The sequence below is a fragment of the Epinephelus lanceolatus genome, chromosome 13 (assembly GCF_041903045.1).
Source record: "Epinephelus lanceolatus isolate andai-2023 chromosome 13, ASM4190304v1, whole genome shotgun sequence".
In the NCBI taxonomy this organism is placed as follows: Eukaryota; Metazoa; Chordata; class Actinopteri; order Perciformes; family Serranidae; genus Epinephelus; species Epinephelus lanceolatus.
In genome coordinates this window covers 40215050-40280956 of record NC_135746.1, presented here as the reverse complement: position 1 = coordinate 40280956, position 65907 = coordinate 40215050, and the positions used below count along the sequence as shown (strand labels likewise).

Genomic DNA, 65907 nt, shown 5'->3' with positions numbered 1-65907 from the left:
TATCATAAACTTGTGTTAGCCACAGAGCTTATTTTCTGACATAATCCAAAACGCAATGCAAAAATCACATTGACTTTCTCTTCCGGGAACCAGCGCGATGCTAAACTTCCAGGTTTTGACGTCAGCCCTGGCACACTCTATAGACACTATATCACATACTGTAGATGCCAGTCGGCATGCCCCCAGTTTGGAGAAGCAGGCTAGAGTCTGACATGGAAGCTTGGCAATCTACTGCTGTTGATGGGGTCAGCAACAAAATGTCTTTTGGCCACCTAAAAATGGCCCTAAAAGTCCCACATTAAAAAAATCAGTGCCAGTTGCTGTGCGTTTTTGTCAGACAGCCCATTCTGATGGGGAATGTGGTAACAGCTTCAGTACCCCATCTATGCTCTTATCAAAGCCTAATTTAGTATACTGAACACAGAAGCTGCTTGTCTAGTGCTTCTTCAGTTAGTTAGTTAGTTAGTTAGTTTGTGTTAGTGTGTGACTTTGGTGATTCTTAACTAAGTCTTTTAAATTCCAAAGTCACACAATAACAAACAAATTAAGTGATCGAGGCAGCGGTAGACCAGCAGCACCTGTTTTTCAGCGATGTCAAATAACCATTTATCTCAATGGAGTCTGGCTCTGAAGAGAGTGATGAAACAGCTTTATTTTCCTGTTGGAAATCACTGTCTGACATTAAATATTAGGCAGTGAAAATACTCTCAATTTAGTGCAAACTGAAACTGGCATTAATTTTTTTAGGTGGGACTTTCTTCAGGTGGCTAAAATGCATTTTGTTGCTGAGCACTCCACAACAGTAAATTGCTTAGTTTCCATATTGGGCTCGAGCCTGCTTCCACAAACTGGGTCCGTGCCAGCTGACATCTGCTGTATACTGTTTTTGGGTAAGTAACCCATACAACCCCACTTAAAGGTAGGATCTGGAGGATTTTCAAACAAAACAAAATATAGACATACACAAATGAAATCCTGCTTAATCATCACCTATGGGCTTCTACTCATGTGTGGTGGTTACTCTGTTTGCAGAGCTCCAGCCCTTTAACTGTATTTTGATGTTTTTGTGAGCTCGGACCGCTTCTGGGCAGAGATTTCCCCAGCCAATGAGAGAGCACAGGTGCCGTGCCCGAGCGTGTCCGAGTGTGTCCGAGCCTTGCCTGAACCTCTTCTGTGAAGCCTTGTTCCGTACCTCCGGGCTCCGTACACCCGGGAGAGTTGAGCCTGATAGGAGGGGCCGAATTTGAATGTGTGTTTACAAACAGAAACTGGAAAATCCTCCAGACCCTGCCTTTAAAAAAAACTCGGAACTACTCCTGTATAAGTGCAGTTTCAAATGAAACTTTAAAAAACAAGACATATAACTGCTGTAACTGAGACTTATGACCATCTTTGGTGACATTACAGAGCTCACCAGTATGGACCTAAGTGACACAGACACTGCAACTGAATCTCTCTTTGAAACAAACCTACCAGAGCCACTTACATCTGTTCTCCCACCAAATGTTCTACAGGAGAAGAGTCTTGAGATATTTCAGAGACTCAGAAGGCAGTTTACTCCAAATCAATGTGAAACCCTTGAGCTTACTACCAGGAAGCAATCAAAATGTAGGGCCTTGCACATACACAGGGAAAGCAGAATAATAAGCACACACTTCGACCATTTGTACACAGTTGGAGAGCCCCCAGACAATCATATTAAAAGCATCATGTATTACGATAAGACAGAAGGTCTATGAGTATCAGAGATGGGGGACTTTAGTCACAAATTTGACTTGCTTGACTAACACAGATGAAAGACTCAACTTGACTTTGACTTGGTATTCATGAGCTTTGACTTTGACTTGAGACAGTTGACTTGAAAGCACTTATTTTTTATTTAATAGTTGTATTTTTTTAAATATTGAGAAGTTACATTTTGTTTTTAAAATATAATGATGCATATATTGCTGCAGGGGAATACCTGCCGGCTGATATTCATACCACATGAGCCACGTGAGACAGTTTCTCCAGTGGCTTTTTTTTTTGGCCTGTTCCTGCTCAGCTCACGTTAGAGGATTTTAACAGTGTGTTATTATCTCACCTGCTCTCTCACAGCAGCAACTTTGCTACGTAAGTGGAGTCTTTCACCCTGACCAGAGGGCTTGGAGCAGGAGAGGAAGTATTGAAATCCTTTACTGTAGTAAAAGTAACTAATATTAGCCTGTAAAAATACTCTGTTACAAGTCAAATCCCTGCATTTAAAATATTACTTAAGTAAAAGTACGTAAAGATAATCAGGAAAATGTACTTAAAGTATTACAAGTAAAAATATTGTAAAAATGTCCCCTGTGACTGTTGTAGTCTATTACTATATGATCTCATTAGATGATTCTGACTTGTGCATGAATGTAAAAGCAAGATTTACTCTTGGAGTTAAGGTGGAGCTCATTTTGAACTATTGACTAATGATTATTTTCATTCTGGGTTCATCTGCTGATTATTTTTTCCATTAATTGATTAATTGTTTGGTGTGTAAAAAATGTGGGAAAAGTGAGAGATAGTGTCATACTTACACAGAGCCCAAAGTGTCACCAACAGGTCAAACTTCAACAGAAAAATTATTAAATAATAAAAAAGCAATAAAAAAAAATCCTCACATTTGTGAAGCTGGAACCATGATTTTTTTTTTTAATTTTTTTGCATTACAAAGTGACTTAGATGATTATCAAAATAGTGACAAATTTATTTTCTGTCAATTCAATAACCGACTCATAGTAAGGCTGTACTTTTACATTTTCATCTAATGAGTGCAAAATCTCAATTTTAAAAGTAATGAGTAACTAAAGCTGTCAGATAAATGTAGTGTAATAAAAGTAGAAAGTGGCATGAGAAAAAAAAAACAGTCCGATTTGTACCTACAGTACCAAAGTAAATGTGTTTAGTTACACCACTGGGTGCAGTTTATATCATATTATCTTTATGAGTTTGTGTGTATGACTTGACTTGTGACCTGCTTGACCTGAGAAATGGCTTGACCTGACTTGCTTGACCTATAGCAAGGACTCGACTTGACTTGCTTGATTTTCACCACACTGCCTTGGGACTTGCTCAAGACTCGAATGTTATGACTTTAGACTTGCTTATGACTTGTACATCTGTAACTTACTCCCACCTCTGACGAGAACCAGCTGTACACTGAAGAAATGAGTAAAGACCACTCTAATTTCTGTGCTAGACTGGTCTTGTTATTCACCCAGACCACACACATCTGGGTGCATCACCTGCTGGTATTGTGAGCTGTTTATGTTGCGGGACGGGGACATGGGGAGATGAAGTGCCCATATAAATACAGAGAGGACCTGACCAGATGCAGTGAAGACACACAGTTCTGCCTTGACACAACTGGGTAACTGAAGAGGAACCACCTGTACTATTACCAGGTGCAGCTGCAGATGTTTGTGTGATGTCCACTGTAGTGACTTTGTAGTTTGGACCAAACAGGTCATTGTCATTGATCTTATTGTGAGAGATGAAGACTTGCTGCTGAGAGCTATGCCCAAGGCTGAACAACTCTTCCTTGACCATCTTCTGCCAGAGCTATTGACCTGAAGCATGGACCCCAGCCTCCTAGATGAACACACTCGATGCTGTTCACACTGCAACAAACCAGAGTATGGCAAGACGATTCACTGTGCCAAGTAAAAATGTTGTTTCCACTACAAGTGTGTTCAGATCTGGAGGACCTACTGAGAATGCCAGCTTTGTGGTTATTGTAGTGTGTGATAAACAGTGGAGAAACACTTTCTTGAAATTAAATGTGCACTGCAGGTACAAGAATTCTGCATAACTTCATCAGTCCAGTCCGTGCGTTTATTGGCTTGCAACCATAGGCATCTCCGTTTAGCTTCAGATGGCGTCCTCAACGACGGTATTGTATAAAAATGAAGCTTTTTTTTTTTTTTATTCCTATTCTGACATCCAATGGCACAGTAAGATGTTTTTTATTCCCGGTATGTCAACTTTTTCAATTTTCATGCACTTGTTTCCACAGTTTTTTGCCAATAGTATGCAGGCACAACTACAGCATCGTAAAACATCTCTATTGTTAACTTTCACCACTGCTCATTTTAGGAAGGTCACTGCAACAAAAACACATTATATATAATATGATGGTGTTTAGATTGGTTCCTGTCTCCATCCAGGCATGGGAAAATGAAATGCTTGCTTATATTAGCCCATTAGCTATGTTGGCTATGGCTAACACTAGCCACCAGAGACAAACATCTGTGTTTCACTGTCCATATTATAATCTAAACAAAGAACAGATTTTGTTGCGGTGGCCTTTCTAAAATGAGTAGCGGTGAAAGTTTCTAGATTCTGTCATGATAGAGGAGTTGATAAGCAGCATTAGCTAGCTAGCATGCTAGCAACGAAATAAGTTGTCTACTTCCATATTGAATAACCTCATACAGGGATGTCTCCGCAAATATTTAACCACAAAAAAATAAGCTGAATTCATTCAATCATGAGTTTTTACGATTCCCTGTGACAGTTAATTATTTTTCACCAGGTAAGTAATTCACTTCATATCTAGCCTAACACACACTCCTTTACAGAGTGTCCAGCAGTGATTCAGTGGGGGTTCTAGACCAGTTTCAATGGGGAGCCAAGCTAGGGCCAGTCCTTTTGATACAGGGGCACATACAAGTACGGTCAAATATCTATGTCTGAACAATAAGATATATATATATGTGTAGGGGGGTCTGGGAGCATGCCTCCCCAGGAGAAAATTTTGTATTTGATTTAAAGCCACAGTGTGTAGGAATTTCTCCCATCTAACGTTGAAATCATATATTGCATTCAAACGGATAGCGCACTCTAGCGCCTCACTGTTTCAAACGTGTATTGCAACAACGGTAGCTGCTGTGTACCAAAAAGCTATGATAACGTTGATGAAACCACGTCATCCGATACTTCATGGAGTATTCATTCAGGCTCCTACACAGACACACGGGACGCAAGTTGACAAACCCCCTCCTCACCATGCTGGCTGTGTTTACAATGTAGGACTGTTGGGGCGGGTGTAAATCGAAACAAACCAATCACGTCTTGTCCTTTGACAACTGACAAGTGGCTCAGCCTCACACACCTCATCCCTCTCCTCGCAACACTGCGCCGCTAACAGCTGTTAGCCGCTGTTAGCGGCCAGCGCTGCTACTACTCCGGCACTACTGCCGCATAACAAAGTCCCCTTTTTGAGCATAATGCAGGATCATGTATTATGCAGCATCACGGGAGACGGAATCCTTGTCGCCAAGAAGGTGCAAAAGGGAGTCAAAAAGGCAACGTGACTGGCAATTGCATTACCATTCTCCTTCAGCAGCTCTCTCCACCTGGGAAAGGCTACCCCGATGTGGACCCTCATTTTTTTAATTCACCAGTCACGTTGCCTTTTCTATTCCCATTTGTGCTTTCTTGGCGACGAGGATTCTCCTATGATGCTGCATATGCATGATCCTGCATTATGCTCAAAGAGTGGGACTTTGTTTCAAATTTGCCGGGGTAGTAGCGAAGTGCCTCTTGCCTCTCTCCTTCAGCTCCTCAGTCACGCAGAGCTGGCCTGGCTCTCAACGAAAACGCTGAAGGTGGGGCTGTATGTCCCTTGCTGGCGGATTTACCCGCACAATGTACAAGCAAATCCGAAATTCTCCTTTTACGAGAATAAGTCAGATTATTGGTGGAGGTAATAGTACACCAGTGATGACATATTTATGAATGCAGACATCAATTTTTGCCAATAAACAACTGAAAATGTTACACAATGTCCCTTTAAAGGTATCAATCTGGTGAATTCTGAGAGCAAAGTTATGATGGCAGAATATGCCTAGATTTCAACATCTTTGTGCTTTTTATGTGGGAAAAATGTTCTATTTTTACTGATAAAAACACTAGTGGTATGTTATGGTGAAGGGTTACACTTAAAATACGGCTAAGTATTAGGGGTTAAACATTTCAGTAATCAAAAGAAAAACGACTGATGTTCTGATCTGCCTCTGGAGGGCTATTTTAATATTTAAAATCATGTGCAGACAAAATATTCTTTTAAAACTCTCACACTCACAAGTACAGTTCCAGATACGCAAAACAATACAAAATACGCAAAACGAAAGGAAAACAAAAGGTGAGATTCAAGTAAATTACACACAAACAGGCACAAATTACTGCTTTCCTCCCTCCCTCTCGATTTGCAAGTACAGCACCCTGAATCAGAGCATTTCAAAAGCCCTCTGGTAATTGAATGCCTCTGGGACAGGCCCAATTATGGCAACCCACTGGATCCGTGGTGTGCGTGATCCTGCCGAGGCGCGGGTGCTGGAGCTAATAGCATAGGCTGACCGAACGTCCTCTTTTGCCTGGACATGTCCACTTTTATAAATTGATGGTAATGTCCGGTTTTCTGTGTGTGTGTGTGTGTGTGTGTGTGTGTGTGTGTGTGTGTTAGAGTGCGGCACGGGCCGCATATTTCTGTCAAAACCCGACCCGAGCCTGATGTTATTTAATTACTAAAGCACTGAGTTTGTGTCACACAGTGGTTACAGGCTATTTAACAGGCTGGGCGTGTGCCGTGGGTGCTCAGCAGAGAGGGAGACCTCTGTGTTTGAGACGGGAGCAGGAGGCGGGAGGTCCGACGCTTCCAGCGAGGGGAGAGGGAGAAATTAACAAAATAAGATAAAATAGGAGACACCTGTCTCCCTCTTTTATTTTATTTTCAGCGTTTAATCCAGGCGGAGGCGGGTGGCTGGAGGTCCGAGACTTCCAGCGAGGAGAGAGGTAGAAACAAACAGCCAATGTGTGTTTGTGTGTGTTATGTTCAAGTGTTGTCACGTAAATAACAGTGCCAACGCAATAAACAGGACAGACAATAGGATTTTATTTATTTTACACTACATTTTCACTGAAAGCTGACCGACCCGAGCCCGAATACAGTTTTTACATTTTTGACCAAACCCGGCCCGACCCGTCGGGACCCGTCGGGACCCGTCGGGCTCGGATCGCCACACTCTAGTGTGTGTATGTGTCCCCTATAGGGGCCTATCTGAATTTCTGTCTTTGAGAGATATTATTTTGTAATATAACTGAATTTTCTATCCATACATATAAACTTTAAATAGGCTATAGGCCTATTAAAATTATAAGGCATCTTTGAGTAAACTGCAAGTATCATTTAAGTAGGCTATGTCGTGGCCGGCCGAGTGTCCTCTTTTTTGGAAATCAAAATATGGTCACCCTATAATAGCAGCCATTCAAGAAGCTGCTCCACCAGCCGCTTCCTAGAAGCGGCTCGGCGCTCTGCTCCACTAAAATTACGCGCCGGGTCTATTTCTGACGGCGCGTCAATTTGCACAGACCAAATGAGTCAAACAGGAAGTCAGGCGCAGAAAAGACGAGAGTATCCAGTCGATTTTCAAAATAAAAGACCCATGAAAACTCAGGCATGAGTCAAATGAAAAGGAAAAAGTTTTCAGAGCTTAGTTCAATGGTGCTGTGTGTTGCCGTGCAGGCTCAGAGTTGTCTTAAATACAGCCACACAATTCTCTACTGATGTTTTCTGGGTGTTTTCCAAAATGCTCACAAAGTGGATGTCAGTATTCCTCAGTATTCCGCTTAGAAATGCGGTCTGCTCTATCAACTCATGCTCACATTAGCGCTAGGAGAGCGACGTCTGTGGTGAGACCGGGGAGGGTGAGGGGGAGGGAGGGGGGAGCTGAAGAATTCTCAGGAGGCGCTCCAGCCGGTGCGCTACAGAGTGACGTTCATTTACCGGAGGCATTTTATATCTGGCCAATTTTTGGAGACTGTGGCAGGGCAAATTAGTCAATGTATGGGAAACACTGTATTTAAACACTAGAAAACTCAGGCCCTTTTCCTTCTTGTGTGGTGTATTCTGCATGATTCACTGGGTGCGCCTCTTTAAGTGGTCCGACCAGCAACCTGTTGAGACAATTTAGTTCCGCATTCCCCCTCCGACTCCTCGGCGGGGGGGCCACAGGGGACTGTGAGTTACGGGGGCACTGGCCCCTGCTGGCCCCCGCCCAAAACCGCCATTGCAGTGATTATAGCCTAAGTATCGAGATTATAATGAACTAGAGACAAAACTTTTTTTCCTACCACACTTAGATGGTAAATCTTTGAGTATAAAATGTGTCATGAGTCAAAATGCAACTGGTTGAGAAAAATAAACTTTATGGGTTTTTTTCTTTTCTTTTTTTAATCCAGAAAACCTAGTTCCATGTTTACTGTCATTTTATTGATATTCCAGTGGTCAGGGTGTATTTCAGCTGGTCCTTGTAATCATGTAGATATACATGACGAAAACAAAAACAAAGACAAGATACAAACACACACATACACACACACACACACACACACACACATATATATATATATATATATATATATATATATAAATATAAATATATGTCTTGTTTTTGTGCCACAATGGGCTGACACAGACAATACAATGTCTATGTAGACTATATATGTCTATAGGTTACTGTATGGAGCGTTTGTCTGGTTGGAGGGGCTTACAACAAAGAGGGGAGAGCTGCAGGAGGGGGTATTTTCAAATTTTGCTGTTCTTTTTTTCTTTTGGCCCTTTAATGAAAACTGTCTCCCCCAACCTTAACATCCATATCGCACACTGCGCATGCACACACACACACACACACACACACACGCACACACACACAGACACACACAAATGTTTTTGTATGACAGTAATGTGTCTAATAGAAACAAAATGGATATGTAGTTACATTGGCATGATGGCTATGCAAAAACTAAACTACTGGCAGTCTGAGGGCTTATCAGCAGGCCCACATGGAATCTGTGCCCACAGAATTCTGACAACACCTCTGCAGATTTTTTCCCACATTTCCAATTAACAAAGATGCTGTTTTGTCTGTCACATTACAAGCCTCAGATCATTCCACTGAATTCTTCAGATTTTCATTCCGTATCACTGCTAAGAACTATTAAAATAAATAAATACATAGAGATCTGCAGATTCGATTTGGGTTTGCTTATCAGACGTAAAACCCAATTGTAACCCAGTTCAATTGTAATCTTACAGTTAAAGCCCATTACATTACTGTGTTATAACAGTATGTTCCTGTAAAATTACTGTTTTTAACTGTAACCTTTTTTTTTTTACTGTGATTTAGCATTATACTCCCATAGAATAATTGTATTTCACTGTAATCTGACAGTTCAACTCCATGTTAAATATTTAGCAGTGTATTTCTGTAAAATTACTATATTTACACGCATGAATTTCACAATAAAATTCTGAATATGGCTTAATATCCCAATTGTAGTCCCTAAGATGATAATGATGTCATCTATTGTGAAATAATACAGGTACATATTGTAACTCCCTGAAAATAATTTGCAGTGTGGCCTTCATAATGCTACAGTATGCCTACCCTGTTACTGACTTTGCAGCAGGTTACTGGTTGAGATCTGGAAGGAGGAAAGTGGACAGTGGCTGTGTGTGTGGTTTTGCATGCTGGATTAGCAGAAGAAGCTCCATATCAAAAAGGAGCTTCTTATATTTTCTCTGGGTAACCCCTGGCACGCCCTACACCTATTGGAATTACATTTGACTGATCGGCCTGTCCAAGTCAATTTGTCATTGTGATGCCACACCTTGAGTAAACAAGATCACTGATCTGTGTAAGACAGCCTTGCCTTGTCTAACTAATTTGATTGGCAAAGTAAACCAAAACAAAGAGCCATTTTGCATCTACTTTGTTCACATTTTGTTGTTTGAAAATGATGTGAGGAATACCTTTAGATACCAAGACATTTTATTTTAAGTAAGTGCCCAAGGGGAAACAATGCACACACACACACACACACACACACACACACACACCATCATTGGTGGTCACTTGAGGCAAATATGACCGTCCCCCATGATGGGTTGTGTCTTCAGATGGTTGTAGAGGCCGATCCAAGATCCACATACTTTGGCACACTGTGAGCAGGGGAATGTGGTGGTGCTTGTGGCTGAGCCTGTTTTTCTCTGTGTTCTCACTTTATCTCTGCGGCTTGGCAGAGTTCAGCTTTGTGACGTGCAGTAGATGTCTTCCAGGAGTGCCTATCAAGCGCAATGTGATTCCAGTTGCTCGGAATGATGTGGAATTCTTTTAGATTAGTTTCGATAATGCTTTTTTTGCCCACCAGGGGCTCGCAGACACACACACACACACACACACACACACACACACACTGAAAAGTGCAAATGTATTCACTTTTACAAGACATCAAATATAAAATCTTATTGTCAAAACAATTATTAGCAGGCTCTACTACAATGCAATTAATACTATACATCCAGCATTCATTATGTAACACTAATAAATATGATTCTATCCTTACAAGAGTGTATAACATAGTGTTATTCTAAGCAGTGCTTTAATAAAATACAGCTTTCAAAATATGACTGTATTAATGATATCTTTGATTTTCCACAAATCAAGCCTGACTAATGTTACAGTAGACTTCAGATCTATCCTTCATACATCTAACAACTAAATCAATTTTTGTGTAACAGCTGGTTTGCCTTTCTAACTGACCCCAGCTGTCTGCAAAGTTTGTCATGTGTTGGTGAAGGAGTGAGATACACCAGAAGCAGTGGATGATACGTTGTAACCATCTGAAAAATAAAACAAAAGTGACAAAGTGATTCAGTCTGTGGCATAATAATATGACAACTAATAGTAAGCTTTGAGTTCAATGATAAGGTCAGCATGTTAACATCTTCTGTTAACATCTTAGTATCACTGTGTTAGTCTAAGATGGATCTCCCCTAGAGTGCCCCAGGAATGTGTCCTAAAACTCGGAAATGTGTGAAATGAGCATTTTAGCACTCCTGTTTCCCTCGTCTTGAAGTCAGTAGGTTTTTTAAATGGGTTTTAGGTTGTTTTTTTTTTAGATTTTTGCTTATTGTTTTGTCATTTCTTTCTTGGAGTATCTTCAAATGCTTCATGTGCCTAAAATCTGTACAACCTGAGCCAAATGGTTATGTAAATCAATAAGCAACTGCTAACTGTGTTAGCTTTTTAATTCTGGCGATTGCATTAAGGCTTCAGTAATCATAAAAGTGGTGTTCATGTGTGAAGATTATCTTGCTGGACAAAATATGTTAGGATCTTAAATGTTTGTTTGCTACAGAGCATATTTTCCACAATAATCCAAAATTCATTGGAAAAATCCCATAGGCTTTTTGGTGAGGGATCCAAGGTGACGCTTACTTTCCTGTTGGCCTCCAGAAAAATGCCATCCCTGGGGTATATAAAGATGGACATCATGACAGCTCCCCAAAAGTGAAGCCAAAACATCATGATCACGCCCTGGTGGCTGACTGCAGTGTAGGTCATGTCCATACAAAGAAATAAGTTGAATTAATTATAATAGTTTTATTTGGGTTATATTTAGATGTAACTGCTAGTGATGGAGGATTTTCAGCCATTTTGCCACTGGGTTGTTTCCACAGCAGTTCTTTCTGCTAAGTGGGGAATATTATGGCTGTTATCTAAAATATGAAATTACAAGTCAGTGGTTGACTGGACTATTTTTCCTATTGTGGAGCTAGTAATTGCATTCTGAACAATGTAATGAATAGTGTTTAGCACAATCATAATCTATGTTTAGTGTGCCTGCTAACATTTACTAATTAGGACATTAGCAAGTACTGTACAAAGTGAAAGTGAAAGATGGTGGCACAACATGGAAAACCAGGGGAACACCACCTTACATAACACATTAAGTTACTCTAAGAAACATAAATGTTTTTACCGAAATGTTGTCAATACATGTGACAAATGTTAAGATATTTTATCGTAAAAGTGAAAACTTTGACATACTTAGTGGCATCCAGTAAAAGACAGATGATCGCCAAAGCCAACATGTTCTCACTCCCAACTTGTAAAATATCACTGCTTGGTCAGTAGACTTTCACATTTACATATGACTTGCTAAGTATCCTGGGTGCATCTACTGTTGACGTTTTGGGATGCCGTGTCTACTTACACCTATTACCTGCATTGTGTCTTTTCAAACTACACTTTCAGTTTCACAGACTATTTATCTGCTCTTGAGATAAAATGTCTTTTTCAAAATACAGTTACAATGTTGCTTAAAGACCTCATATTTAAATGTATTTCCTTGTGCAATAAAAACACGTGGTTAGGTTTAGGCAACAAAGGCATTTGTAGGTATGGGTAACAAAAGCAGGTGGTTAGGTTCAGGCAACAAAAGCAGGTGGTTGGGTTCAGGCAACAAAAGTGCGTGGTAAGGTTTAGGCAACAAAAGCATATGGTTAAGTTTAGGCAACTAAGGAGCTTGGTTAAGTATGGGCAACAAAGGTACATGGTTAGGTTCAGGCAACAAAAGCATGTGGTTAGATTTAGGCAACAAAAGCAGTTAGGTGGTTAGGGTTAGAAAGAAAAATCATGGTTTGGAAGCAAACACCTAGCTCCTGGAGGAAAGTCTAGTGTTTTTTGGACCCATCTAATGGTCTCTATGGGCACTTTCCAGCTCCTCAAATTACATTGTGACCTGGTGGCATTTCAAACGGACATCATCTGGCAGCATGATGTTGGAGGGGTTAACAAAGGCCTCTAGTACAAATAATAAAAAATGTTTTTATACCTCTTCCTCTTCTCCAGTTTCGGAAAAAGCCTAATCCACTTGATGATGAGGTTCCAGCACTGGTGCTCTTAAACAAGAATAAAAGCAAAAACATAAATAAGCGCAATATTGGATTCTGCTAACAAAAAAAATGACATGATTTAAAACCCTGTTCTTACCCTTGTCCCAGTTCCGGAACTTTGTGATATTGCTGCTATTTCTGACCGCACCTGAAAAGTTAATTAAAATGAACACACAAAACTCGATCAACTTTGTTCAAGGGGTCAGGAGTTCACATACAGTAGTTCTCTAAACTGCTGTGCAGGATTTTGCATCTGGTAAGCAAATCCAAATGGAATATGCAGATTTTTTTTCATTTTTTAAATTTTTTTTTACTATTTTCAGCAGTGATACAGAATGTAGAAGGAAGTGGAATGTTTTGAGGCTTGTAATGTGACAGACAAAATAGCATCTTTGTTCATTTGAAATGTCGGAGAAAATCTGCACAGGTGTTGTCGGAATTCTGTGGGCACAGATCCTATGTGGGCCTGCTGATAAGCCCTCAGACTCATAGATATTTCACTTTTCCGCAAGAACCACTGACATTACATCAACAGATACATTTTCTTTTTAAATGCAGTGCAATTTTCAGTCTGAATGTCAGCTTAGTCTGTGCAAGCTTTTACTCAAGATTTAAAATGAAGATATTATCTCTAGATCTCAGTAAAGTCAAAATAGTTGCTGTTATAATGTCCTTAAGTGTGATCTGCTTAATACTCTCTGGAGATTCTCTTTTTGTTTTATATTCAACCCAAGTTAAACCAGGTAACTCCTGTTGAGATCAAACAATAACCACAATAAATTACAGATAAGATATGCAGTAACATGTAGAAATATTACAACACCATGCACAGCCACTGCAATCAATGTCTCATGGTCTCATTGTCATCACATGTGAGAAATCGAATAAACTCCAATCAAGACTATAGGAGAGTTTAACTCACTGCCTAGTTGGGGTTGCTACACCTCGGCGAGGGCAGTGCAGTCACAAGTACCATCCGAATCATTCACTCTTTTGCCCTTTAAAATCAGGCAGAGAGACCAATTTTATTTCATTTTTTTTAAAGGCTATGCCAACTGAGGGGAGCAGAGCACATAAAAGTTAGTTTTTTCCAGCTCAGTCTGTGCAATGGGAATAGCCAGGACTAGATCTTGAGATGTCAGACAACATCTACAGCCAGATCTCTGCTCAATCAAGGTGCAAATGTATGATGGAAGTTTCCCCAGTATGGCTTTACAAATGAACAAATATCAGTGACCAGCCCTGGAATAAAGTGCACAGTAATGAGTGAGGGCTTTTCAATTTGTAACAAATCTCACTGCACTATGCTATGCAATATCTAAAATACAGATGCATTTATGTACAACAAATCACCACAATCCAGAACTGGTAAAAACATAGCAGAGACTATTCTTCTTCTGGCCTTAATGGTGAAAACTTGTTTCTGAAATAAAACCCTAACTTCAGCCTCAGCCTTTTAGGAGGATGATCAACCTGAGGTTTAAAAGAAAGGGAGTTATCCAGCCAAATACTGACATATTTGTAAGAGCAGACTACTTCTAACTTCTTTTCCCGTGCAGTAAGAACATCAAGAGTGTTTCCAGGCTTCTTTCTAGCTTTTGAGAAATACATGATCATAGTTTTATCAGCATTTAAAGCCAGTCTGCAGTTTGGCCACAGCCTCCATAATGGGAGACCCAGCACAATAAATGACTGTACCATCCACATAAAAATGAAGGCTGGCAGTATCCACATTTTGACATAAACTATTAATATAGATTGAAAATAGCAATGGGCCCAAGACAGAACCCTGGGGTACACCCTTACAAGTATTTAGCCAGTTAGAGGTGAGCTCATCAAATTCATTACTTTATGTCTACTTTTCAGCAGGAAATTGATATAATTAACATCAGCAACGCAATATCAGAAAAATGAAAAATGTGGATTCTAGCTGTGAGTGGATTCTATACTTTTATTAAGTCAGCAGTTGATTAAACTTTTGAATATAGAGACATACATACCTTTTTGTCCAACAGCGTTCCAAACACCAAAATGAAGAATCCCTTCAAAGACAGACAAACAGAGTAGCATCAGTTAGGAGAGCTTCATTGAGTACATTTACAAAATTGAAGTTTTTACCCTTATTTAACAAAAGACAATATTCCTACTAAGCTGTTTACATAGCTAATGAAAAAGAGTGTTCCACTACTACTCCCATTTACTTACAACTGTGCGTACTCAAATTACCATGCTCTAATATGTTGTTTATTGTGTCAAAATATGAAAAAGTAGAACGGCTAGAGCCACTTGTTATTTAACTTCTCTGCATTAAAACCAGACTTTTTCAGTTTCTTTCTAGTGGCAGATTTGCTGGACTGTATGAGCTCAGCATCCCTTTCTTCTTAACCACCTTTGTTAAAAGACTGTAGTTGCAATATTGGCGCATATCCAAAAACCTGCTGATATCCTAATCTCTCACAATGTTTAAAAGCTGATGTGTTTCTCCTCCAGATCAGAAATGTGGGCTTTTCTTTTGGGCATTCATCTATACACCAGCCTTGCAAACTGTTGGTGAGTTGGTTTTGTACAACATATCCATGACAATGCTCAGACAGACAAGAGGCCGTGTGAAGCAAACTATAGTTAAAACCCCAAGAGGTGCACATTCTGAATGTGCTGTATACATGTCAAGATAATGTAATAAAACACCTGAATAATATCAGAATACCCCACTTCTTATATGAAAAATGTTAAATTCAGAAGAAGGCCTGATTAAGAATATTAAAATGGAATATGCTGTTTACATGACCTGCATCAAATTCAGAATATTGTCATATTTGGAATATAGTGGAACATCAGTGTGCATGTAAACATAGCCAGTAACAAAAGGTAAAGTCAGTATTCAAATCCATAGAATAATTTTACCGCAGTATACAGTGATATAGTAATCAGTATTATTAACTACCCTTTTACCTGCAGTGAATTGAAGAATGCAAATGAACCATGGATTCCTTTGTTGTGTGGGTTGGTCATAGTTCCGACTCCCAGACTCCAAGTTAACCCAAAAATTGGTGTAAGGACAGCCAAACTCCTGATAATGACCACCAGAACGTTCCTCTCAGCTGCTTGTGCAGCGTCTCCCACAGCCCTTCTCCTCAACATTTTGTAAATCACCACACATAGTATTATAAGGTTTATCGCCACTATTAACAGTGCAGGGATCACAAAGGCCAGTAGAGCTTTGGAATCGTTGAAGTTGAGCCAGCAACTCAACTGGGTTGGAGTTTCACGGATGTACTCTTTGTTGGGTGCAGTTACAGCTATAGTTATAATTGCAATGATGAGGGGTGCCCCGTAGCCGAGAGAGAAACCAATTGCCAACATAGAATTTTTGGACAACCCTTCGAAGACACTGACTGTGCGGTAGAGCAGCAGTAGAGCTGAGGCAAACATCCAGAAGAAGAGGGCTAGGTAGAACAAATGGATGAAAAATGTGGCCGCACTGCATGCTGATCGGTCTTTCTTCTCTGCTTCTGAAATGGCTGCTCCAATAATAAACCAAATGTTTGCAATCAGGAGAGACACAGCGATGTTAACGATGGAAACATGGCGTAAGTAAGAGGTGTTGTTCTTTCTTATTTTCCTCCATATGACAGCTTCAATTATGAGGCATATAACCAAGGAAGCCATGGATATTCCAACTCCAATGTAGGTAATAAATTCCAACACAGGGTCATTTGGACTGAAGGGTGACATGAGCATAGAGAACGAGGTCAGGTGGTTGCAGTTGCAGGTGACAGTATTGTTGTCGTCTACCAGCTCGCAGCCCTCGTCGTCCCATCCCCCGAGACCATCAAAGAGGCTGAAGTTCCAAAAAACACACTGAGGTTTCTTCAAAGTGTCGTTTAAAATATCAAAAGTGAATGAAACATTATTGACAGTTCCATCAGAGTAAACAAGTACAACTCTCCCATTGATGAAGTTAGAGGTTGAATTGTTTTCATCTCTTGCAGGGAGTACATTTTCCATTGATGCAAATGTTATCACAGTGATGGACTTATTTTCTCCATCAGACTCTGGTATGTCTGTCTCCACGGCTGAATCCAAGATTTCAATATCAGCATTAAAAGTGTCTGTGAATGTGGTTTTGTTTAAGAGAATAAAAGGTGTGTCAATATTAAAGGAGTCATTGGTAAGGGCCTTTGTTATGTCCTCAACAGACTGCAATAATGTTGAGCTGACGCTTCTGGCTGTGGGGCTGCTTTTTTCCGAGATGTTTCTGGTGTCATTGGCGTTTAGAAAGTTCCATGAGTCCCTTGATTCATTTGAGGTGAGGATACCTACAGTTAAAAGGACATCCTATATTGAAGGGAAAGAAGATATTAGATCATGTGAAAGATAGTGTATATTGTTTAAGACAGGTGTAAATCTTAGCAGACTGTAGCCCTGTTTCCACCAAACACTTTCGGTATGGTACCTTTGGAACCTAAAGTAACCCTTCAGACATGGTACCTAGACCCTAGGTCTGTTTAGGGTTTTCACTGCAAACAGTACTCTTAAATGTGGATGAGGTTGTTGCCACTCACTGCTCCGTCCGGCACTCACTGTATTTTCTCTGAACCTCTGACACACAGGGAAGTCTGCACCTCGTTCAACAAAAGAACAGGCTTGACCAAGAGTCTCTCTCGATGGGTAGTGTTGGGCTTTTACTCAAAAAATGTGATATATTACTCATTACTCTTTTCAAAGGTAATAATATTACCTTAGTAATTACTACCTGCCCAAAGTAATTCATTACACTACTCATTATGTTACATTTCCGTTACACCCTATTAAACTAGTAATTGCGTACTTCCACAAAATTCAGATGTGTGCCTCTGTGTGAATATCCAAATGCGGGTTTATTTTATTTTATTTTATTTTATTTTATTTTATTTTATTTTATTTATTTTATTTTATCTTATTTTTACCTGGAGGTCTTTAATTTTCCTAAGGCTCTGCCTGAAAGATGGAGAGTCACTCATGGAGCAACCTTTTCATCCTCAACATATCCAACCACCAGTTACATTACTTCTTTCTAGCTGCAGCTGCCCACAATTAAAATCCAGTTTTGGTTGTTTAGCCAATGTAGGGCTACAGCCAATGTCCACGAATGAGAAGGGGCACACCTTTGGTGGAGTGGATTTCCTGGAGCTTCACATTGTTGCTCTGTTATTCATAGTAGGTGTTTCAGACCAGAGGTTTGAGGTTGTGTATTTCACAGTGGAAAGAGTTTTTGACTACCCTCAGCAGCAGTGTTTTTATCATCTTTCCTCCCAACAAAATCAAAGTAATGTAAATATGTCGAGCCTCTAAGGTAAGTGTTTTCATCTTCCAAACTGGCTTGATGCTTTCTGACATGCCTGTGCAGCATGGCAATCACAAAAATGAGTCCACTGATGTGTTTCCGTTCAGTAGTGGGGTAATAACAAAAGTATAGTTGTGACGTGTTGGTTGGCTTTGGTGTGACTGTAAAATTATTTCTGAAATTACATTAGTAATTAGTTACGCTACTCATTACTTGAAAAAGTAATATTATTACTGTAATGTGTTACTATAAATGCATTACTGGTCAAACACTGTCGATGGGATATTCAAAAATAGTGGGTTTGTGCATTCAGTCCCTCTCAAACACAGGGGTATAGTGTTCCTATAGCCCACAGGAATGATGCTCTGTAGCGCTTTTTTCTCCAAGTGAGGATTAGAATATATATGCAGTTCACATAATCTGGTCGGAATTAATATATCTTTTTAAACTCTTAAAGATCCACTAATCACTAAAAGTGTATGTCATTGCATACGTCAGCATTGAGCAATCAGAGCTTAACCGCCTGCAGCTTGTTCAGAATGCAGCAGCCTGTCTCCTAACTGGGACAAAGAAACACAAGCACATAACTCCGGTGCTCTCTTCACTTCACCTCTATTTGGTCTTTTACCTTTGTTATATTTCACTGTATAAATGTTTTTTGTGTGTTGTTGTTGTTGTTCTTGCTTATTTAACTGTAAAGCACTTTGGTTGGCCGTTGGCTGTTTTAAAGGTGCTATATAAATAAAGCTGACATTGACATTGACATTAAAGAGAGACAATAAAAACTAATGTATGGTCAAAGTTGTCATGTTGAAATATCAGGTGTGTTGATGAATTCACTTCATCAACTCATGAGTAACTTTAAAAGTTTCACCTTAAAAGTTGCCAGCAGACAGCCCAGTTAAATATGTTATTTCTGAGTCTACAGCTGCTGCAAGAAGCAGCAAAACATCCTTTCATTTTCTGGTTATAGTTTACTCACATATGTAAGACCTGCCACTGTATGAAAAGAGATTACATAATCGGCCCTGAGCAAGACTGACTGTCCGCTCTTGACCAATCAACAGACAGCAGCATAGACACCCCAACAGAGGGATGACCAAAAATGGTGCATGGTAGAGAACAGTTCCATTGGTACCATCCACAACTTTTGACAGTGGAAAGCGAAAAAATTGCGAACACAACTGAACTGCACTGAGCTGAACTGGACTGCTTGGTGGAAACGGGCTTAAATCACATACCTCCATTAAAGTTTCATTTATTGGGATAGCAAGTGACGCGTTGGCTACATTGTTGAGTATATCAACAATGGCACTGATGTCTAAAGGAGATGCAACCACTTCGTCGGTGAAATTGACAGTGACATTGCTGAGTTGGTCCAAGAATACTGGTAAGGAATTGTTATTCAAGAACTGTGAGATTTAAAACAAACAGACAAAACAAAAGTGTTAGTATCACACACAATCTCAAACATCAAATTAAAGTTACTCTGTGTTTTGTGTTTGGATTTCATTGACAACTGGGAGTAGTACTGATCTGGTGCAGTGTGACACAGTAGCCCCTTTTAGATAGGAATTGTGCAAATTTGCAGGAAAGCCCAATCAGTCTTCTTTCAGCATTGGCAGTATAAAAGCAAAATCGGGGAGTGCAGCAAAATGTGGCCTACCTACTTTTGTTTATACAGAATGCGCCTTTTTCGGGGCAATGGGGGCGTAAGCAAGTAACAAAACGTGTAGCTCAGTGTGTGATGTAAACAGTAACGTGGGAGGGAAGCCTTATTCTGCTATATCTTTCTGACATCATACGGGTTACTTCAGATAATACACACACCAAATACATGACCAACAAATTCATTATTAAACTAAACTATCTTGCGGTATGATGAAGTAGTTAAATCCATTCATAAATTCATCTGAACTTTTTCATGCACTACAAGATAGTTTAGTTTAAGCTCCACCATTGAGAGATTTTAAGTAAATCTAAGTACACTTTGAAGATGATACTACTATATTTACAGAGGCCCCATGCCTGAGTTTGCTCAGTGCCCCCACATCACTAAATCTGCCCATGTCGATTACATCATTTGGTTTTAGAAACAACTGGAGAAGTAGGTCACCTGAGACTGCTCAAGCAGCTCCTGAACCTGTCGTAGGATGCAGTTTTTTTGCTTATTCCCCCATGTACGATTTTGCAAACATTTGGCTGTGACGTTCCCCTCCTTGTTTTCCTCCCCTTCTTCTTCTTCACAGGGAATTGTAGCTGTATCACCTCTATTACCAACACCAAATGTTTCATCGTCACAGTGAAAACCTAGAAACAGAGAAAAAGGTTTTGCTCTCAGTACTTACATACTAATTAAATAAGAATGATTTTGACCTGAATGCTCTGTAATGTCTGGATCAATACTTACTTGTGTTTGTGGATAACTGCAGTGTTATAGTTTTTGTAAACCTTTCATGGTTTTTCACTTGACAGGTGAACGTCTTTTCCGGATTGACGCAGTCAGAGGCCGACATTATAAACGGATGCCTGATTTCTCTGCCTGTTTCTAAACATACAAAAAAAGCACTCAGGTTGCAAAGACTAGCAACATTCACAAGTAGAATATAATTTATATGTATACACATAATATCAAATCATTGTCTGTGAACTACATTTATACGTAGAATTTTCTCCAACAGCTGATTTCCTTTTTGGTGCTTGTGTTTCAGGTTTACCTGTATTGGACAATCCTTTAAACTCAACCTCATAAGGGCTGTTGACAGAACACTGCAGGAGCTGTTCCTTTCCAGCCTTACATTGAACTGTTTTTGAGACTGGTTTCACTTCGATCAGGGGTGGGTTGAATGTATTTCTGAGTTCATGTGTCTGTCTGAAAGTTGAGTTGTCTCTTCTTTTCAGCGTACATTCATAACGTCCTGAAATTAAAGGTGATCATCAATTAATGTCAAATCAATGGGAAGCCAGTGTTGCCACACCAATATTAATATACAGAAACCACCATCAAATTACAAGTATGGCAATAACCTAAATCAGATATGCAGAGATAGAGATTTTGATATAGATATTTTTGATATAGAACAGACATTTTGTGCTGTAAGCTTTGATTTAGAAGAATTGAATGGTGGATACCTTTATCCAACTGAAATTAAACAGCACAGCTCACATATCTGCATTGTTAGTCACATGTCTTGTGTTCTCTTTTGGGGGTTAAAAAACAGGAGAAAATTCTATTTTATAATTTTAATATTCATGATTGCATCCTCTATTTTGGCATGGATCAATCAGAATATTGAGCCTGTTCCCAGTCTTCATTTATTCATTCATTCATTCATTAAATGCTATATTGTTAGGTATGGGCATGGGTAAAAATAAACTACACATGAGTGGGCAGAGGATGAGAACAAAAATCTATTTTTTATTTTTGTGAATAAATAAAATGAAAAAGAACTGCAGTAGATGTGTAATGTTTTAACATCTAAATCACTATTATCAAGCCACAGTTCCCTTTATTTTGAAAGTCAATAACACATGTCGAACCTTTGACCCCATCGTCACATTTGTCAACCACTGACTTCAGCAATGAAACTTTGCAGCTTGAGGATGAGGTGGCAGCCTACATAGAGTTCAGGACACCCAAGGAGGATCCTTTTGAGGCTTTATGGTGGTGGAAGGAGCATGCTAAAATGTTTCCTAACCTTGCAGTGACTGCAAAAAATGTTTTCACCATCCCGACATTGAGTGCAGCTTAATGTGTGTAATGTCAAATCACAGGTGCAGTTATTAAGATTTGCAGGTGGGTGCGGCTTTGACTTAGACATAATGACGGGTAACGGGTTGGCTCTTGTGCTGAGCTTTACGGGTATGGGCCGGTGTGGGTTTTCAAAAATTGACCCCTGTAGGACTGTGCCCTCTTGCTGTGAGGTGATATTGCTAACCATTGCGCCACTGTGCCACTGTTCTCATCCTAAAGTTGTCAAACACTGCCACTTTGTCAAGGATTTTTGCAAACACTGATGCCAAAAGCCAGCTTTCACAGTGGTATGATACACCGCTGGGCTGCATCAGTTTGTAACGTGGCTGAATGAAACCCTTAGCTGCTGGTTGGCTGGACGGCACCAGTCATAGCAGTATGTTACGCAGAAGGGCAGAATCAGTTGATTATGTGACTGGACAGCACCTGCTGTGGTGGTATGTTATGTCTCTGGACAGCATCAGTTGCTGGTAGCACAACCGAGAACAAGATGCTTCAGGTTTGTCCTTGTGGCTGGCAGAAAGTAACATCAATAAAAGACCTCAGAACTCATCAAGGAAAGAAGATGTGTGTGGAAAAGAAAGGGTAGAGTAGCCGCATTGATCAGTATTTCCTAAGAAGTCAGTCGGGCCAGTCGGATGAAGTCCAGCAACAGGTTGAAAACCACAGTTTGCAGGATATCAGTAACACTGTCACTGAGGAGGAGGAGGAGGAGGAGGAGGAGGAGGGGGTAGTAAGAGGGGAAGCAGGTGACACTGAGATTAACAGGCCAGTCAGAGAGAGAACCATGGAGCAAAAGGTTAGAGTTAGATGGCCTAGGGCAAATGACAGTAAAGAATGGGAGATAGTTAATAGAGATTTGTCAGTAATCTTAAACAGAGCTTAGAGGAAATGCAAAAGAAAAGTTGGGAGATATAATTTACTCATATGGTGCAGCGAGATTTGGGGTGCATGAGAGAAAGAGGGGTGAGAGATTACAGTCAGGTAAGTCTAGGCGGCAAAGAGAAATAGAGAAGTTAGTTAAGGAAAGGAGACAGTTAAGAAAGCAGTGGAAAAAGGCTACAGAAGAAGAAAGGGATGGAATTAAGGTGTTGCAAGAGGAGTTGAGAAGCAGGCTAGCAGCTCGTAGAATATAAGGACAGCTTTTTTTCAGGGACCCTTTTTAAGTTTGTTAAAGGATTGTTGTGCCAGGAAAAGGGAGGACAGCTTAAAGCAGCATGGCTAGAGGTTGAGGAATATTTGAGAAATACATATTCAGATTTAGAGAAGAATAGGGTAGTAAGACGGATAGAGATTGATGTCAGGCCACCTTGGTGGAAGGAAGCTCAGGTTGTGGTCAGGTGTGCAAAGGCTTCTTCAGCTCCAGGGCCTAATGGAGTCCCCTACCAGATTTATAAAAGTGCACCTGATATCCTTAAATTTTTGTGTAAACAGCTAAGAATTGTTTGGGAAAAACAAATTATCCCAAGAGCATGGTGTAGGGGGGTGTCCTCATTCCTAAGGCGAAGGAGTCTGTGGACCTTAGCCAGTTCCGGATGATTTCTCTCTTGAATGTAGACGGGAAGATTTTTTTTGCAGAGATTAGCTAGCTACTTAGAAAGGAATAGCTTGATAGATACTATGGTGCAGAAGGCAGGAATACCAGGTTTTTCAGGGTGTTTAGAGCATACCAGCATGATCTGGCACCAGATTCAGGCAGTGAAGATTAACAAAAGGGACCTACATGTAATATTTTTAGATCTTGCAAATGCGTTTGGTTCAGTAACACATAGCCTAATTTGAAGTGTGTTTGACTACTTCAAAATGCCACAGGTAGTTGTTAACTTAGTGAAAGCATATTTGCAGGATATTAGGTTGTGTCTAAGTATGGCAGGTTTCACAACAGGTTGGCAGAGGCTAGAAATAGGTATTATGGCAGGGTGTGCAATTCCACCATTAGCATTTACTATGGCGATGGAAGTAATCATCAGGGCTTCCAAGTGGGTGGTAGGTGGGAAGAGATGGCAGAACGGTGTGCATCTTCCACCAGTAAGGGCTTACATGGATGACATGACACTGGTGACCACAACAATGCCATGTACATAGAGGCTACTAGAGAAGGTAAATAAGAACCTCAAGTGGGCCAGCATGAAGATCAAGCCTAGTAAGTCTAGAAGCATCTCAATACGTAGAGGGAAGTTAAGTGATAGGAAGTTTGTCATAGATGATGTGGAAATAAAGAGCTTAGGTAGGTGGTACAATGTGGAGTTGAATGATGAGGAACAGGTGGTGAAATTTAGAAAAGATGTGGCTGAAGGATTAGATAGAATAGATAAATCATTCATAGCAAGATCAGCTGTCTCGCTCCTGGGGGAACTCGGAGTGCGGGGACAGAGTTTGAGGAAGACAGTGAAGGAAATGTCAGATGAAGCAGGTAGATCTAGTCAGTGGATTTGGATGGGGAGAAATAATGTCAGTTGGGGGCCAGCAGGGGGACCTACTAAGCAAGGTACATAACTCCTTGAGCCAAACCATTATGTTTTTTCTAAACCTAACCACCTGCTTTTGTTGATATCTCGTCGATGGCTGCAGTGTGTCTTGGAAGCAGACACAGTAGTATACTATACCATAATATGTAGACTCTAAAGTCCACAGACAAAGCAGCAATATGTCACAACATCGGTTGAGAATGTGTTGGAATACCTCTAGTTCTCCATCTATGTAAATGGAGAACTTGCTTCCAGACAGTCAATCTAATCCCCTCATTTTAAACACCATTTGCATAAAGCAGTATTGTCAGTGTTCTATGGGCATAGTCTGCCAGATAGATAGATAGATAGATAGATAGATAGATTCATTGCAGCTGGCTTTCTGAAGTCAGTTTGATGTGTGGGCATAAAGATTTTGGGGGATTTATTGGCATCTAGCAGTAAGAACTGCAGATTGCAACCCGCTGAAACTCCTCCCAATTAGAATTCCCTCAGTGTTTATTGTTCAGGAGGTTTATCCAGGAGCTGAATGATCCACAGAGATCTCCTCCTCTCCAAAACAAACTGATTTAAGTCAAAACACTAAAAACAGGTTCACATTACAAATTAGTGTTTCTTCAATGCTGTTTGGCATGTTGGAGGTGGCCATTTCGGCCAGCGCCTGCTAATGTGTGCTCTCTTTTTTTGCCTCTGATAACTTAAGATCGAGACATTCAGGAAGTTTTTATTTTAAGACGAATTATCCCCAGAGGTCTCTTCCTAAATGAAGCAAGTAATTTCATTGATTCATTCATTTTCCATATTGCTTATTGTTAAGGGTCCTGTGGGGGCTGGAGCCTATCACACCTGCCATTGGGCAAGAATAGGGTTCACCCTGGACAGGCCGATCGACTTATAAAGGGCTGACACACCTATAGGCAATTTAGAGTCACTAGTTAACCTTGCCGTAAAGCAACAGTGCTAATTACTGCACCACCGTGTTGCCACCAGGTTATTTAAACCCATAAAACACTGAATAATGCAGTTTCACATTTAAAAAAAAATCAGTAAAATCAGTGTTTTTCTGATGCTCTTATCAACAGTGGCTGTTTATTACAGAGGCCAATGCGAAAACTCAAATGTTCCTGTCTGGAGCTATTGTTTGGTTGGTCCATTCTGAGCTACTGTAGAAACATAACAATGTAAAAGTAAAAGTAAAACTTTATTTATATAGCACCTTTTTTAACGCAGGTTACAAAGTGCTTTACATTGACATTGGGACACAAAGAAAAGAGGGCCCCAAGACCATAAAAGACACATTCAAGAACACATACAGACAACACACACATATACGAGCACAGCGAGCATGCAGTCATCATCCAGAGTACACACTTGAATTGATAAGATGTTATGAGTAAGCCATCCTGAAAAAGTAGGTTTCTAGGTGTTTTTTGAACCAATCAACAGACTCAGCTGATCTAATGGAAGTGGGGAGGTTGTTCCAGAGACTGGGTGCCAGGGCAGCAAAAGCACAGTCACCTTTGGTTTTTAGTTTGGCACGTGGTATGGCCAACAAGTGACCGCTCGGTGGTATATGGGCTGAGTAACTCGGAGATATAGGTGGGAGCTAAACCGTGTAAGGCCTTATAGGTGATTAAAAGAATCTTGAAATGAATCCTGAGCTTAACTGGCAGCCCATGCAGTGATGCTAAAACAGGAGTGATGTGGGATCTACGGCCAGTCCTAGTTAATAGCCTCGCTGCTGCATTTTGTACAAGCTGGAGACGTGACAGGTCAGCTTGGCTAAGGCAGGTGAAAAGGGAGTTGCAATAATCAAGACGGGAAAAAATGAAGGCATGAATGATATGTTCCAAGTCAGAGGCTGACAATAACGGTCTGATTTTTGCAATGTTTCTGAGTTGAAAAAAGCAGGATTGAACCATTTTATTGACATGTTGTTGAAGTTTCAATTTTGGGTCAAATATAACGGCAAGATTCCTAGCGTTAATTTTGACATAGGGGGCAAGTGGGCCAATATGCTGAAAGATGCCTTGAGCAGTATTTTCAGGGCCAAAAAATGAGAATCTCAGTTGTATCAGAATTTAGCTGAAGAAAGTTAACAGACATCCAGTCCTTTATCGCAGCTAAACAGTTGTGGAGAGTGTTCAGGTTGCTAAGATCATCTGGCTTTACTGAAAAATATAGCTGAGTATCATCGGCATAACAATGATAGGATATACAACCAAAACGACTAATTATCTGGCCCAAGGGAAGCATATACAATGAGAAAAGAATGGGACCAAGGACTGAGCCCTGGGGCACCCCATATAACAGTGGAGTGGGCGAGGACACATAGTTACCGATGGAGACAGAAAAACATCTATTTGACAAATATGACCTGAACTATTGTAGGGCTTTCCCTGAGATACCAACATATGTATTCAGTCGGCTGATGAGGATGGAGTGATCAATGGTGTCAAAAGCAGTGCTCAAGTCCAGTAAGACCAAGATGGAGAGTTCCCCTTCATCAGCCTGCATAAGGATGTCATTCATGACTCGTAACAGAGCAGTTTCAGTACTGTGGTTTTGACGAAAACCAGATTGAAATTTATCAAACATATTATTTCCTTCAACAACTTGGAGAAGCTGCTAAGCAACCAGTTTTTCCAGTATTTTGGAAATGAAAGGTAATTTTGAGATGGGTCTGAAATTGTTCAAAACGGTTGGATCAAGGCCGGGTTTTTTTTAGGAGTGGCTGGACACTGGCTGTCTTAAACTGATCAGGGACAGAACCAGAGGTGAGGGACATGTTTATAATAGTGAGTACAGCAGGGCCAATGACAGGAAGGACCTCTAAAAAGAATTTGGGGGGTAAGATATCCAGATTGCAGGAAGAGAGGTGCAGATGAGAAACTGTCTCTATAAGGTTTTGCATGGTAATGGGGGTAAAATGTGTTAGTAAATTTGGAACTCTACCAGGTGGATCAAAGGTGGTGGATGGGAGCACAATGGTGGATCTAATTCTATTGATCTTGTTGACAAAAAATGATAAATGCAATTCACATTCTTCAATTGAGGTGGCAGAGATAGTAGCGGGAGCAGGTTGAACAAGCTGATTGATTGTGCGAAACAAAGCTTGGGGATTATATTTATTAGCGGTAATTAAGTCTGAGAAATAAACTGATCTTGCGTCCTTGATTTTTTGATTGAGTAAAGTTAAAAGTTCTTTCATGTACTGTAAGTGAACATTGAGTTTTGTCTTTTTCCATCTGCGCTCAGCCCTCCTGCATTCTTGCTTACAGCTATGGATATCATCATTTATCCATGGTGATGATCTGGTGGCTGCTACTGACCTGGTTGTAAAAGGTGCGATGGCATCCAATGCAAAGGAACACAGATTATTGAAATTATTGACCAGATCATTAATGTTAGAGGGTTGGATATGGTCATTATATAAATCAGAAAAAATAGATGAGAAATTTGAGGCAGACTGGTTATTAAAAATGTGAGAACATATTGTTCGCATCTGACTTGGAGCAGTTGCCTGGGTGTAGGAGTCAAATAGAATACATTTGTGATTGGAGACAAGATCAATCAGTGAGAGGGAGTTAATAGTCAGGCCAAGAGTAAAAACAAGGTCAAGGGTGTGGCCTCGGTCATGTGTTGGACCAGAAACATGCTGCACCAGATTGAATGAATCAGTAATGTTTAGGAATTCAGTAGCAAAATGGTTGGATGTATCATCAACATGGATATTAAAATCCCCTACAAGAATAATTCTATCATGATTGAGAACAACTGATGATAGAAATTCAGAGAACTCTGTCAAAAAGCTGTTGTTTGGTTTGGGGGGATGGTAGATTGAGATACAGCAGATAGGGTTTTGACAGTTGATTATGAACATCAGCATCTCGAAACTCTGAAAATTGTCAGCAGTGATATGTTTACAATTAAAAAGGTTGCTGTAGGTGACCACAAGGCCACCACCACGGCCACTGGACCTCGGGGAGTTAAAATAACTGTATTCGGGAGGGCAGAGTTCAATTAGATGGCAGCAGTCCCCAGTCTTTAGCCATGTTTCTGTCAGAATCAGAAAATCCAAATTATGCGATGTGATCAAATCATTCAGGATAAAGGTTTTGTTTGACAGAGACCTAGCACTGAATAGAGCAAACTTAGCTGGAGTGATGGATTGCACAGACTGCTTATGATTGTAGGTAATATGGATCAAGTTATAACTGTTAGCTCTAGTTGTGTGAGCTGGGAGATATTTCTTGGGCCTAAAGTTTGTGATGACGGGAATCAGTGAGACCGGGTCAGTAGATGGGCTACTGTTAGGTGTTCAAAATGCAGGCAAGCATTTAATATTCCTGTTCAGAATAGCTCTCTCCAGGATTTACACAGTATGTAGTATTTACAGTCACACGATTCTCACACTTAAGCGCACCGATTTTAATATGATGGAAGCATGTGATAATAGGCTGACTAGGGAGGTGAAAAGGTGAAGGAGGTGCTAAAGGAGGCCAGCAGGGGGGGTACTGCTGGCTACAGTAGCAACAGATAAAACACGAGAGGGATGCTCTGAGGAGGGGGTGTGGTGAGTAAACAGTCAGTCACGTGGAGATGACTGAACAGCGTGCTGTATGTTAGCGGCTAGCATTCGTGAGCCCAGTAAGTTTGGGTGGATGCCGTCTCTCTGGAAAAGAGACTGGCGGTTCCAGAACAGGTTGAAATTATCAATGAATTCTACATTTTGCACTCTGCGTGCGGACAACAACCACGTTTGAAGACTGAACAGTGCAACATGGTGATCTTTGTAGACAAGGACCTGCTGCCTATGTACTGTAGATATAAACGGCTAATTCTAAGATAACGGTAACACAACAGTTCTTATTATCTGGTGATTATATGTTTGCAGTTTTTTGATTATTTCAATTAGAGTTTATGTTGAACTGCATGCAGAGTTTTCATTTCCAAACTGACACTGAACTGCACAGGGACTTGCCCCCGGCAGCAATCAGCGCAACGAGCCACAGGTGGTGGCGAGCGCAGGTGACATTCCTTTTTAAGCAGCAAGAAAGCAGCGTGGAAAAAGAGAAAGAAGGCAGAGGACCTCAGCGAAGGGCCGGACGGTGAGAGGAGACCGCCACCACCACAGGAGAACCACCGCACGCCTGAAGCGCAGCCTGTGTCCGTTTGGCCTTGCAACTCCAGCTTGGGTGAATAGCGGGACGCTGTTCCCCAGGCAAAACGTGAGTGTTGTTTTGTTTGCACGTGTTGAGCGGCGGACACAGAGAAGGCCGGCTGCAGGGCCAGGCAGGTGTGGATCGGAGGAATATTGGTGCTGGTGTGTTGGCGGGACCGGAGGGTGGACAGCAGACAAAGGGAAGTCATCGGCTGCAGTTGAGGGGAAGCACGATGCACCCCTCTTGCAGCTAAGTACCCTTTCTGCCTATTTTAAACCATTTCAATCAGGATTTCCCTTCTTTAGTTGTTGAACAATTTTAGTTGACTAGCCTACTTATCCCGGGATTTTCTCTCTCTTATGTGTCTCCAACCGACGAGTGACTAATTGCCTGTCGCCACCTTCAGGTCTGGGGTCTGCCACCTTCGGGTTAGAGTGGGACCAGTACACAGGACGGTTGGACTGCTGGGAGAGACTTTCAGCTGGGGTTTTATTTTACTTTTTCACTTTTTTATAATAAATCTTGTATTTAACTTTTATTTGGATTTGTATTTTTTTTTAACTCTGTTCAACCCTGATTGTAAATAAAAACCTGTGTTGCCTTTTTAAAATTAGAGGCTCTTTTAACCTAGGTGGCATTGTCGATTTTATAACTTTTTATCTAAATTTAAAGCTCCTTCAACCTCGCCACAAGTACACACATCTGAAGGGAGTAGAGCTGCTGCTCCAAATTGAAAGGGGTCAGCTGAGGTGGTTCGGGCATCTAATCAGGAATTCCCCTGTGCGACTCCCGTTAGAGTGGTTCCACACACCACTACCACTGGTGGGAGGCTCCAGGGCAGACCTAGGACTTGCTGGAGGGATTATAAATCTCATCTGACCTGGGAACGCTTTGGGATCCCCCAGGAGGAGCTAGAAAGCGTTGCTGGGGAGAGGGATGTCTGGAATAGTTTGTTCAGCCTGCTGCCCCCCGTGACCCGTCTTCAGATAAGCGGTTAAAAATGGATGGATATACATTGAAGACAACATATTTACCAACATACTCCCTATAGGAGTCTGAATTTGAATATATGGTTACATAACAGACAATTATTTAGTGAATACTTGGGTATGTGTTGCGCATTACTCAGAATGGAATGTTGACAAGCATGCATATTGAGGCTTAGTCAGCAGGAGAAAAAGCATTTCTTTCTATACTAATTGTTACCACTTTAGGTAAATGAAGCCATGCCAGCTATTTACCTTAATTTAGCCGTGTGAGTAAAATCATGTCTACATTCTTAGGTTTTGGTCAGATTAACTATAACCAGTCAAATGTTTTTGGCATCTTTGGGTCAGGCTAAAGAATGGACACAGTCCAAGTGTTGGTTTTACATTGTACTACAAATATTGTTCTCAAGTTAATCAGAGTTCTGTATTTACACAGGTCAGAGCACAAGGAGAAAAGTCCTAGATGGCACTTGCATTTAAGTCATTAATTGACTGCACCATATTGGATCTATTTCTTACCTTTGTCCGTACTGAAAAATTTTGACACAGTTAAGACTGATGCTCCACTGTCTTTTGAAAATTTGTGTAGCTCATCCGTTGGTATTTCTATGCTGTTGAGTCTCCACTTTGCTTCCCACTCGGTACCAAAATTAAGATTCTCTGGTGGTGGGCCACATCTCACAGTTACTGGTTTACGAAAAACTACTGGATCTGGGTTAAACCTTAAGGACTCCTGGCCTTAAGGAAAACAGAAACACAAGTCAGAAAATTTGTTTGGCATATCAGACATTCCTGATATGACAATACTTACTGTATGAGACAATTATAAAGATCAAAGCAAACTGTGAATCAAAATATTTCAAAAATGTTTACAACTGTCTTACTGATAAATCGCACTGGGTATTTTTTTGACAGCTCTCTAAATACCCCTGCTTTTACGGCTGGAATTTCCAATTCTTGAAAAGAAGTTGCTGTTACAGTATAGTCACAGATGGTGCTTCCACTCCTGTAATGCAGAATTGAATCCCAATTATATTCAAATCACAAGCAGGTGAAATGTCATCTTTATAGGACCATATTATCTCTGCTCTGGCAACCGCCATTAACCAGTCCATCCAGAATTTCACAGGCTGTTTGTATGCCTCTGGGCCAGTGATAGCTGTGGCTGGACGTATTATATTTTCAGGTTGTCCTTCAGTCTGTTTGTCCTTCCATTTGTACGCATGCACATCCGCATCTATGTATGTCTGTCCGTCTGTCTGTCTGTCCATCTCTCCATCTCTCCCATCCTTGTGAAGATGATATCTCAAAAATGGCTCAAGGGAGTTTCTTCAAATTTGGCACAAATGTCTACTTGGACTCAAGGATAAAGTGATTAGTTTTGGTGGTCAACTTCAAGGTCACTGTGACCTTGTCTTTCTCATTCTCATGAACATGATAACTTAAGAACAGCCACAGGGAATTTCTTTAAATTTGGCACAAACATGCACTAGGACTCACTGATGAACTGATTAGATTTTGTTGTTCAAAGGTCAAGGTCATTGTGACCTTGTCTGTTTCATTTTTGTAAATGCGATATCTCAAGGTCACTGAAAGGGAATTTCTTAAAATTTGCCTATGCACTATGCTAATATAGTATCCTATGACCCTGAAAACAACCAAACTGTAAATAGAAAAAAAAAATTCATTTAAGATGGTGGGTAACATTAAAAAAATTAACTTACCGGAACTGATTTATCTTCACTGTTTTAAAAGTTGAGATGAACTCCTGGCTTTTATTTCTAATCTGTTTAAGACAGTGACACAGCCTACTTGTTATCAGTTCTACAATTGAATCAGGATCAAATGTCACACATTCATTACATCAACATTGTGACAAACCTGTATGAAAGCGACATAAGAAACAATGAGACTTACAGCGTTTAAAGTGTTGCGGTAGAGGCTGTGGTTAGGGTCATTGAATGAATCATCGAAAGATATGTCCATGGTAAATGAGAGCCTTCTCTCTGCACAGAAACAGTTGGTTGTTATCACAGAGTAGCTTTTTCAGGAGATACATGTCTTTCAATTCTCTTCATTTTATGTGTCATACCCTCTGTTGCTGTTGTTGTTGTGAATATTGGCGTTGTTGTTGTTGTGAATATTGGCGTTGTTGTTGTTGTGAATATTGGCGTTGTTGTTGTTGTGATCACTGGCGTTGTTGTTGTTGTGATCACTGGCGTTGTTGTTGTGGTTGTTGTGATCACTGGCGTTGTTGTCGTTGTTGTAGTTGTATTCACTGTAGAAAAAGAATAAAAATTTTCAGTACTGTATAAATGCTATTTTAGATCAATTAATACTTTTAAAATTTTCCACTGAGGGTCTTCAGCTACTACAGACTCTCAGACTGTTGAATTTTATCCATGCAAAACAAAGCAACATATGTTGCCATATGGGGTTGGACATTGAGCAACATCTGTCAAGCAAAATTGGAGATTAATTAACACACCACATCTTTCTGCATAGAGAGAACATTATATCTTCAATTATAATCAACATCAAATCACTTTAAAAGTGGCCTTATGTTAACCTAAACCATGTTTACATAAACATGTCAGGTAGCCTATAGTCCATTATTACCTTTTTGCAGATACCATTGCTTTTATTTGAACAGCTAAACTAGCACTGCTTACCTCTGACTGGTTCACAGAACTCTCCATCTGAAGGAAGTCCATTGATGCAGCTACAGGTCGGACTGGTGACATTAGTGCACGCACCGTAGATGTCACATTTGTCACGTGACCAAGCAAACTGCTCCTCACACTCACACTGCAGTCCTCCAGTGGAGTTGGGAGAGCACCCTTTAAAAAGACAGAACAGTATACAAATCAGACACTGTCTGCTAAGAAAGCATTAAATCGGCCACACAAATGACAAAAGAAAACAAATAAACAACAAAGGTTCTTACATGTGGTGAAGTTTAAATCTATTATTGTCAAAGATTGACTGATTATGTAGGGCAATGGGAAATTTCTTAATAGATGAGTGAAATTTGATGGCACACTGGAGACTGGGATGCGCAAGTCCAGGACTAAATCAATGTCCACCGGATCTGTAGAGGAGAAAAGAAGAAAATCCATCACATAAGTCTGTTACTATTATACACACCAATATTCACACACTTTTCATTGTGTGCAATCATCATGACATGAATTATGTTGATCTAAGTGTGCACTGTTTATCAAACATTTCAGCACATCTTGTTGCTTGAATTGGGGCGGCACGTTGGTGTGGTGGTTAGCACTCTTGCCTCACAGCAAGAGGGTTGCTGGTTCGATCCCGGGCGTGGGAGCCCTTCTGTGCAGAGTTTGCATGTTCTCCCCGTGTCAGTGTGGGTTTTCTCCGGGCACTCCGGCTTCCTCCCACAGTCCAAAGACATGCAGGGGACTAGGTTAATTGATAACTCTAAATTGTCCGTAGGTGTGAATGGTTGTCTGTCTCTATGTGTCAGCCCTGCGATAGTCTGGCGCCCTGTCCAGGATGTACCCTGCCTCTCGCCCAATGTCAGCTGGGATAACCTCCAGCCCCCCCGCGACCCTCATGAGGATGAAGTGGTTAGAAGATGAATGAATGAATGTTGCTTGAATTGAGACTTTACATGTCAATGCAAGATGCAGTGAAAGATCTGTAATGGTACAACAGATAATCCAAGAGTGATGCAGTTATCTTGATTTACAGTGCCAGTGCCAATCCTCAGAAACACACAAACACACAGACCTTAAGTCTCTACATTGCATGTGTTATACCATTTGTTGGTGTTGGTGATGGTGATGGTGTTGGTGTTGGTGTTGGTGTTGGTGATGGTGATGGTGTTGGTGATGGTGTTGGTGATGTTGTCTCTGTAAAAATGAAGAATAAAGACAGCATGCACTTTTAGTAACATTATAATTCTTTCTATTTTAAACATCTGTATTTTGGGGACATGAAGCAGAACAGTGGTCATCTTTCAAATAACAATTTTCATTATGTCCAGTCCTCAGTGATGACTGGACATAAGTATTTATGTTGTCTCTTGTCTTGAGAGCTTACTTACTCTTTGTAAGCTGTATGAGCTCACAACCTCACATTTTGGAATATGTGAACCATGGAATATTCAAGAAGCTGCTTTTGTACACACATTTGTTCTCAACTATATACCTGCAAATGTCTTCCATAGAAACCTGATAGAGGCAATATTTAACACTACAACTTGCACTATCCATGCAAAACAAAGCAACAAAAGTTTCCATACCAGGAGTCGGGGTTGGACATTGAGCGACCTCTGTGGATCAAAATTGGAGATAAAATTAACACACCACATTGTTTTGTGTGAGGAAAACATCATACATTCAATAATTATCAACATTAGATTGCTTTAGAAGTGAAGTTTAACTACATAGATGCTGCTAGGTCTAGAGTTGGTTGTTTGAGTGCAGACAATACAAAAGCAGTGGAGAAGTAAAGAATGCATGCAACAGATTAGCTCATGACAACAAATGTTGTTTGAACAGACAGTTTTACTCTTAAAATACAAATATTTACAACGTAGAAAAGATAAACTAATCCTTTTTTGGTATCAAACCTATTGATGCAAGGATGAATCTTCAAAATGAAAATGTAGTATCGAGAGTCTCGGTATTGTGATATTGATCCGTTGCTGCCCCCACCCTCTGGAATTCCCTCCCAAAACTCATTCGTGACTGCACTGACCTCCCATCATTCAAATCACTACTCAAAACTCACCTGTTCCGTTCTGCTTTTAATGTTTAGCTATTTTTATTCATTTACTTATTTATTTGTTTTTTCACTCCCATTGCTATTCCTCTTTGTCTTGATGTCTTTGCTGAAAATTGTTTTTTTGATGTGTTTGAACCATCTCTGTAAAGTGACTTTGAGAACTTTGAAAAGCGCTTTCTAAATAAAATGTGTAATTATTATTATTATTATTGATCTGCCCACCCTTAACGCTTGGTCAGTGCCCCTGAACTTTAAACCATGATGCACTCGGTATCCTCCTGTGTCAGGTTTGGACGTCCAGGGACAGCATGTCAATTTATGCTTTTTACATGCATTGTATAGTTTAAAAACAAACTTCCCCTCACAAAGGAAATGGACAGTTTCTGCCCATTAAATGCATGCACTCTGTTCTGAAAAAAAAAAAAAAAAACTTAGAACATATGTAAAAAATCAAACAAAAAACAATCTGTTTTTAGGTTTACTATCTTGAGTTAAGGCACGTGATTAGGTTTCGAGAAAAACAGCATGGTGTAACTTAAAATAAGTATGTTTCTTACTAATATAAGATGAGATTTATTTTGTTTCAGTGTTGTTCTGAATGTTGTTTTGTTTTGGGTATTAGTTGAATATTTCATGATTTAGTTAATGGCTCATTATTTGATAAATACATTATTTACATTTGTTGGAATGAGGAACTATATACAGTACAGGCCAAAAGTTTGGACACACCTTCTCATTCAATGCGTTTTCTTTGTTTTCATGACTATTTACATTGTAGATTCTCACTGAAGGCATCAAAACTATGAATGAACACATGTGGAGTTATGTACTTAACAAAAAAAGGTGAAATAACTGAAAACATGTTTTATATTCTAGTTTCTTCAAAATAGCCACCCTTTGCTCTGATTACTGCTTTGCACACTCTTGGCATTCTCTCCATGAGCTTCAAGAGGTAGTCACCTGAAATGGTTTTCCAACAGTCTTGAAGGAGTTCCCAGAGGTGTTTAGCACTTGTTGGCCCCTTTGCCTTCACTCTGCGGTCCAGCTCACCCCAAACAATCTCGATTGGGTTCAGGTCCGGTGACTGTGGAGGCCAGGTCATCTGCCGCAGCACTCCATCACTCTCCTTCTTGGTCAAATAGCCCTTACACAGCCTGGAGGTGTGTTTGGGGTCATTGTCCTGTTGAAAAATAAATGATCGTCCAACTAAACGCAAAGCGGATGGGATGGCATGTCGCTGCAGGATGCTGTGGTAGCCATGCTGGTTCAGTGTGCCTCCAATTTTGAATAAATCCCCAACAGTGTCACCAGCAAAACACCCCCACACCATCACACCTCCTCCTCCATGCTTCACAGTGGGAACCAGGCATGTGGAATCCATCCGTTCACCTTTTCTGCGTCTCACAAAGACACGGCGGTTGGAACCAAAGATCTCAAATTTGGACTCATCAGACCAAAGCACAGATTTCCACTGGTCTAATGTCCATTCCTTGTGTTTCTTGGCCCAAACAAATCTCTTCTGCTTGTTGCCTCTCCTTAGCAGTGGTTTCCTAGCAGCTATTTGACCATGAAGGCCTGAAGACCAGATGAATGCCACACAGAGTTCTAGCAGCAGACCCATCTCTAGAACAAGTCTGCTGCTAGAACTCTGTGTGGCATTCATCTGGTCTCTGATCTGAGCTGCTGTTAACTTGCGATTTCTGAGGCTGGTGACTCGGATGAACTTATCCTCAGAAGCAGAGGTGACTCTTGGTCTTCCTTTCCTGGGTCGGTCCTCATGTGTGCCAGTTTGGTTGTAGCGCTTGATGGTTTTTGCGACTCCACTTGGGGACACATTTAAAGTTTTTGCAATTTTCCGGACTGACTGACCTTCATTTCTTAAAGTAATGATGGCCACTGGTTTTTCTTTAGTTAGCTGATTGGTTCTTGCCATAATATGAATTTTAACAGTTGTCCAATAGGGCTGTCGGCTGTGTATTAACCTGACTTCTGCACAACACAACTGATGGTCCCAACCCCATTGATAAAGCAAGAAATTCCACTAATTAACCCTGATAAGGCACACCTGTGAAGTGGAAACCATTTCAGGTGACTACCTCTTGAAGCTCATGGAGAGAATGCCAAGAGTGTGCAAAGCAGTAATCAGAGCAAAGGGTGGCTATTTTGAAGAAACTAGAATATAAAACCTGTTTTCAGTTATTTCACCTTTTTTTGTTAAGTACATAACTCCACATGTGTTCATTCATAGTTTTGATGCCTTCAGTGAGAATCTACAATGTAAATAGTCATGAAAATAAAGAAAACGCAGTGAATGAGAAGGTGTGTCCAAACTTTTGGCCTGTACTGTATATACGTATAAGCTGCTTTGTAGTGTTTGTTTACATTGGGCGGAGTGATATGTGTCAATGAATAGTCAGTTGTCCTACTTTTCTAAACGGACATGAAAAGTATTCACATGTTTTCCTCAGAAGAAGTTGTAGCTGTGCTGTTATTACCCACGCTACCCTATCTACAGTATTATACAATTAATGCTAACTCAACACCAGCATTACACTAACATTAAGTAACATCACAGCATACATCACCAGTACAATATGCTACAAATACGAGCACACTACACTGTTAAAATTACTCAACCAAATTCTGGCTTCACATGTGAAACAAACAGCAGTCTCCAAAGTGAAAGTCCAGTGTTTGTTTAGCCCACCAGCCTCCCCTCTCACCTGCCCTATGTGCACTTTCTTGCTCTTACAGCCCGTTCTCATTCTGAAGTTGTCAAGTACCTTCACTCTGTCAGTGATTTTGATGTCAGATACTGATGCCAAAAGCCACTTTGCGGTGGTATGATATGCAGCTGGGTGGCTGGACTGCACCTGTTGTGTGTGTATGATACACCGCTGGACAGCGTCTGGTTGAAACGCTGCTGTTGACAATGTAAGTCCCTACAGGGCAGGCGGGAGGGGTGGTGGATGGGTCAAACAAAGCCCAGACTTTCACCTGGAAGCCCTGTGTTTGCTTCCCGTGTGAATGTAGTGCCAAACCATGATGCTTTATTCTAAACCTAACCATGTGTTTTTGTTTATGGCTGGTTATGGCATTTCAGAACTTCAACAGCAGATGGCAGATGTAGGAGGATACCTAGCATTTAATATGTAGACATGAAAGTCCAGTGACAAAGTGGCAATATGTGACGACATGTGATGAGAGCGTGTGATGAGAACGTGATGTCTCGTTATAATGAATGATGGTCAGATGAAGCCTCATGAAGCATTTTCTTTATTTTCTGAGCCTACTAGATGGTTTAAAGAGAGAGGCTCAAAGAATGGCAATTCAGTGTGCTTTCAACCTTTTGTTGAACAAAAAGCGCCATCTAGTGGGCGCAAAAAATAAAGAAATTGCTTCATGAGGCTTCATTTGACAATCATCAACGAGCATCAAAAAGTGCAGCTGCCCTGTTCATCTCATACCACTGCTAAAGGGTGCGTCTGCCCATTAGTATCTGATGCCAGGGGACACTGACCAAGCATCTGTATTTGATGAGCTTGAAGAGACCAGGCTTTTATTTGTTAACTTTTTGCAGATAGCTTCAGTTTTATTGGAACTGTTAAACTGGCACTGCTTACTTGTGATTGGTTCACAGAACCCTCCATCTGAAGGAAGTCCATTGATGCAGCTACAGGTCGGACTGGTGACATTAGTGCACGCACCATAGATGTCACATTTGTCACATGACCAAGCAAACTGCTCCTCACACTCACACTGCAGTCCTCCAGTGGAGTTGGGAGAGCACCCTTTAAAAAGACAGAACAGTATACAAATCAGACACTGTCTGCTAAGAAAGCATTAAATCAGCCACACAAATGACAAAAGAAAACAAATAAACAACAAAGGTTCTTACATGTGGTGAAGTTTAAATCTATTATTGTTAAAGATTGACTGATTATGTAGGGCAATGGGAAATTTCCCACTCTGTCCCTGAATAGATGAATGAAATTTGATGGCACACTGGAGACTGGGATGCGCAAGTCCAGGACTAAATCAATGTCCACTGGATCTGTGGAGGGGAACAGAAGAAAATCCATCACATAAGTCTGTTACTATTATACACACCAATATTCACACACTTTTCACTGTGTGCAATCATCATGACATGAATTATGTTGATCTAAGTGTGCACTGTTTATCAAACATTTCAGCACATCTTGTTGCTTGAATTGAGACTTTACATGGTCAATGCATGATGCAGTGAAAGATCTGTAATGGTAATGTTGGTGATGATGTTGGTGATGGTGATGGTGATGGTGTTGGTGATGGTGACGGTGTTGGTGTTGGTGATGGTGTTAGTGTTGGTGTAGGTTATGTTGTCTCTGTAAAAATGAAGAAAACAGATAGCATGCACTTTTAATACAATAATACTTTTTTTTCTACTTTTACTATTAATAATATTTTCTAGTACAAGTGAAGAATTACATTTTATGTAATGTCTTATACATTAACAATATACAATATGAGTGCCATTTGAACCTTATCCATGTGAAGCAAAGATACTTTTTTCTCATACCAAGAGGTGGCTTTCAGGACATGACCCGGAACAGTTGTAATCTTTGCAATCAACACTTTGGTAACAAGGAATCAAGGATATTAACAAGGAAATGCGGTAGGGTTTATCTGTCTGCATGCAACAGATTCTATTTGAAACAAAATAAGTTCATAAAGTTCATGCAAAAAACATTAGCATTTACTTCACAGGTGGTACTCTGTTTCATGATTCAGAAAATTACAAACTACCATGTCCTGCATTTCCCATGAAAACAAAAGAACAGGCATTTTCCTCATACAGTAAAACAGACACATGAGGATCGGATGCAAAAAAAGCACCATCTACTGGCCAAGAGAGGTAACTGCCCTAAAATCAAAATTGTTAGAGGACTAAAGGAATAATTTACCCACAAATGTTCCTGAATAATGGCAATCCACATTTTGGGTAAGTAGTGAAATTAAGTCATTTAACAATGTTTAGAATAATATAAGCCACTAATCATAAATGACACAGACACAGGAGCCCAAAGTACCCCCCACCCCCACTTGCAAAAGTCACTCAAATATTCTTATACCATCCAGAAAGAGACACAATATCACCTCAAAGAGATGCAAAGGAACTGCAAGAAGATGAAATAACTACAAAAATGGGCAAAACAACCACAACAAGGGACCAAAAAACTACAAGGAGACATAAAATTACTACAACAAATAGACAAAGGGATACAAAACCACCAAAAACGAGACAAAATTACCTTAGAGAACTAAATGTCTACAAAAGACACAAAACAACCACAAGGAGACAGAAAATTACTACAAAGCAAAAATAAACCAAAAAAGACACAAAATGATCTCAAAGACACCAAAATGACTACAAAAGACACAAAACAAGCACAAAGAGCGACAAAATTATTACAAAGAACCACAAAACGACAAACAAAGCGCAAAATTACCTCAGTATGACAAACTTACAATAAAGAGACCCAAACAACAAAAAAAACCACACAGAGCAACAACAAGGAGACATAGAATGACTCCTGCCACACAAAATGACCAAAACAGATGCCAAATTACCTCAAAGAAATACCAAATAATCTTAATAAGACCCAAAATTACACCAGATACCAAATTATCTCAATAAGGGACAACATTACCTGGTTGAATCACAAAAAATTATTACAGAAAGACACAAAACAACCACAAGGTGACACAAAATGACAACAAAGACACACATTTACCTAAAAGAGACAAAATATACCTCAATGAGAAACGAACCTCAATAATGTTCAAAACAACCACCAAAAGAGACACAAAATGATCTCAAAGAAACCCAAACATCTAAAACAGATATTACCTAAAAGAGACACAAATTTCCCTCAGTGAGACAGGGAACCTTAAAGACCTAAATGACTGAAAAAACCCCACACAAACAACCACAAAGAGACACAAAAAAAGAAAAAAATCATCAGAAAAAAACACAAATTTACCTCAGTAAGACACAAGATTATCACCAAGAGGCCCAAATTATATAAAAGACAAAAAACAACCACAAAGACACACAAAATGACTCCTGAGACACACAAAACCACAAAACAATGAATAACGACTACAAGATGTAAAACCACCACAGAGTCCCTTTGTCTTGCTCCTTTGTTGGAGAGGTTGTGGGGCCCTTTGCATTTCTGTGCCCAGGGGCCCATAGTCTCATAGTCTGCCCATGCTACTAACAAATTTCTAATCATTTTAATCATTTTAGCTGACTCACTAAATCAGGAATTAAATTAGGATTTAAATTAGATAGTACATAGTTTAGCCTCCTTTACCCGCAGTGCAGCAGGATTACAAACAATGGATGAACAACATCAGTGGAGGAATAAAATAGAAGTACTAAACTGTAAAAACTACTCAATTGTAAAAAAGGTCCTCTATTTAAAATTCAACCAGTAAATCAGCTAATAATGTATGTTCACTCAAGTATTGCAATTCCTTTTTGTAGACTGGGCCTTTTCAGAGGATTATGTGTTTTTGATTATTAGATTGTACTACCAGGTTTAGTTTGTGAGCAGCATTTAATGTCCAGCTACAACAACACATCAAATTCTTCAAACATACATCATATGTTTTGTATGTAAAATCAGAATCAGCAAGTAACTATAGCTGTAGAACGGATGTAGTGGAGTAAAAAAGTACACTTTCCTGAAGCAGAAGTATAATGTATCATAAAGTACTTAAGTACCTGTAAATTGTACAGAATCACCATGTATTTTTTCAGATGATACACATCTCAGTGGGTGATGACATTTGGTACAGAGTGAGCAATCGTCTCTTGTGGTTGAGCTGCAAAAATCTCTGAGGCCTACCTGTTTGTCTTGTGTTGAGCTGACAGTACTGGTTATCGGTTGGAAGGGCATTAATGCATCCACATGTATCATCAATGATGGCATCACAGGCATCATGATCATTGCAGTTGTTTAATGACCAAACATAGTTTTCCTCACATCTGCACTGGTATGCAGTCATATATGGTGAGCACACTGTGTGAAGAAACAGCAGCACAAAACATGAAGGGTTTATTCATTACATTTAAACCAGTACAATTAAAATAGATTTGAATTTGGCAAAACAATAGGGCAGCAAAATGAAGGGAGGTTGTACCTGTGGTGGTATTAATGCCAGTAATTTGCACCTCAGGAGTGCTGTTGATTAGTAACGGAAAACTGAGTTGGCCCAACATTGTTTGGAGACGCTCCACATCAGAGATGTTGATAACAACTTGGAGTACATAATCAGAGGAACTTATGGAAGCTGAGAAGACATGAAACAGACATAATCAGATATGGAAGTGATAGGTCCTACTTCAGCGAACAGAAAAAGACACATTTTAGAGTGATACAGTGGCATGCAAAAGATTGGGCATCCCTGGTTAAAATTTCATTTTACTGTGAGTAGTTCGGTAAGTAGAAGATGAACTGATCTTCAAAAGGCATGAAGTTAAAGGTGAAACACTTCTTCAGTATTTTAAGCAAGATTTCTTTTTATGTCAATCTTTTACAGTTTTAAAATAACAAAAAAGGAAACTTAGTAGCACCTCTCTTGGCAGGTGTCACAGCTTCTAAACAGTTCTTGTAACCAACCAATTCTTGTTTGGGGGATTTTCACCCATTCTTCCTGCAAAATTTTAATGATGATGTTTCGGTCTGGGGACTTCAAGATGAGTTTAGGATCATTGTCCTGTTGTAGAAGCTATCATCTCTTTATCTTCAGCTTTTTTACAGATGGTGTGATGTTTGCTTCCAGAATTTGCTGGAATCTAACTGAATCCATTCTTCCTTCTACCTGTGAAACGTTCCCTGTGCCACTGGCTGCAACACAAGCATGATGAGCATGATGAGGCATGATCAGGACAGGACAGGTGTTCTTTTAATTAAATTCTGTGCCCTTTTTTCCCCAAACATACCATTTGCCCACAACGTGTCCAAACATTTCAATTTTAACTTCAACAGTCGACAGGACTTGATGAAGGTCATATTTGTACAGGTGTCGCTGCACAGTAGAACAGTACACCACCACTCCAGAGTCCGATAAATCTTCCTGCAGGTCTTTTGCAGTCAAACAGGGGTTTTGATTTCTTTCTAGCAATCCTGTGTGCGGCCCTCTCACAAAGATTTTCTGGTCTTCCAGACCTCAGCTTGACGTCCACAGTTCCTCTTAACTGCAATTCTATCTCCTGCTTTGTGGGCATCAATTATTTTAGTATGCAGAGCGCTAGGCAGCTGTTTAGAGGAGCCCGTTGGTACAAGGTTTCAGGAGTCAGAGTATTGATAAAGCTTTGAAATTTGCATCACCTGGTCTTTCCTAATGATAACTGTGAACAAGCCAGAGCCCTAACAAGCTAATTATGGTCTGGGACCCTGGTAAAAGTTGTCTGAGAGCTCAAATGTCTTGAGGTGCCCAATCTTTTGCTTGGGGCTCCTTTCTTTTTTTCCACTTGAAAATTGTACAAAACAAATATAATACACTAACCATGTTGAAAAGCATGTTTCATCTTTAACTCCATGCCTTTTGGACATCAGTTCATCTTCTACTTATTCAACTATTCACAGTAAAATAAATTTTGACCAGGGGTGCCCAAACTATTTCAGGCTACTGTAAAGTCTGTTGATACTATCAAAATGTGAGAGCCCGGCATCGCCAGACCAATTACAAGCTGGCAGATTGGTCTGCTCCCAAGGTTAACCATGTGACTCACCCATTCTTTTTACTCTGGCTTGAGTGTGAGTTGAACCCATTAGTTCCTGGAATAATCAATTTTTCAAATGATTAGTTGAATTGTACTTCTCTTTGTCTACATATAACAGTAGCTGTAACTAATGTCAATTATGAACTAAACATACTACAGTGATATATCTCATATGTTTAATGAGGTAGTCAAATCACACCAGTTGCAGTATTTCATGGTAGAGCACCATAACCTTGTGTGTTAGGTCATATTAATTATGACTCTTACCTCAAAGAATACATTCAGAGATTCTCTGTGTCCCCAGTTCTTCAGAGTGGAGTGTATAACTAGAAGAACAACCATGTATCCCAGTGCTTTTAGAAACGTCATCCCAACTAGAGAGAATACAAGCAACACAAATTATTACTAAATCAGTCACAAGACATGCATACCTTGGAGGTGGGGGAAAAAATCAGCTAATACAGCATGGTACTGCTGTATTTTGCATGGTGACATTGTATTGATGCATGGAGGCCAAGTTGCATACTATTTTTGGAATGAGAATAATAAAATCAATCGCTTCTTTGTCCCACTAGATGCTGATGTTTTTTTTCCTGGTGAGGTCAGCAGAAGTCTCAGTCAGCATTTGGCAGGAAGTTCATCAAAACAAAAATGGAGGCAGCGGACAAGGAAATCAGAATTGCAAAAAAACCCCAATAATAATAAAATGAAATGTCTGGACTTATTTTGGATTTTTTAACACAGAAGGAAAGGAGGACTTGGATATGACCCTTGATTTGCAAGCAGTGTCATATGAGAATAAAACAAAACTATGATCATGAGGGCTCACTTTCCACTCCACCATCCAGAGACAGAGAACTGGTGACTGCTACATACACGATTTAATACAAAGTCACACTGGAGCAAACATTGCAGACCTCCTGCAAAAAGCAACACAAGAATGGGGGATTGCCAACAGAAACCTTGTTGCTGTAACAGACAACACCTCTAACATGGGTGTTGCTATCCAGTTAGCGGGATACCTGCATGTGAAGTGTTTCGCTCACGCACTTAATCTGGCCTAGCAGAGGGCGTTAAATTTGCCAACAGTTCAGTTTGTCAGGTGTATGCAGCATTTCTGACAGGTTTTATGATGGTGTTGGTCAGTCTGTCTGCTTTGGATCACATTGTGCTGCAATACAGATGATTAAATTCAAGTGAAAAGACTGAAAACTTTATATCATGAGGTAAAACTGATGCTAACTGAGTTTTCCTTTAAGTTACGTAATTTTCTAACTTAATATTCATTGGCAATGAAATTGTTGTGCCTTCAAAGCATCAAGTTGATTTAATATTTGCATATAACCAATTATCATTATCATCAAACCATTGTTTATTCAGGGAAAGTTGACTAGCATTAAGCTTTCTAATGCCCTTAGTTCATATTCAACAGGCTAGAGGGATACATAGCTATATATAAGAGCAATTGCAATACAATGATGAAAAAAGTCCATAAAACCAAATAACAAGAGACAATGTCTAGCAGGAATTACAAGCAGCAATGAAAATAGTAAAAAGAAGAAAAAGTTGAATAACAAGAAATAAGTCTGTTGAAATGACATAACAACTACAATAACAACAGTGAAAAAAAGAAAATCATGTCTGTCGATTAACCAAAGCAGGAATTCTGTATAGCAACCATATTATCTAGCATAAAATTGAAATTATCTAACAACACATAACTGTCTAAACTGAAAACGTATAATAAAATATACCTAAGAATATATATATAAATATACCTATGTATATATATATATATATATATATATATATATATATATGGGGGAGACCACAGAATAGCAAAACTAACCCTTCAGACAGGCGTTTCCACTGCAAACAGTACTCTAAAATGTGAGCAGGGTTGTTGTCACTCACTGCTTCATCCAGCACTCACTGTATTTCTTCTAAACCTATGACACAGATGGAAGTCTGCACCTTGTTTATCATCCACAGCATGAGGTTGCATGCCAACATTTTTAGAGCAAACTAGAACAGGCTGGCGTGAGAGTTTCTCCTGATGGGAAATTTAAAAACAGCAGTTTTGTTCATTTAGACCTTCTCAGTCAAGCACAGGGGTTTGGTGTTACTGTAGCCCCCAGGAACGATGCTCCACAGCGCTTTTTTTCCCCCTCCAATTGAGGATTAGAATATATGCAGTTCACATAATCTGGTCGAAATTCATATATATTCTTATATATATATATATATATATATTCACTTAAAGATCCACTAATTTCTAAAAGTGTATGTCATCCACAACAGTCATTAAAAACTGATGAAATCAAATCATCAAATCATACAACTAAATGTTCCACCTTAAAAAGTGCCAACCATTGGCTCAGTGAATCAAGTTATTTTGAAACTCTATTGATTTTGTGCTGTTTAATTATTATTGTTGTTGTTGTTATTATTATTATTATTAATATAAATGTTTTCAAGAATTCCTGTGAGAACGTACATGGGGCTTTAATATCTGTTTCCATTATTTGTGCTTTCCCAAATTACATATTCAGATTCAACTAGAAAAGCACTCAGAGAGTGCAGACCTCTGCCGAGTAGATGATGTTCGCTCCCCCTCTGTATCAGATTTTGCAGCCTGCATCACAATTAGGTTATTTGCATCACTATCATTATTAGGTTATACATGCCTTCATCATGGAGACACTGTGGTGTATTTATTTCGTTTTTATTTTGTACCAACACAGAATATAATATGTTTTTTCGTTTTTTTTCACTTTCTTTTTTTCCAACACAGAACATTTATTTCAACTACATGAATTACAACAATATTTAGCAAGTAGAACAAGAAGTGCTTTCCAGCCACCAGATGGCGCTATTTTCACTGTCTTTAGAAATTGGAATTGCTGCTGGGGCTGTCAGATGACAGATTATATTTATTATTTTATCCACTTTGCTTCAACCGATCACGACCAAAATTTTATCGTCTGTTCCTTGTCGCATTATTCACCTTTCCTGAAAATTTCATCAAAATCCGTTTATAACTTTTTCAACGCTGGTGAAAATTACATCAAAATTTCCTTGTAGGATAAACCGATAGCGGGTGATAACAGATGCTAGAAACTAAGCTGTTATTTGAAGTTGTGCTGGTAGATATTTTTATTCAAAGTGTTCCCATGAAGCCAACAGTTTCAAAAATGCAGTAGGCCAACCATACTGATGACTGGAACTTGTGATTGTTAAGTTTGAGGGCATGCTGCCATCTCACTTACATATCTTCACTCACACAGCATAATGCTTTTTTTTTTTTTTTTTTTAAACTAGATTGGCTTGTTAAACCCAGTTTCCTGGTGAAAGATTTGAGCTGCTGTAGGGTTCAGTGACAGGACATAAACTCCAAAAGAGCAATAAACTCCAAAATTTTGATCTAGTCAGTTTTCAGGACTTCTTTCACATGTACAAAGAAAATACAGGGATCATTTAATAACCAAGGCCCAATCATGCATATATCACAATAAAGGAACAACTTCTCTCCAAGGGATTATGCAGTCTTTTCTCTTTAGAGTGCAGTTTATAGACAACTATTCAGTATTAGGTATGTTTTGGGCAATACAAACAGTGGGGGGTCGTAAGTATTCAACACATATTTCAAATGCAGCTATTTACTTGAAAATTACACCAGACATTAGTATTAACTCAATAAAACTATACAGATAAAGAAATCACAACATAAAAAAATTATGTGCAATAAAGAGGAGTAACACAAAAAAAAAGTCTTGAACACGCAAACTACAATGTATCTAATTGGTGGAGAAGTTTTTGTTTGCAATGCCAGCTTTTAAGATGCTTCCTATATGAAGAAATCAATTTCTCATAGTGTTCAGATGGGATTTTGGTCCATTCCTCCACAAAACACACTTTAAATCTAAAGTACAAACTGATAGCAGGTGATAACATGGATGCCGGAAACTGTAAGGTGTTATTTGAAGTTGTGCTGGTAGATAAATTTTCTTCAGAATGTTCCCAGGAAGGCAACAATTCCAAAAATGTAGCAGGCCAACCTTTCCGGTAAGTGAAACTTGTGATAGTTCCGTAAGTATGAGGGCATGCTGCCATCTCATTGGCATATCTTCACTGTTAAGCATCACTGCATATGAACAAAAGCTTTACTCAAAGATGTTTAAAAAAAAAAAAAAAAAAAAAACAGATTAGCTTGTTGACTTGTTTGAATCTAGTTTCCTGGTGTCACCTGTAATCCAGGGTTAAATTGAGTTTTAAATCAAACCTCCAAGGCAGTACTTTAAGCCTCAGATATCAGTCAACATACATTATTTAGACTATTTAGTAACAAGCAACAAGCTCCAACAGAGCTATAAACTCCCAAATTTTTATCCAGTCAGTTTTCTTGACTTTTGATACCATGAAAAAAAGAAAATACAGGGATCATTCACGCAAATCATGCATATATCATATAGAAGAAATAACCTCTCTCCAAAGGATTATACAGTCTTTTCTCTTTAGAATGAAGCTCATAGGCAACTAATTATGCACAGTATCGGGATGTTTTGGGGGATACATAATGTCACATACTGAACATGAAAAATGAAAATATTCACTTTTTTTTACGTTTCAGGTGTTTGTTCCTACAAATTTGCTCAAAACAATGGAAGTGTTGGAAATGTTTAGGTGACTAGAACAACTTGGTTGAAAAACTGTGGGAATCAATTTTTTTTGTGTCAACACAGCACGAGGCAGGACCAGGATTCCAGATCTCCAGTGTCAATAAGAAATACACATTATACATTCAGTTTCACCCCAACAATCAGTTCTTTATGACCGACTTTGTGACATTAAGAGACGAACGGATCAGAAGGCCAACAAATACAATTAAGAAGTATTTCACAACTGAAAAGATGGTGTTTTACAAAACTGGGCTGTCCATGTAGTAGAAAGACGCAAAGACATTTGAAATTGGTGCCACATGACCAGACAAAACAGAGGAGGCCCTTCACCCTAGAGGTCGCAGTTTTTGACACGTATGAAACTAAAAGTCAGTGTTATTTTAATGTAACATGTAACTTACGTACCTATATCCCATTGTTGAAATGTAACATTATGTAATTTAAGGATGGTTGTTGTGCAGTGACGTTTCTTAAGTGAAGCATTTACAGTGTTCATTTTGTCATCTATTTTAGAATTAGTCTTAGTTTTTTGTTTTTTTTTAATCTTTAAACTAATCCAGTTAGGCTAATTCATGTATCAGAAATTAGAATGAAGTTGACAGATTGTATAAGAATTTCATTTAGACATTTTTTTTCTACAAATAATTCATACACACAAACTGTCATTTCTCCAGCAGTACTGGACAGGTTTAAGGGGTGATTTACCAGCACTTACTTACTGATCATCATTTGAAAAGCTCAACATGTCTATATATGATCTCAAAAATTTTGACGCCACAAATAACTAATCTGAGACAACTGGGATTTGTACCCAGGTTCACTCTAAACTTAGACTTATCCATCTCACTGTTAAGAAGCAGAAAAATAAAGTAATTAACTTCTGAATTCTTTCTTAATCTGCAACATGTTAATCTGGAGTTTTAAACTTGTGTGTGGTCTGAGTTCAGGCTTGCTGCAACTAACTCATTTGACAAATCTATTGAGCAGCTCCACCATCCAAAGTCAGACACTGATTATTTACTCCTGAATTACAGCTCACAAGTCGCATTTACAACTGAAACTGCTCTGGAATGTTTTTGCTGGCTACCAAAACAACCTGGTGCAGACTGTTTACTGGAGTTTATCAGTCTGTCACTCATGCAGTATTTGAACATAATTACAAGCACAGCCATTCTCAGCTCTCAATGTCCGATAGTCCACCACTAACATTTTTGTCACCTCTCATCTCTTCAACAAAAATGAAACGTAGATTTTGTCTTAGTTTTTATTGTCAAGATCTATTTTTAGCTTTCATCATGGAAAAAGAGGGTTGCTGATGAAAACAAAAAAGTTTTCACATTAAAGTGGGTAACTTTAATCTTGATTCATATTTCATCAGCGCTGTCCAGTTTGACAGTTCCACTGCAGTCCATAAGCAGTGACTGACATGACCTGTCATTGCCCAAAGTCTTCCATCACAGGCTAGATTTTCTAAAGCCTGACAACAGAGCCAAGCGGACTAGGCCCCCAGAAAGAGTAGTGGGCTTTGAAGCCAATTTTTGTAGAGGCCAAACAGTGGTACTGCAATTTTCAGGGTCCGTCACATGATTCCCTGCAGCTCCCAAAAAACTATTTTCCTACAGACTTATGTGACCAAAGCAACAACTTTTTTTTTATATCACACTGAAGTATCACAACATAATGGCAAGAGGCAATCCCATTGCTGCATTTTATGTAAACTGTGCTCAAGCTCCTCCTATAAAATCTACATCTAGTGTTTATTAAGAAAATATAAAAATCAATAAGTTCCAATTATTCTCTTTACATTCAGTAAAGGAATCACATGCTTTCATTTGTGCTCATCATAGTAACTTAATCCCACACTATTCTGTTTGTTGTGCTGACCTTAGTATTTGTTTCATGAATTTCATCATAGGCCCACAAATATTTATCCATATCTCATAATTATTAGACTTTGATCCTCTGCCTGACCCTCCCTGTGTCTGAGGCTTTTCATTTGTTTTAAAAAGTCAAGGCTATTTAATTATTCTATATCATCATGCTATTATTAATACAAGCAAGCGATTTTAATGCAAAGTGGTAACCGTTGTATGGGAATGCATGAATGGGTCAGACCTGCGCAGCACTGGATTAAAAATGAACTGTAATATACTGGAGTTTCTGTGCTTTGATTATCTGCTGTGAAACAATACTGTATGACCCTCATCCATCTAAAATGAACATAAGTTCTTCTGAGCTCATTTTGGTCAATGTAACACAAAAGTAAATTGACTTATTATTTTCAAACAAAGGTAACTAGTAATATATAATATATTACATTTTGAAAGTAACTTGCCCAACACTGGGGGTGGTGTACATCTTACAAATAAACTTCAGAATTCTCAAAATTCTGACTGCCTACTTTTTTTATTAACAGCATTTACATCTATTTTTACTATCAATACTTAATTACATTTAATACCATAAATTACTTTTGATACTTAAGTACAGTAAATATCTAAGACTTTTACTTAAGTACTATACTAATAGGTGACAGTCTTTACCTTTGAGATATCTGTAGTTTTACTCAAGAATGGCTTTCAGGAACTTCATACTTAGTATGCTTTAAGATTGCATGAAAGCATACTAGTTAATCATAGCCACCTGTATAAGATACAAGTGAAGTTTTAAAATGAATAATATATTTGTTTACCTCTCATTGTCTTCCAGCTTCCAAAATGGGCTGTTGTCAGGAGTGGATGATCATTTTACTGTATGCCTCCTGATGCAGACACCAGTATTCAAACATGCTCAAAAGGCCATCAGTCAACTTCCTGGAATACTGAGTCACACACCTGTCTGGCAAGTTAAGTGACTGGATTCTTGGCACAAGTCTAGATACTTGGTTGATTGGAGCATTGTGAATGCAATGTCTTTCTTTTGTGTCTACAAATGTACGTCAGAGCCTCGTGTGTCTGTCAGGTGGTTGTGGTTTGGGCTGGAACCCCTTTGAAATGGTTAATTCTCTTTTTTGTACTGATTATGTTTTCAGTAAAAGGGATGTGCCAATAAAGACATATGTAACTCTGTAGGGGTTTATTTGCTTATCATATACTCTCATAAACACATTTAGTCAAAGTCTTACATTTACAAATTTTCCTTGAGTGTTATATGAATGACATCAGTTTAGAACAGTGTGAGGGTCCAAATCATATCTTCTTTATTTGCATGTTGTTGTCAGGTGTGTCAAAAGCAGCACTAAGGAAAAGCACAGATACACTTCAGTGTGTCAGATCTACCTGTCTTCTGCTGCTTACATCACAGGATGTGATATAAAGTCAGACTGAAATGTTTTCAGGTAGCTTTTTTCAACTAGACATCCTTGAAAATTTACCTGATATATGATGCTCTTTCTTCTTCTTGCTTGTCTTGCTCCTCTTTCTTTACAGTCAGTCCAAAAGCATTTGAGAAAGGAACAGCTATGGTTTTAGGCATGGCACTTTTTCTGAAAAAGCCTTTGGACAGCTGCCAAATTAATGGGAGTAAGTAGTAATTAACAATGCAGTTAGGTGTAGCTGGAATCTTATTTCTACAAAAGAGGTTGAACACACCTTAAAGTTTATGAAGTGGATTAAATTAATGCACTCAGCTGAGTTATGAAACAAAAGCATTTGACGTCAGGACAGCGCATTCAAGGTCTGGAGTGTAAAATTCAGTGGCATTTAGCACTGAGGATTGCAGATTGCAGCCAACTGAATGCCCTACTGGTTAGAATTCCTTCAGTGTTTATTGTTCAGGAGGTTTTTAGCGGGAGCTGAATTTTCCACAGAGGTCTCCTCCTCTCCAAATTTAACAGACCAGGTGATTAAAACAGGTAAAAACACTGAATAAAGCACTCACCCATGAGTTTGTTGATCCTTTCTTGTGCCAATGTTGAGGCAAACCATGATGGGGTTTTTTCTAAAGCTAACCGTGTGCTTATGTTGCACAAGGGAATATATGTAAATATGAGGTGTTTTACCAACATTGTTAATTCAGAAAAACACTGTATTCATCTAACAAGCAGAAACAGCACATTTCCTGTGAAAACAGACGTGTATTTTGAAAAGACACAGTGCATGTAACAAGTGTAAATTGACACGGCATTCTGGAACATCAACAACACAACTCCACCTAATGGAGGCTTACGGCGCCCCAGATTAAAACGTTCAAAAAACACATAATTGAAACCACAGAATATCTCCATACTGCTCGTCCATAGTGATCCAAGTGTCCTGAAGCCCCGTCATAAAAAGTTGTTTGGCAAAATGTCATTTGAACTCTGTTTTTAGCCTCATTGTAGCCTGTAGCTCTAACTGCCTTTCTGTAGACCTCGCTTACATGTAAAAGCAACTTTTTATGTCGGGGCTTCAGGACACTTGGATCACTATGGACGAGCAGTATGGAGATATTCTGTGGTTTCAATTATGTGTTTTTTGGACGTTTTAATCTGGGGCGCCGTAAGCCTCCATTAGGTGGAGTTTTGTTGCTAGCCCCTCTCCCCTGGGATCTCCGCAAGGGATGTGAGGACTCTAAGGGCTCTAATTTCGCAGACCGGGCGCGGCAGAGGCGCAGCGCACCTGCGCTTCGCCAACTGGGTGTGGCCAGGCGGATTTTGAAAGTTTGGCACACCGTGTGCCCTGGCGCAGCTACTCCTCTTTCCCACCTCCATCCCTCCTACCAGTGCAAGTCGGAAAGAGGGAGGAAAGAAGGCATGGAGTGGGTTTTACACACATCACACCAATCAAATGAGCCCCTCTCCTCGCCCTTAAATGCGCAGCACGAAGGCGTAATGAGAGTTTACTCAATTCGCCATGGCAGAAGAGAGCAGCAGCGTCAGACAGCCAAACTTCTCCCAGGAGGAAACTGATGTTTTGGTCCGGGAGGTCCAAGCTCGCAGTGTCCGAATATACGGAACTGCGAGCAGACCTCCACGGGCTGATGATGCAAAGGTAGCCTGGGAGGAGGTCACCACAATTGTAAGTCAATGTTGCGTTTCTCTCGTGCGCGCGCTCGCTCGTTCTCTCTTGCAGTCTCACTCTGTTTCTTTTCTTTTGGCTTTTCTAAGATGACAGATGCTAAATATATACTCCCTATCTGATGCTGTGGCTGTTTGTGGTTGGCTGAGAGTGATGTGAACTCATTAGTTTCCAGCTGTGTTAATCAAATCAGGTTGGGTTTCCATTACGCGTGCCAAACTTGCCAAACGGTGCCAATCCCCTTTGATCTGACATCAGATGTGACGGGACAGTCGATATAGAGATACATTTATGTGCTGATTGCAGATAGTTTCACTATTCAATGAAACTATCTGCTGATTGCAGATAGTTTCATTGAATAGTGGTTTTTGTGGCTATTTATTGCATCGTTAATGTGCCTGATATTCTGGAAACCTGCCTGTGAGGTTTTGGTGACGTGTGCGCACTGTCCGCCGGTCAGCCAAACTTCGGCTTACACCAGCTGCGCTCCACCTGCGCTGACAGTAGACCTGGTTTCAGCTGGCGAGCTTTTAGTGCACCTTTGGTGAAGCCTTTTGGCACGAAACTGTCACTGCACCAAGCTGGATCTGTCGACACCTCCCCCTGCTGCGCTGCCACACCCATCTCAGCGCACCTTGGTCTGCCAAACTACCAAACTGAGCGTGCCTCGGGTTGCGCTGCTCGAAACTAGCTCTGCGCGGGGTTCGCCACCCTGTGCCACCTGTGCTGCGCCGGGAAACTAGAGCCCTAAAACTTCACCTGAGCCTCCCTCGGCATATGGGTGAGTAGATAATGGCTGAATTTTCATTTTAGGGTGCACTATCCTTTTAATCATGCAAGGAGACAATACGATTTACAGCAGCTAGTTTAGATGCAAAGTCTCTCAAGACTGATCAAGCTGGGTACACCTGCAAGTGGATATAACATTAAAGCGGCAGTAAGACACATTGTTGGTAACATATATGTATGCCTAAAACTCCATTTGTGTGTGTGTGTGTGTGTGTGTGTGTGTGTGTGTGTGTGTGTGTGTGTGCTTCATACCTATAGTGACTACGGCGCCTTACAGTGTGCACTTGGGCCTATCATAAATAACTTACACCATTGCCAAACCAAGTTAGGATGAGAATGCATTGCTAGGGCCAGTGCTTGGCTTGTCCGCAATGGGCTACTGTAAAAACATGGTGGTGCAACACAGTGATCTCTATGGACGAGGACCTGTTCCCTCTGTAGGTATAAATGCCAGTATATCCCCCTAAATCCTACACACTGGACCTAAAAGAGACTCCAATTCAGAAAAAAAAAACAGTTTTACAGAGGAGGTAAGGATTTCTATTTACTCATTCAGTACTTGAGCTCTGAGCATCAGTCAGCCTCTTGTGGCCTGTAGTTTATCTGTCTCACTGTACATTAGGTAGATTTACAGCTGCATCTAAATGAAAACTCTAAATGCAAACTAAGACAACAAGCCTGAATCTTCACATATAAATTGTATGCGACATAAATATTGATGTGAGTATTATTATAACCTTGCACCTTACTGTTACATTTATCAAAATGTTATCTCAAGTCACAATATGCCTACAACAAACTGTTTTCATTAGAGATCTAACAGCACCCTCTTGTGGTCTTGCAAATAATGCCATCTCCAGAGACAGCAGAACACAGCACTGTATGGCAGCTGTTTATGTTCAGGAGCAAAGTCTGAAGGAGGCTGATGAAGTTGTTATATCCCCGGAAAAAAAACATAATTATGATGATATGCTGCGCTGACAGTGATATATGCTGGTGTACAAGGAGTTACAGTGAGTTTGTGTGTTGGCCTGCCTAAGACATTTTAAAGAATGATACTTAAACTAAACTACTCACAAGTTTACATATTCCTATATAGTGTGTTTCAGCCTGTTCTATCAGTTTTTATATGCATATTTTGTAATATTCACATTCTTAAACCTGAGTGAAAACCAAGAACAAAAGTGTAAAATATAGCAAAATCATTTTAAAGGGCCAGTGTGTAAAATGGGTTGAAAACAGTGACATCAGTGGTCAAATTCTAGATTGCAGGGCTCACTCGCTCACCCCTCCCGTCGGGTAAATGACGGTGGCCTCGTAGGGACAAAAAGCCTTGCGCACGAGTTTTTCAGGAGTAGGTCTATCTAGTGACGAGGTGAATATTTATTTAGAGATCTAAACCATGTTACGATATTGTAATGAATCCCTCACGAGCAGGAGACCAGAGTAGCGTTTGGGAAAAAAGCCAGCTCATTTGAGCACTCCAAAAACTCCAGTAACACTCCAGGGGGTTAAAGACTCCGTCCCAAACTCTGACTCTTCTAGTGTAACACACACACTTCATACACACATGCTCGTTTACCATGCCGAGTGGGGACCCCCTCCCCTCTCTGCTCCACCAATCTCCAGCACACACACTGACTGACAGCGTAGCCTGTAAACAGAGCTCAGCTGTTTATTTAGCCTAGCAATATCTCCGGACTATAGTAGCTGCAATGGATGACTTTGAACGTGATTTTGAAGAGTTTCTTGTAGCGGACACAGATCCAGAGCCATACCTGTTTGAGCCGAAGCATACAGATGAGGAACTCCATGTGTTTGATGCTGAGCGGGCGAGAAGAGAGGCTGAATGCACAGAATGGGATTCGGTGCTACCATCGCTGGGGAGATATATCATCAGGAGGAAAAGCGCCGCAGAGAGTGCATCACAAGGAGTGAAGTTGCGTCTTCTTTTCCTCGCAGATGACGGTTCGGGTTCATTCTCTCCTGTTGCGTGGTAAGTGTGGTCCATTCGCAAACTTTATAACTAAAAAAACTTTTCACTACTCTCTATCGACGAACTACTAACACTCTCTGCTGTTTCCTCCTCCTCCTTCCTTCCTCCCGCTGTCTTCGTTGGTTCATTTATACACTTGAAACACGTTCTCTGGCTGGCTGGATTGTCTGCTCGGGCTGCCTTACATACATGGCGGCGCAAGATGGCGACCTCTCTAAAGCAAGGCCCTTGCTATTAATATATATAAAAGCATAATTATAAGGCTACGAAAACCAAATGAATTTTATTTTATAGCGATTATACACTTGTATAAACATATTAATGGGTAGAATATTCAGATTCAGATTCAGATTGACAATAAACCATGCCAAATATTACACACTGGCCCTTTAAAGCTAGATTAAAGTGAAGAAGTTAAATTCAACAAAACAGTGGAAATGTAACAGGTGTCAGACTGAGATCCCATAAACAGATTAGGTAGGGGGAAACAAGGACAAGGACGAAAGTTACAATGGTGAATGTCCAAGTGGGATGGGTGGGCAATAGGGGTGGTGGATGGGTCCAACAAACACAGACAGCCAAACCCTGTTCTTTTTTCCTAAACCTAACCATGTGCTTTTGTTGCCTATATCTAACCATGTGCATTTGTTGCCTAAATCTAACCATGTGCATTTGTTGCCTAAATCTAACTATGTGCATTTGTTGTTGAAGGAAAAAAAATGTCAATATGCAGTGTTGTACCGACTTAGTGTGTTTATTTTGAAAGAGACTGTATGTAAACATTACATTTCCTGTGAAAATGGAAGTGTATTTTGAGAGAAGACAATGTATTTAACAGGCAGAACTTGACAGAATGTCAACAACCAATGCTCCCGTGGTATGTCTTATGTGGACATGAAAAGTCCATGACTAAGCACATCAATATGTGATGAGTTTGGAGTGAGAATGTGTTGGAGGATGAACTGATTAGTAGTGATGGCCTCATGAAGCCTCATTTTCTTTATTTTCTGAGCCCCCTAGATGGTGCTTTTTGTTCATCAAAAGGTCGAAAGGACACTGAACTGCCATTCCTTGAGTCTTTCCCTGTAAACCAAGAGCGCCATCAAAAAAAATAAACAAAAAGGCTTTATGAAGCTTCATTTAGCCATCACTACTGATTCGATTTTGGTGGTCAAAGGTCAAGGTCACTGTGACCTCCTCAATCTCATTCTTGTAAATGCAAACCTAAAGAACACATTGATGGAATTCAATTAGGCACAAATGTTCACTTGGACTGAAGAATAGACTGAAAAGAATTTTGTGGTTAAAGGTCAAAGCTCAAAGTTTGTTGTGCCTGGTATGTATTAATTTGATTTTGTTAAAAGGTTAGTTTCAATTCATTTAATTAATTTACTAAATATCAGGTTTTTGTGTTTCTTCTTTTATTGGCCCTCTGTAACTGTTTGGCCCGCGCCCGCTACTGACCACCACTCCCTGGGCTACGCTGCTGTTTTGGCTGTTTGGGGCGGACTCAGTTTTGGTCTGGAGCGGCTGATCGCAGCCTGGGCCTGCTCTATTTCAGAGGTCTGGCTGTTTCATGGGCTGTTCTGGGGCCTGCATGATTGCCCACACCTAGTGACCATGAAGCAAATGTTTTAAGCCATTATCTATTCAATTGTTTTCTTTGATTGTGTTATGAAGAAATTAGTTTAGTAATTTTCCTTTGGTTTCATTTATTATGTTAAATTGGTTCAGTTATTTATATTTTCGTGTATTTAGTTTCAGTTATTGTAGCTTTTGAATCAGTTTATTAAACCGTATTGCTTTCTTTGATTTCTTTAGTTATGTTTACTTAATTAAGTTATGTAAACATTTATTTAGTCCACACCAGTTTTGTTTATCTCTTGGGCATGTTTTATTAACGTTTGTTCTGTTTTCTTTCTGTCAGGTGCTGTGGACTGACGGCGGTAGTTTAACCCCTGGTGGTGGTGCGTTTTTTTCAAAAAACGGTGCACCATTTGACAAAAGCTTGTCAATAGCGTCTGCCCCTTTTCTGTTTTGTTTTTGTTTTTTCTATACCTACACGCTAGCCGTGGCCTGAGGTGTTGTGTTTTCAGGTTGTCCATCTGTCTGTCCATCCCATCCTTGAATGAATGTGAGTGAATGCGATTTCAAAAGAAAGCCTCAAAGGAACTGATGATCAATGATCAACTGATTAACTGAAACTGAAATTTTTGGTGGTCATACGTCAAAGGTCAAGATCACTGTGACCTTGTCTTGTTAACATGATATCTCACCACCTTGAGGCAATTTCTTCACATTTGAAACAAAGGTTGACTTTGACTGAATGATGAGCTGCTTAGATTTTGGTGGTCAAAGACCTTGCAGTCACATGATTCTTGTGAACGTAATATCTAAACAATCGTTTGAGGGAATTTCTTCAAATTTGGCACAAATGTACACTTGAACTCAACAATGAACTGATTAAATTTTGTTGGTCATAGCTTGTCTTATTTTTGTGAATGTGATATCTCAAGAACACCTTTCTTCAAACTTGGCACAAATGTTCACTTGGACTATAAACTGCTTAGAATTTTGTGGTGGATGGTCTAGCCTCAAGGTCAGTGACCTCACAAAATATGTTTTGGGCCATGACTCAAGAGTTCATATGCTAATTATGCCAAAACTTCACACAAATGTCTAATAGGTAGGGTTGCATGATAATATCAGTACATCATCGTTATCTGCCAGTACTGGCCAGATCAAAATTGGCCAACATGCTTTTTCTTATTTTTCACAATGAATGAATATTATATAAATTGAAAAGCATTCTATGTCATGTCTCCATCTGTTGGTGGGCCATCAAGATTAGAGTGTGCATGCATAATATGATCTTAATTTCACTACAGAAGAGACTTGATGATCACTAAAATACAGTAGAAAAAAAGAGGATATATCTAGGTATAGGTTATCAGTCAAATAAGTTAGCTATCGGCATATAGGATATTGGCAAAAAAATCCAATATCCTCATCGTGCATCCCTACTAACACAACAAAATAATGAAATGATGACATCTTACATCCAAAACGTCAAAGGTCAGTTTCACTGTGACATCATAATGTTCTGCATGAAACACTTTTCTGGCTATTACTCAGTGTCATGTCATATCTAAGGAACAGAAGGGGAGACATTTGGTCAGATACTGGTCAATTGCTGACACTCATCTTGGGTGACCACCTTGAAACTGGCTGATAGATCTTCTGTACTGTCGTGGGGACAATCGGTGCGAAGCATCCATGTTTTCACAGACATGGATGTGAACTGTAAGAGAAACTTGACTGGTGCACGATGGCACTATATACTATTTTTTTTATTTTCCTATGTTATTTCTTCAACACACAGATTCTTAACATCAAAATAAACCAAAATATTCAGGCTAGTTACAATCTCTGGTTTTGCTTTCAGATAAAACACATATTTTCCATTTTTTATTAGAATAATCCTGAGTTCAATCAGTGTACTACTGCATTTATAAATCCTCATTCGGTCCATTAACTAAGCCACTATCTCAAAAAGAAAACATTACTGTGAGAATTTTAGATTCTCACATTTCTTTATGCGATCTCACTCCTAGTGCAAATAAAACAACTAGTGCATTGTTAGTAATGACACTTTCACAGTTCCGGAAGAATGTGTGAACTGAAGACTCGCAACAACCACCTTTTCAAAGTGCTCATAATCCTTGAAAATCTACACACGAAACTGTGACACCAATAATGTATATTTACTTGAAACAGGCTGTTGTAGCATGAAAAATAATATTTAGCCCCGAAATGAAATGTATCGGATCCAAGATCTTAGACATGCTTGAATCTTACTTTAATAACAGCAAAAAGTTTACAGCCAGCGCCATCTTGGGTCACCTGTGACACCAAGGAAAACCATGCTCCTGTTCTTGTCTCCAAAATCATATAAATGTACAAATTGCCCTCACAAGATCGATCTGTCATTCAGTGTAAATGTTGAGCAACATGTGAATATTATCGTACAAGTTTTAAAACTTGACAAGCCTGTAAAAACAGGAAAAAGAAACACACAGGCGGCAGGTGCTTCTGCCCAGTGCTCGACATCATGAGTAAACACTGAGAGTCCATGGGAGAAGCAAAGCACCACATTGCCTCCTGTTGGCTGAATTGCCCAAAGTGTATTTAAAAAAAAAACAACAACCCTGTAATCTTACCAAGAAGCAATAATTGACCATTATGGCTCATATTAGGATAATCATATCACAAAAATAACATTCCCAAAACAAAACAGAACAAATAAAACACAATTACATAACATGTGACCATACATTTTGTGTGTGTCACAGACAAAGGCTTAGCGAATAAATCATGACACACAATTTATATTCATGGAGTACACACAAAATAAGGCATGACAGAGGCTTACGCCACTTGCCATGTAAAAGTTTAAAAACAAACTTGTATGTATGTAATCTTTATTTAAACTCGTGAGTACACTGAGGCAAGCCTCATTTACAGTGTTGACGAGCAAGATAAACAACAACAGAGATAAATGAAATACATGTCAATATACAACAAAAGACCATAAAATACATAAACAAATCAGTGAAAACAAGTGCAAGCAGAGGAGAGAGAGTTAGTAATTAATGATTTAAAATGACCAAGGGGAACAGGTGAGTTTAACCTTAAGGTTTTCTGGAGATTGTTCCAAGCATATGGGGCATAAACAGAAAAGGCAGACCTCCCCAGCTCGGTACAGACTCTTGGAGTTATTAATTGTAACCAATTACTAGAGCGGGTATATGAGTGTTAGTGGACCGAACAAGCAATGAAGAAATGTAATCAGGAAGTCTGCCAATGAGGGCCTTGTAAATGAATATGAGCATGTAGGAATCACGTCTTTGAGCTAAGGAGGACCACCCAACTAAATCATACAGAGAGCAGTGATGTGTGGAATAAGGAGCTCCAGTGATAAACCTAAGGGCAGAGTGGTAAATGGTATCTAAAGTTTTAAGCACAGAGGCGGGGGCATGAGTGTAAATGAGATCGTCATAACCTAAAACAGACATAACAACAGCTTCAACTATTCTTTTCCTGCATGACATGAAAAAATTTGTTTTATTTCTGTAGGAAACCAATTTTCTGTCCAAGTTTTTTGGCAAGATTGTCGATATGGAAACTAAATGAAAACTTATTATCGATCCAAATACCAAGATATTTGTAGACAGAAACTCTTTAAATATAAGAGCCATGTATAGTGGAGATATGAAAATTATGGCATGTATTACTAGTGTTGGAGAACAGCAACCATTTGTTTTTTTCTGCATGCAGTACAAGCTTAAGTTCAATAAATGCTGCCTATAGGGCGTTGAATGAAGCTTGTAGGTTTTTTATAGCTAATTCAGGGGAGTTTGCGACGCAGTATAAAATTCTATCATCTGTGTACAAATGGGCATTACAGTTTGATAAAAATGAAAATACATTGTTAACATAAATTGTGAAAAGGACAGGGCCCAAAATTGAACCCTGGGGCACGCCTTTAGTAATACTCAAGCGATTTGATTGTATAGGACCAAATAAAACTGACTGCTGCCGATCTGATAGATAGTTTTTGAACCAGGTGCAAGCCATGGAGCCAAAGCCAATCTTATTTAAAATTTCAAGGAGCAATGTGTGATCTACTGTGTCGAAAGCTTTAGAGAGGTCAAAGAACCTGGCGGCACAATGATTTTTCTTATCTAGCGCATTTACAGTATTGCTCACAACTAAGGTGGTAGCAGTGAGAGTACTGTGCTGGGGCCTAAAACCAGACTGATATGAATTTAAAATCGAAATTAGTAGATAGGAATATCTTAAAGGGATAGTTCGACATTTTGGCAAATTTGCCTATTGCCGTAATCCCTATAGTCATACGGGTAGGTACATTACCTTTAATTGTCAGTGCCTGCAGTTCTGAGATCGGTGGGGCAGAGCTGCCCGCTGCTTAGCGCACAGAATGGAGGTGAATGGTACAGCCCCTTCTCTCCCTCAAAACTAATCAAATACACCATCAAATGACTCCAAAACGCTCTTGTGGACAACTTGTAGCTTACACATTCACCACGCTATGAAATAATAATGTAATATTACGAGACAGAGTTGTTTTGAAGCCAAATGCAGAGCCGGAACTACATTCCAGACATACAGTATTTGCTGGGCCGAGTGATTTCAAATGGCGTATGTTTAGTACAGTTACTCCCGTCATCAAAACAAAGTTTGTTGAGAAGAAGCCAGAATATACAGAGGAAGAGTTACAGGTTTAAGCTGAAGGTTTATTGAGGACTCCAGCAGTTTGGCCAGGCAGAATAATTTGGAAATGGGTCTAAAATTATTTGGATCACAAGTATCACTGCCCTTATGAAGGGGGACTACAGTAGCTACTTTCCAAATACTGTTAATGACACATGATGAAATGGAGAGATTTAATATATGGGTTATGTGTATAGCGATCACATCAGCAGAAAGGCGGAGAAAGTAAGGATCTAACTTTTCAGCACCAGTTGCTTTCTTAGGATCAACTGTATGAAGGGACCTCAGTACAAAATCTACATCAACAGGCTGTAAGTTGAATTGAGAATGATGAGAGGGATGTGGGCAGAAGGAAGGTTCCTTAACCAGAGATTGGGTTGTTACAGCTGGAAAAGAATGTCTAGCCTCACGATCAAAAAGGTGGCCAGCAGCAGCAAAATGCTGGTTAAATGCATCACAGATTTCAGTCTGGTTCTTAAGGATGCAGTCATTAAATTTGAGCTGCGTAGGGACAGGAATAAAAGAATTGTTAATGCTTTTTACTGCTTTCCAGAATTTCTTGGGATCTGAGCAGGAGCTGGAAACCAAATTGATATAATAATCAGACTTGGCTTTACGAACTAGAGTAGTACATTTGTCACGCCATTGTCTGAAAGCAGCCCAGTCACACATGGCGTTACTGCTTCTTGCTAGAGACCAGGCTTTGTTACGTTCAATGAATAAATCTGCTAGCTCCGCAGTGAACCAAGGACTGGATCTAATTTTTACCCTGACTTTTTTGAGTGGAGCATATTTATTGACAGCTGAAAGAAAAGTATTTGTAAAATAATCTAAGGATAATTCAACGTCAGGAATATCATAAGTCCGATGTATGTCACTATGAGAGAGATCACTTAGGAAAGCTTGCTCACTGAAATTTCTAAAATTTCTTTTAAAAATGATTTTATGAGGGGTTCTTTTTATGTGACATGACCTGACACAGGCAATGGGACAATGATCACTAATCCCCAGATTAAAGACACCAGCAGAGGAGATTCTATCAGGTCGATTTGAAAAAATCAGGTCAGTAATTGTGGATTTAGTTGGGTTTTTCAAATTGGGACGTGTTGGTTCATTGATCAACTGGGAAAAATTTAAACTAGCAGAAATCTGCTTTAAATGGTTAGATAAAGAGTCTGACCAATTTGAATTCAAGTCGCCTAAAATGATGGACTTGGAATTACAGTGCAAGGAGATTAATTCTGCAAGCTGATCAAAAGAAGCAGCATCAGCGGAAGGGGATCTATATACTCCAGCCACAATGATGGTATTGTGGGGTCCGCATTGAATTTTCAGGGCAATAAATTCGAAAAATTTTGGTCTGGTTATGGCACATGAAATGGAGACAGAGAGAAGGGACCTGGTGAAAATGGCGACACCACCACCGTGACCAGCTCTATCTATTCTAAAAATATTATAACCATTGATGGAAATATCAGAATCTGGGACAGAATTTTTGAGCCAAGTGTCAGTGAGGACTAAGACATCAGGATTGGATTGGGCAATTAATAAGTTAACATGGTCTAAGTTATGATGGCTGAGAAGACTACGATTGTTCCAGTGAATTATCCCTAAGCCTTTTCTGAATTTAAATAACTGAAATTGAGGAGGCAACAACATCAGATAAACCAACATCAGAACCAAAGATGTGGGAACTGGAATGGCTGGCGGGACAGCAGGGGGTGGCAATGGGCTGAAGTGGAATATTTTTAAATTACCTGTAGGGAAACTGACCCTCTCTCATCACTAAGAGCCACACAAAAAACCTTGGTGTAATCCTGGACTCAGAATTAAATTTCCACAGCTACATCAAATCAGTCACTTCATCTGCCTATTACCATTTAAAAACATTACTAAAGTCGGAGGAATAATGTCAAAAAAAAAAAAGAAGAAGAAAAAAAGAAGCTGCTTGGCAACTGCCAACTGGCAATGCCAAGCCACGCCAGAGATGGACCTTCTCTGGAGTAGGTCCAAAAGCCGGGCTGCCCGCCCTCAGCCAACCCCAACAACACCGACAACCCCCGTTCTCCCACCCAAACAAGCGTGTTTGTTCAATAGACCCTTCTCTGTATGTTGTGTGACACTACTAACCCCTGCCAGCAGAAGACCAGAAAGAAAGGTGCATTATTTTACTTTTTCATGTTCACTATCAGCTGTATTAGAAGATGCGTGAAGTTGCTGCTTGAAAACTCAACATTTCCTTATTTTGCTGCTTCACAATAAATAATAATTTCATTTATTTATTTAAAAGGACACTGCACATTAATTAACATCTCTGTAAATGTGCCAGTGTTAGCCATTGGGCTAATTGTCAACTGCAGTCCTTTGGCAAGGTGTTTTGTTAACCATTATGACTAGTTGTAAAAAAAAAAAAAAGAAAAGAAAAGAAAAAAAAAGTCAGAATTGTTTAAAAATCTTACAAACAAGCAGACAGAGACAACTTCAGCAGATTATGAAACACACAACAATGTAAAACACACACATAGTAAAAGCAGAAGACAATAACTTCTAACAGACAAGGCAGAAGACAACACCATAAAGCAATATTCACCCTGACCACAGGCAAAGGACAGTATTGGATCAGCAGAGGCAGACAGTATATGCAGTTATACATAACAAAATAAAGGAGGACTTTTATTGTGAAGAATCTGTAGGACATGAAATGTGTTATTACTGAATTAAGGCCAAAACACATCAGTGGCGTACGACACGCTTCAAAACAGACGCCCCCATTATTCTCTATTTACAAACCCACACCGGCGGCTTGTCAATGTGCGTCGACGTGTCGTGCCACGGCACTTCTCGCTATTGTCCTATTTTCCAGCGTTGCAGCCCTTGAAAAAGCGCTTTTTTTTTTTCAGAGAAAGCCTATTTAGTACTTCCCAGCTCCTGTAGTCACAGCTCTGTTGAAGAGGCAAAGAAGAAGAACTTTGGCGCCATGTATCGTCATATGACAATTACCAACTCACATTGGTACCATTTATCTGGTTGTCGTGGTCATCCTGCGTTGTGTGTTTTCTTTCTCTTCCTGCGTCTTCTTACTTGTCTTTTGTTCTAATTGACAGTTGGCAACCAGCTAGTCACATTACCAGAGTGTGCAATAGAATTCCGGTTGAT

General features: G+C 39.7%; 1 protein-coding gene across 2 annotated transcripts; it reads right to left on the bottom strand.

Moving 5' to 3' along the window:
- Positions 1-9833: 9833 nt before the first annotated feature.
- adgrf7 (adhesion G protein-coupled receptor F7) lies at positions 9834-51478 on the bottom strand. Of its 2 annotated transcripts, XM_078174104.1 has the most exons (25): positions 51368-51478; positions 44264-44370; positions 44006-44051; positions 42412-42561; positions 42117-42290; positions 39116-39271; positions 38841-39008; positions 34733-34762; positions 34248-34340; positions 33410-33553; positions 33135-33302; positions 32555-32740; positions 32380-32468; positions 32187-32248; positions 31347-31468; positions 30982-31200; positions 20804-21004; positions 20497-20634; positions 20203-20396; positions 19328-19498; positions 15713-17098; positions 14761-14802; positions 12858-12908; positions 12700-12766; positions 9834-10702 (listed from the first exon to the last, which is right to left on the bottom strand). In XM_078174104.1, exons 1-25 carry the CDS (start codon positions 51372-51374, stop codon positions 10644-10646), a joined length of 4230 nt encoding a protein of 1409 aa, XP_078030230.1. In that variant the 5' UTR covers positions 51375-51478; the 3' UTR covers positions 9834-10643. The 2 variants fall into 2 exon arrangements, with proteins under 2 accessions (XP_078030230.1, XP_033504125.2); XM_033648234.2 differs by lacking the exons at positions 34248-34340; positions 34733-34762; positions 38841-39008; positions 39116-39271.
- Between the last annotated feature and the right edge of the window lie 14429 nt (positions 51479-65907).

Bases quoted from the DNA above. Each gene is read 5' to 3' on its own strand.
- adgrf7 (XM_078174104.1), bottom strand. The intron at 42,291-42,411 runs GTACAACCTCCC...TTCTTCACACAG, and splicing joins TGGCATTAATACCACCACAG to TGTGCTCACCATATATGACT. The intron at 12,909-14,760 runs GTATGTATGTCT...TTAACTTTTCAG, and splicing joins GAACGCTGTTGGACAAAAAG to GTGCGGTCAGAAATAGCAGC.